Source organism: Mirounga leonina, unplaced genomic scaffold (genome assembly GCF_011800145.1).
Source record: "Mirounga leonina isolate KUSES-001 unplaced genomic scaffold, KU_Mleo_1.0 Mir_173, whole genome shotgun sequence".
Taxonomy (NCBI): Eukaryota; Metazoa; Chordata; class Mammalia; order Carnivora; family Phocidae; genus Mirounga; species Mirounga leonina.
The window spans coordinates 338677-410765 of NW_023270447.1; the positions used below are offsets into that span (position 1 = coordinate 338677).

The window sequence follows — 72089 nt, forward strand, 5'->3', positions numbered from 1 at the left end:
CCTATGTTGTACGTAGAGGTTGCTTAAAAATAAAATCTTTTTGGGTGCCTGGGTGGCTCAGTTGGTTAAGCGACTGCCTTCGGCTCAGGTCATGATCCCAGGGTCCTGGGATCGAGCCCCACATCGGGCTCCCTGCTCGGCGGGGAGCCCGCTTCTCCCTCTCCCCCTCCCCCTGCTGGTGTTCCCTCTCTCGCTGTGTCTCTCTCTGTCAAATAAATAAATAAAATCTTAAAAATAAATAAATAAATAAATAAAATAAAATAAAATAAAATCTTTTTAAAAAAATTATAAGTATTCTGAAATTAATTAACCTTGTCTTTTTTACTTTTAATTCAGAGGAAAAACTTGTAAAATTCATGCCCTGGAGCATTGCTATTTAATGTAGTCTTAGAACCCAGATTGTTTCCTTTGAACTAAGAGATGTTACAATTTCTATAATTCAAACGGAAATTTTAGAAAACTTTGACTTGGAAATTTTTTAAATTTATTATTTATTTATATATTTGACAGGGATAGAGATAGCAAGAACAGGAACACAAGCAGGGGGAGGGGGAGAGGGAGAAACAGGCTTCCTGCTGAGCAGGGAGCCTGATGTGGGGCTTGATCCCAGGACCCTAGGATCATGACCTGAGCCAAGGGCAGACATTTAATGACTAAGCCACCCAGGCACCCCAGAAATTTTTTTTTAAAGATTATTTATTAGAGAAAGAGAGCAAGAGGAGGAGCAGAGGAAGGGAGAGGGAGAGAGGGACTCTCAAGTAGACTCCTGCTAAGTGCAGAGCCCGATGCAGGACTTGATCTCACGACCCTGACATCATAACCTGAGCTGAAACCAAGAGTCAGACGCTCAACTGGTGCCCCTGACTTGGGAATATTTTTGTAATCCTACCTCTGGCATAGGTAGGTGAAATGCTCTAGGATAGGTGATCTTTAGTTTCAAACGGTAGTGTAGTTTTATGGAATTATTTTGCAAATTTTGTTTCATCTGTACCCTGAATTTAGAATGATCTCCACCCAGATGAGAATGGATGCCTCAGGACTTCTTTACCAATTCATCTTACACAGATTCCGTCTCTTACAAAAGTAAAGCTACCTCACTCATCCCAGTTCTTACTCTGGTGCACTGCCCCAGGGTATAAAAATCTTTGGGGAGCAATCCAAACAAAGAGAAAGGCTGCATAGCACCAGAGAGAGAAATACTGAAAGAAGCAGGACCCTATTTCACCCAGACACAAACTTCTACCTTCTCTGTCTTCTATCAATCCTAGAACTTGAAAGAGAGTAGGTTGTAATAGGAATGTTTATAAATTAACTGTTTTGAATTCAAATGAGGTCAGATCTTTTTTTTTTTTTTAAAGATTTTATTTATTTATTTGACAGAGAGAGACACAGCGAGAGAGGGAACACAAGCAGGGGGAGTGGGAGAGGGAGAAGCAGGCTTCCCGCGGAGCAGGGAGCCCGATGCGGGGCTTGATCCCAGGACTCTGGGATCATGAGGTCAGATCTTTTCTGATGATAAGGACTGGCCAGTTAGGTTATAGAGTGGCCATTTTCTTTCTTTCTTTCTTAAGATTTTATTTATTTCACAGAGAGCAAGAGAGGGAGCACAGGGGGAGTGGGAGAGGGAGAAGCAGGCCTCCCGCCGAGCAGGGAGCCCAATGCGGGGCTCGATCCCAAGACCCTGGGACCATGACCTGAGCCGAAGGCAGACGCTTAACGACTGAGCCACCTAGGCGCCCCAGAGTGGCCATTTTCCATAAACAGAATGAATTAAGTGCCAAGGTTTTGACAATGATATATTTAAAGCATATATAACACAATGTACAATATGCCAGGAACTACAAACTTGCAACTATTAAACTTACACATTTTAGTAGTCAAGGTATAAAGGGTACATAGTTTCCAAAGTTCTCTTTGGGACAAAACAATTGAAGACCGCAGACTTGGGAGTCACTTGAACATACACTAGTTCCCTTCAAAGTAGATTTAGGATGTTAGGTTAAGAGACCACAGAATGATGTAAATTAGGACTTTAGATCATTGAGTATTTTGCTTGATTTTTTTTTTCACCTCACATCAAATGTGAATCTTATAAAAGACTGTAGTTCTGAAAGAAAATTGATTTGGTAGCTGTCTAAAAAGACCCCCAGCAGGGCGCCTGGGTGGCTCAGTCGTTAAGCCTCTGCCTTCGGCTCAGGTCATGATCCCAGGGTCCTGGGATCGAGCCCCGCATCGGGCTCCCTGCTCGGCGGGAAGCCTGCTTCTCCCTCTCCCACTCCCCCTGCTTGTGTTCCTGCTCTCGCTGTCTCTCTGTCAAATAAATAAATAAAATCTTTTAAAAAAAATAAAAATAAAAAATAAAAATAAAAAGACCCCCAGCAAAGGGTATTATGGGATGCAATACTAAGCAAAAACTTAACTGAAATGATATCTGTGTTAACAAAATTATAGGCAGAGATAAGAATAAATCCAGAAACCCTAAAGAGCAAGCAGGCTTGACATCCTTAAAGATAGTAAGAAAGCCAGTGTAGCTGGAGTGATATGAGCCACGGGGGACGAAGGTAGGAAATAAAGTAAGGAAAATGATATAGGGCCTTTGTAGCATTTAAAAACTGGCTTTCCATTCTTTCCATTCTGTGACTGGATCCCAGGCTTCAGAAGCAGGTGTGTGAATTAGATCCAGGCAGTGAAGTCTTCCACAGTGACTAGCCCTGATTGAAACAAGCACTTACTAATTATGTTGCTAGAGTGAACATTCTGGGAATTTTGTTGCCTGGAAAGAAGCTAGGATTGTAAAAAAAAAAAAAAAAAAAAAAAAGCAGCAGCAGCTAGGATTGTTGTGGAGTGTGTAGGCTTGGAGTTGCTGGCACTCATCTTGCTTCAGTGAGTTGCGGGCCTAAGAGTGGAAACAATGCAGAAGAAAGTAGAACTACGAAGAGGAAAATATTGCTGACCACATCGTTTGGTCCTTGGAGCAGGCTGTGCCAAAGTCTGAACCCCCACATTAGATTTCTTGGTTACATGAACCTTAAGCATTTTATTTTTGTTCAAGTCAGAGTGGATTATGTATTTGGTCACTTGCCAACCTAATTAATATAAAGTAAGCAGAAGAAATGGAGTCATTCAATCAAACTGAAAAGGAGTAAATGGCCTGTGAGAAAGGAAGAAAATCGAGAGAGAAGTCAAAAAGAGCATTTAAGACTGCATTTTCAACGATTTGAACAATGGATGATGAATTAATGTTAAAGCAAGGACAGATGAAGTTTGTCAAACAAGGCTGGTGAAAGTATCCGGCACAATAATTATCTGTCATCTGCCATCAAATGACAAATTCCTTGGGAGCAGGAACCATATTTTAATTAAATTGCCTTTAGTAAATTAAATGGAGTCACTCAAATGTTTGAATTGCATTTACTCTATGCTGTGCCTTGGATATGTGGGCTAGTAGTTGGGAGATAAGCCTGGGACCAGGAGCAAAGGAAAGATAACCATAGCCCCCACATTAAGCCAGGGATCCTGGCAGAGGCTAAAGTCATCCAGGTCCTTAATGTTCCCTAGCTTCTGGGAGATGCATATTTCTTTCTGGAAGAAAGTGCCCTCAATTTGGGCCCTCAGGTTTCTCAGAGATTAAGGTCTACCACCTAAGCTCATAAACATTACCAAAAGAACAACATGGGAAAAATAATTTTTAAATATGGGAATGCTTCATGAATTTGTGTGCTATCCTTGTGCAGGGACAATGCTAATCTTCTCTATATCTTCCAAATTTAGTATATGTGCTGCTGAAGCGAGCACCAAATGGAAAAATTGAGAAACACATCATCATTGGGAGATTTCAACATACTTCTCTTCACTTATTGATACATGAAGCAGGAAATAGAAAACTGGTAAAGATTTAGAAGACTTGAATAAAAAGTTTGATCCAACAAATAAGCAATTCAAACCCAACAGCTAAAAAATGTACATTCAAACATACATGGAATATTTTCAGATATTAATGTACCAGCCCATAAATGCCAGTCTCATAAAATACCAAAGAATCAAATTGCACCAACCAGGTCATCTTACCACAATGTTGTTAATCGTAAGTCAATAAAACAAAACAAAATATTTCCTTTGAAGATTTAAAGAACTCTAAATAACTGGTCTGTGTCAAAGAAGAAATCACAATGGGAATTTTTAAAACAATAGTGGAAAAATCAATAGCGAAATGGAACAAACAATAGTGAAAATACTTAAAAATAGATAGTTGGGGCACCTGGGTGGCATATTTGGTTAAGTGTCCAACTCTTGGTTTTGGCTCATGATCTTAGGGTTGTGATATCGAGCCCCACATTGGGCTCTCTGCACCCCCCCCAACCCCATGCTCTCTCTCTCTCTAAAATAAATAAATCTTTAAAAAATAGATAGTAGGGGTGCCTGGGTGGCTCAGTCAGTTAAGTGGCTGCCTTTGGCTGCCATGATCTCAGGGTCCTGGGATCGAACCCTGCATCGGGCTCCCTGCTCAGGGGGAGTCTGCTTCTCCCTCTCCCTCTGCCTCTCCCCCCAGCTTGTGCACTCTCTCTCTCAAATAAATAAAATCTTAAAAAAAATAGATAGTATACAGTAAAGTGATACACAGAGGGAAATATGTAGTCTTAAATGCTTATATGGGAAAGGAGGGCTAATTGGCCAACTATACACCTTATGTTTGAAATAGAACAGATTATTTTTTTTTAAAGATTTTATTTTATTTATTTGAGAGAGAGAATGAGAGAGAGAGAGCATGAGAGGGGGAGGGTCAGAGGGAGAAGCAGACTCCCCGCCGAGCAGGGAGCCTGATGCAGGACTCGATCCCGGGACTCCAGGATCATGACCTGAGCCGAAGGCAGTCGCTTAACCAACTGAGCCACCCAGGCACCCTGAAATAGAACAGATTAAATTACAAAACTGTAAGCAGAAATCAATGAAAAAGGGAGTGGGAGAACAATAAAAAGTCAATAAAACTGAGAATGATCTTTCTTTTTTTTTTTAAGTAAACTCTATGCCCAACTTGGGGTTTGAACTCACAACCCCAAAATAAAGACTCACATACTAAACTGAGAATGTTCTTTGAAGAAAACTGGTAAAATAGATAAACTCCTAAGATTAATGGGGGGAAAGAAGATCCATATATTAATGATAAAGGGAATATAACTACAAACCCATAAAAAGATTAAAATAAAAAAATTCTGTACCTGTAAATTTGAAAACCTTGAGAAAATGGAAGAAGTTATAGAAAAATATGAAGACAAATTCAAAATGCCATAGTAGGGGGGCGCCTGGGTGGCTCAGTCATTGGGTGTCTGCCTTCGGCTCAGGTCATGATCCCGAGGTCCTGGGATTGAGCCCTGCGTTGGGCTCCCCACTCAGCTGTGAGTCTGCTTCTCCCTTGCCCTCTGCCCCTCCCCCCATTTGTGCTTTCTCTCTCACTCACTCTCTCTCAAATAAATAAATAAAATCTTTAAAAAAACAAAAAAATACAAATGCCATAGTAGGAATGAAGAGAGACCAAAATTGTTAAGGAAATTGAAGTAGATGATTTGAAATCTCCCCCCCCAAAAAAAACACCAATGTCTAGGTGTTTTTAGAAGTAAATTCTACCAGTCTTTCAAGAACAGATCATTCCAATCTTGTATAATCTCTTCCTGAGATGAGGGAAAAGAACATCTCTAAACTCACTTTGTGACTGTAACATAATATTGATACTGAAATCAGAAAAGGTCAGTATGATAAGGGAAAATTATGTTTTCAAATCACTTATAGACACAGTTCAAAAAAATCCAAACTAAACATTAGCAAATTTAATTTAGAAATGTATTAAAAAGGGGGGTGGGAGGGATGGGGTGGCTGGGTGATAGACATTGGGGAGGGTATGTGCTATGGTGAGCACTGTGAATTGTGCGAGACTGTTGAATCACAGATCTGTACCTCTGAAACAAATAATACATTATATGTTAAAAGAAGAAGAAGAAGATAGCAGGAGGGGAAGAATGAAGGGGGGGAATCAGAGGGGGAGATGAGCCATGAGAGACTATGGACTCTGAAAAACAAACTGAGGGTTCTAGAGGGGAGGGGGGGTGGGAGGATGGGTTAGCCTGGTGATGGGTATTAAAGAGGGCATGTTCTGCATGGAGCACTGGGTGTTATACGCAAACAATGAATCATGGAACACTACATCAAAAACTAATGATGTATGGTGATTAACATAATAAAAAAAAGAAATGTATTAAAAAGATAATATATTGTGATCAAGTTGGGAATATCCTAGGAATGCAAGGTGGTTTAACATATAAAAATATATTAATGTTATTAACTACTTTTACAGATGAAAGAAGAAATATCATGTGAAGGCATTTTTTTTTTAAACAATTCAGTGGTTACTGAATTTAAAATAAATTCTTAATCAGCTAGGAATAAAACTTCCTATATCTGATAGTGTATCTACCAAACTCTGGAGTAAATACTTTTGTTGATGATGAAACATTATATACATTACCTTTAAAATCACAAAATAAGGGCTGAATTGTGTCACCTCAAAATTCATATGTTGAAATCCTAACCCCCAGTACCTCAGAATATGACTATATTTGGAGATAGAGCCTTTAAAGACTTAATTATGGTAAAATGATGTTATATGGGTAGGCCCTAATCCAATGTGACTAGTATCCTTATGAAAAGAGGAGAGAGGGGTGTCTGGGTGGCTCAGTCCTTTAAGCGTCTGATTTGGGCTCAGTTCATGATCTCAGGATCCTGGGATTGAGCCCCACTGAACATGGAGCCTGCTTCTCCCTCTCCTTCTGCCCCTCCCTGCACTCGTGCATGTGCACGCATGCTCTCTCTCAAATAAAATCTTAAAAAAAAAAAAAAAAAGAGGAGAGACACCAGACCTTGCACACACAGAGAGAGAACAATGTGAATAGATAGTAATAGGGTAGCCATCTACAAACCAAGGACAGAGGCCTCAAAAGAAACCAAACCTCCTGACATTTGATCTTGGACTGCTAGCCTCCAGAACTGTAAGAAAAGAAATTTCTGTTGTTTAAGCCACTTAGTCTATGGTATTTTATTATGGCAGCCTTAGTAAACTAATACACCAACATTACCATTTTTTTTTTAAAGCTTTTTTAAAATTTTATTTTATTTTTTATTTTTTATTTATTTGAGAGAGAGAGAAACAGCATGAGAGGGGATGGGGTCAGAGGGAGAAGCAGGCTCCCTGCTGAGCTGGGAGCCCAATGTGGGACTCGATCCCAGGACTCCGGGATCATGACCTGAGCCGAAGGCAGTCGCTTAACAAACTGAGCCACCCAGGCGCCCCCAACATTACCATTTTTATCTAATATTGTAATGGATAGTGAACCCAGCACAATAAGAGAGGGAAAAAAGGTGTGAGAATTAGAAAGGAGGAAACCAAACTAAATAATCCCAGGTAAGGGGCATGAGATTGAGCCCCAAGTCGGGCTCTGCACTCAGCAGGGAGTCTGCTTGAGATTCTCTCTCTCTCCCTCTGCCCCTCCCCCCCCCTCTCATTTATTTTATTATTTTATTTTATTTTTTTAAATATTTTATTTATTTGACAGAGAGAGACACAGAGAGAGAGGGAACACAAACAGGGGGAATGGGAGAGGGAGAAGCAGACTCCTGGCTGAGCAGGGGGCCCGATGCGGGGCTTGATCCCAGGACCCTGGGATCATGACCTGAGCCGAAGGCAGAAGCTTAACAACTGAGCCACCCAGGTGCCCCAAGATTTGTGGTGTTTAAACATGACCTATTTCCATCCTTCTCTTCCCAATTCTGTAAAATTATTAAAAACAAATAACTTCACAATCACAGTAACCATGAAAACCAGCAGCCTAGTAGCCCCTACTGGGGCAGAATGGGTTTGGAACCCTCTAAAAAGCCCCATTCTCAGGGAATTGTCATTATTTAACATGTCTGGCATTCCCTGTTAATCCCTAATCAGAAGACTTATCTTTATTTGACCCGATTCAGAGTGTGCTCAGTGTGAACAGCCTTTTCCCCAGGACATTTGTTGAAAACAATCAGAGGCAATTATTTAGCATCTCAACTGCCTAAGTTGGAAAACAACAGGGGCAAACAAAAAGCTGACCAAACACTTAAAAGGAAAATCTTGGGAATAAGATGTCCATAGGGGATTTTGAAAAGCTCTGACATAATCCTGGGACTCTAGAAGATCATGCACATGTGCAAGACTGTACCCATGCTCAGGAAGGCCTGAATTTCCCACCACTGCCTGACGTTGAAGCTCTGTATAAGCAGGAACCGAAGACTAAGGCAGAGGTGTAAGCTGCCTGCTAGAGAGTTGAAAACATGCCCCACCACACACATAATGCCCTTTGGCAATGCCTAGGTGATATCCTGATTCAAGGCATTTCAGGAAGTCTTTGTCCAGTCGTTGACTTAACCACTAAGCTAAACTAAGCAGAGATTTCAGTGGCCACATGTAACAAAACAAATCAAATAAAAAACAAAAACCCAACAACTACAAACTTCACAGACTTTGTTCAGGAAGTCCTTAAACAAAAGGCAATAGCAGCATTAACACACACCACAAACAACAATTACAACTAACCCTGGGGAGGGAAGGAATCTAATTCCCAGAGCTGCCACATATGTTATATAAAATGTCCAGTTATCAAGAACAACAATAAAAATATGAGAAACAAAAGAAACAGGAAGTATGGTCTAAACACAGGAAGAAAAGTCATTCAATAGAAACTATCCCTAAGGAAGGCCAGATGTTGGACTTACTAGACAAAATCTTTTAAATTATCTATTATGAATATGTTCCAATAATTACAGAAAACCATGTCAAAGAACTGAAACAAAGTATGAGAGCAATGTCTTACCAAATAGAGACTATCAATCAATAAAGAGTAATTATAAAAAAGAACCAGATACAAGTTTGGAGCTGAAAACTACAATAACTGAATGAAATACTTATGAGAGGGCCCCATAAGCTGACTTGAGCTGGAAGAAGAAAGATTCAGTGAATCTAAACATAGGTCAATTGAGATTATCGAGTCAAAGAAAAAAAAAGAAAAAAGAATGAAGAACAATGAATAGAACCCTAGAGACCTATGGAACATCAGCTGTACAAACATGTACATAATAGGAAACTCAGAAGAAAAGGAGAGAAAGGGGAAGGAAAAAAAAATTGAAGACATAATGGCCAAAAATTCTGCAAATTTGATGAAAAACAACCTACACATCCAAGAAGCTCCACAAACTCTAAGTAGAATAAACTCAGAGATCCACAAAGAGACACGTTACAATCTTCCCAAAAGTCAAAGACAAAGAATTTTGAAAGTAGCAAGACAGAAGCAACTCATCACAAATGATTCTCAATAAGATTAACAGCTAGTTTTTTTTTTTTTTTTAAGATTTTTATTTTTATTTGAGAGAGAGAGCGAGTGCACACAAGCTGGGGGTGGGGGGCAAAAGGAGAGGGAGCTGAGCAGGGAGCCTGACACAGGGCTCGATCCCAGGACCCTGGGATCATGACCTGATCTGAAATCAGACGCTTAACACTCTGAGCTGCCCATATGCCCCTAACAACTAGTTTTTTATTAGAAACCATGGAAACCAGGGACGTCTGGGTGGCTCAGTCAATTGAGCATTTGATTCTTGATTTCAGTTCGGGTGGTGATCTCAGGGTCATGGGATCCAGCCCTGAGTCGGGCTCCATACTCAGCACAGAGGTTTGCTTGGGATTCTTTCTCTCTCTCTCCACCTCTGCCCCTCTCCCCCACTCATGCTCACATTCTCTCTCTCTCTAAAAAAAGAAAAGAAAAAAAAGAAAGAAAGAAAGAAAGAAACTATGGAAACCAGAGGACAGTGTGATGGAATATTCCAAGTGCTGAAAGAAAAAGACTGTCAACCAAGAATTCTATACCCAGTACAACTGTCCTTCAAAATGAAGAAGAGGGTAAAACATTCCCAGATAAACAAAAACTGAGAGAACTCACTGCTTGCCATCCTGCACTACAAAAAATACCAAAAGTTATCCTTCAGGTTGCATTGAAAGGACACTAGACAGTAACTCAAATCCACACGAAGAAATACAGACCACCAGGAACGGTAACTACATAGGTAAATATAAAAGACAGTATAAATGTATTTTTATTTATTTATTTATTTTATTTATTTTTTTATTCTTATGTTAATCCCCATACATTACATCATTAGTTTTAGATGAAGTGTTCCATGATTCATTGTTTGTGCATAACACCCAGTGCTCCATGCAGAATGTGCCCTCCTCAATACCCACCACCAGGCTAACCCATCCTCCCACCCTCTGCCCCTCTAGAACCCTGTTTGTTTTTCAGAGTCCATCATCTCTCATGGTTCATCTACCCCTCCGATTTCCCCCGCTTCATTCTTCCCCTCCCGCTACCTTCTTCTTCTTCTCTTTTTTTCCTTAACATATATTGCATTATTTGTTTCAGAGGTACAGATCTGAGATTCAACAGTCTTGCACAATTCACAGAGCTTACCAGAGCACATACCCTCCCCAGTGTCTATCACCCAGTCACCCCAGCCCTCCCACCCCACCCCCCACTCCAACAACACTCAGTTTGTTTCCTGCGATTAAGAATTCCTCATATCAGTGAGATCATATGATACATGTCTTTCTCTGTTTGACTTATTTCACTCAACATAATACTCTCCAGTTCCATCCATGTCGTTGCAAATGGCAAGATCTCATTCCTTTTGATGGCTGCATAATATTCCATTGCATATATATACCACATCTTCTTTATCCATTCATCTGTCGATGAACATCTTGGCTCTTTCCACAGTTTGGCTATTGTGGACATTGCTGCTATAAACATCGGGGTGCACGTACCCCTTCGAATCCCTACTTTTGTATCTTTGGGGTAAATACCCAGTAGTGCAATTGCTGGATCATATGGTAGCTCTATTTTCAACTTTTTGAGGAACCTCCATACAGTTTTCCAGAGTGGCTGCACCAGCTTGCATTCCCACCAACAGTGTAGGAGGGTTCCCCTTTCTCCGCATCCCCGCCAACATCTGTCGTTTCCTGACTTGTTAATAAATGTATTTTTTATTTGTAACTTTTTTTCTTCTACCTGATTTGAAAGACAATATATAAAGCAATAATCATAAAACTGTTTATGGGCTTATAATGTATAAAGATGTAATTTGTGTAGTAAAAATACTGTAAAAGCAGGGGGGATGTATAGGAGCACAGTTTTTGTACACTATTGCAATTAAGTTGGTATTAATCCACACTAGATTGTTTTAGGTTAAGATAGTAATTGCAGGGTGCCTCGATGGCACAGTTGGTTAAGCGTCCGACTCTTGATTTTGCTCAGGTCATGATCTCATTGGTCATGAGATTGAGCCCTGTGCGGGGCTCTGTGCTCAGCAAGGAATCTGCTTGGGATTCTCTCTCTCCCTCTTCCTCTGCCCCTCCTCTCTGCATGTGCTCTCTCTCTCTCTCTCTCCCCTCTCTCTCTCACACATGCACACACAAATAAATAAATCTTAAAAAAAAAAAAGATACTAATTGCAATCCACAGGACAACCACTAAGAGAATAGCAAAAATATGGTGAAGTAAACAAGGTAATTAAAGGGGCACACTAAAAATATCTATCTGACACAAAAGAAGATTGTGATGGAGGAATAGAGAAACAAAAAAGACATTAGATATAGAGAAAACACATGGAAAATAGCAGACTTAAATCCTATCTTATCAGTAATTACAGCAAATGTCTTTGGAGAAATGTCTGTTCATGTCTTCTGTCCATTTTTCAACTGGATTATTTGGTTTTTTTGGTATTGAGTTGTGTGAGTTTTTTATACATTTTAGATACTAACCCTTTATTAGACATGTCACTTGCAAATATCGTCTCCCATTCAGTAGATTATCTTTTTGTTGTGTTGATTGTTTCCTTTGCTGTGCAGAAGATTTTTATTCTGATGTAGTCCTTATAGTTTATTTTTGCTTTTGTTTCTCTTGCCTTAGGAGACATTTAGAAAAATGTTGCTATGACTGATGTCATAGAAATTACTGCCTGTGCTCTCTTCTAGGATTTTTATGGCTTCAGGTCTCATATTAGGTCCTTACTCCATTTTGAGTTTCTTTTTTGTGTATGGTGTAAGAAAATGCTCCAGTTTCATTCTTTCATATGTAGCTGTCCAGATTTCCAGCACCATTTGTTGAAGAGACTGTCTTTTCCCCATTGTATATTTTTGCCTCCTTTGTTGTAGATTACTTGGCCATATAATCATGGTTTTTTTCTGGGCTTTCTATTCTGTTCCATTGATCTGTGTCTGTTTCATACTGTTTTGATTACTATAGCATAGTAATATAACTTGAAATCTGGAATTGTGATACCTCCAGTTTTGTTCTTCTTTTTCAAGATTGCTGTGGCTATTTTGAGGTCTTTTGTGGTTCCATGCAAATTTTAGGATTATTTGTTCTAGTTCTGTGAAAAATGTTGATATTTTGATAGGGATTGCATTAGATCTGTAGATTGCTTTGGGTAGTATAGACATTTTAACAATATTCTCCCAATCCATGAGTATCTGGATTATGGAATATCTTTCCATTTGTTTCTGTCATCTTTAATTTCTTTCATCATTGTCTTATAGTTTTCAGAGTACAGGTCTTTCACCTCCTTGGTTAAGTTTATTCCTAGATATTTTATTATTTTTGGTGCAAATTGTAAATGGGAAGAATTTTTTATTTTTTTAAATGATTTGATTATATGTTACAAGATATGCACTTTAGATCCAAAGACATAGACTGGTTTAAAGTAAACAGATGAGGGGTGCCTGGGTGGCTCAGTCAGTTAAGTGTCTGCCTTTGGCTCAGGTCATGATCTCAGGGTCCTGGGATTGAGCCCTGTGTCAAGCTTCCTCTCCTTGAAATCTGGGATTGTGACACCTCCAGCTTTGTTCTTCTTTTTCAAGATTGCTGTGGCTATTTTGGGGTCTTTTTTTTTTTATGTTATGTTAATCACCATACATTACATCATTAGTTTTTGATGTAGTGTTCCATGATTCATTGTTTGCGTATAACACCCAGTGCTCCATGCAGAACATACCCTCTTTAATACCCATCACCAGGCTAACCCATCTCCCCATCCCCCTCCCCTCTAGAACCCTCAGTTTGTCTCTCAGAGTCCATAGTCTCTCATGGTTCAACCCCCCCTCTGATTTCCCCCCTTCATTCTTCCCCTCCTGCTATCTTCTTCTTCTTCTTCCTCTTCTTTTTTTTTTTTTTTAACATATAATGTATTATTTGTTTCAGAGGTACAGATCTGTGATTCAACAGTCTTGCATAATTCACAGTGCTCACCATAGCACATACCCTCCCCAATGTCTATCACCCAGCCACCTATTTTGGGGTCTTTTGTGGTTCCATACAAATCCTCTCCTTCTGCCCCTTTCCCCTGCTCATACTCTCTCTCTCTCAAATAAATAAATAAAAACTTAAAAAAACAATAAGAAAAAAAGATATGCCATGTAAACAGTAACCAAAGGAAACCAAGAATGACTGTGAGAATAACAGGCAAAATAGACTTTAAGACAAAAATTGTGACTAGACACTAAGAAGGACATTTTAAACATGATGAAAGTGTCAATCCATCAGGAAGACATAACAATTATAAATACATATAAATATAACAAGAAAACCCCAAAGTACATGAAGCAAAAACTGATGGAATTAAAGGGAAAAATAGACAATTCAATAATAATAGTTGGAGATTCAACAGAGTGTTAATGGAACAACTACATAGAAAATCAAGAAGGATATAGAAGACTTGAACAACACTATGAGTAAACCAAAAACATTCATAGAACACTTCACCCAACAACAGCAGAATATACACTGAAGTATTCATGGAACCTTTTCCAGGATAGAGCAATGTATTAGGCCACAAATATGTCTCAATAAATTTAAAAGGACTCCAATGTGTTCTCTGACCATAATGAAATTAGAACTCAACAATAGAAAAAAATTGGGGAAATGAACAAATATGTGGAAATTAACACATTCCTAAATATCCAGTAGTTCAAAGAAGAAATCATAAGGGAAATTATGGAACACATTGAGATGAAGGAAAACAGAAGCACAAAATGCCAAAACTTCTGGGATACAGCTAAAATAGTACTTAGAGGGAAATTTATAGATGAATATGTCCATGATTAAAAAGAAAAACTATCTCAGGGCACCTGGGTGGCTTAGTCGGTTAAACGTCCAACTCTTGATTTTGGCTCAGGTCAAGATCTCAGGGTTGTGGGATCAAGCCCCGAGTCAGGCTCTGCACTGGGCGTGGAGCCTGCTTAAGATTCTCTCTCTTGGGATGCCTGGGTGGCTCAGTCGGTTAAGCGGCTGCCTTCAGCTCGGGTCATGATCCCTGGGTCCTGGGATGGAGTCGCACATCAGGCTTCCTGCTCAGCGGGGAGTCTGCTTCTTCCTCTGCCTCTGCCCCTCCCCCTGCTTGCACTCTCACTCTCTCTCTCTCTAGCAAATAAATAAATAAAATCTTAAAAAGAAATTGTTTAAAAAAAAAAAAGAGTTTCTCTTTGGGTGCCTGGGTGGCTCAGGCAGTTAAGCGTCTGCCTTGGGCTCAGCTCATGATCTCAGGATCCTGGGATCAAGCCCCATGTCAGGCTCCCTGCTCAGTGGGGAGTCTGCTTCTCTCTCTCCCTCTGCCCCTTCCCCCCTGCTTGTGCTCTCTCTCTCTCAAATAAATAAAATCTTAAAAGACAAAAAAGATTCTCTCTCTCCCTTTCCTTCTGCCCCTCCCCCACCCCTCCTCTCTAAAAAAAAAAAAAAGAGGGGCGCCTGGGTGGCTCAGTTGTTAAGCGTCTGCCTTCGGCTCAGGTCATGCTCTCAGGGTCCTGGGATCAAGCCCTGCATCGGGCTCCCTTCTCGGTGGGAAGCCTGCTTCTCCCTCTCCCACTCCCCCTGCTTGTGTTCCCTCTCTCGCTGTCTCTCTCTCTGTCAAATAAATAAATAAAAAATCTTAAAAAAAAAAAGGGGGCGCCTGGGTGGCTCAGTCGTTAAGCGTCTGCCTTCGGCTCAGGTCATGATCCCAGGGTCCTGGGATGGAGTCCCACATCCGGCTCCCTGCTCAGCAGGAAGCCTCCTTCTCCTTCTCCCACTCCCCCTGCTTGTGTTCCTGCTCTTGTTCTCTCTCTCTGTCAAATAAATAAATAAAATCTTAAAAAATAATAAAATAAATTAAAAAAAGAAAAAATCCTCAAATTAACAACTTAAACTTTTACCTTAAGAACTTGAAAAAAATAAACTAAATGCAAAGCAAACAGAATAAAGAAAATAATAAAGATTAGAAAATAAATAAATGAACTAGAAAGTACAAAACAACAGAGAAAATCAATGAAACCAAAAGATGGTTCTTTAAAAGATGAAAAAAATTGACAAACTTTTAGCTAAACTACCAAGGAAAAAAAGAAAGAAAAGACTCAAATTACTAAAACCAGAAATGAAAGAGGGTACATTATGTGTAATGAAGAATTAACCTCACCTGTAGAGATCTGGCCTTTGCCCTTGACAACTGCGATTTGATCTCTAGGCCTCTGAAAAGTCCTGCCTAATAGGGGTTTCATTATTTGCCTGGGGCCTTTGGCCATATTGCATCATTTCCAACCTTCAAAGGAACTACAGATTAAAGGAATTAGCCCACCCTATGGGAAGAGTTGGAGACTAAAGTTCAGCCCTAGGAGTAATATATGACCAAGCCCCATTGAAAAGTCTGGACACTAAAGATTTGGGTGAGCTTCCTTGGTTGATAATACTCTATTGTCACACATTGTGTCTAGGAAGAGTTAATGCTATCCATGACCATGGGAAGAGATGATCAGAAGCTCTGCATTTGGATCTCTCCCAGACTCTGCCCTGTACATCTCTTCTTATGGCTAATTTTATCCTGTGTCCTTTCCCTATAATAAGTCATGAATATAATAACTTTTAGTGGTTCCTGTTGAGCCCTTCCATTAAATTATCAAACCTGAGAGTGTTTTTAGAAACACTTCCACCTTTTCCCCACTAAGTTAAAAGTGAGGGCAGTCTTGTGGGGACTGTTCCCAGTTGACTAAACTCTTTGTATATCTTTACTGATCTTACAGAAATAAAAAGAATTGGAAGGAAATACTATGAACATGCTAACAAATTAGAAAACCTAAATGAAATTAACAAATTTCTAGAAATCTGAACATATCTTCTATAATTAAAGAGATTGAAGTAGTCATAGAAAAAAACCCCACAAAGAAAACTCAAAGCCCAGATGGCCTCACTAGTAAATTTTATGAAACATTTAAAGAAGAACTAATACTAATCCTTTATAAGCCCTTTCAGAAAATAGTAGAGGGAACACTTCCCAACTTGTTCTTTGAAGCTCGTATTACCCTGATACCAAAACCAAGGATACCACAAGAAAAGAAAACCACAAACCACTATCCTTTACTAATATAGGTGTAAAAATTCTCTACAAAATGAGCAAACTGAATCCAGCAACACGTAAAATGGGTTATGTACCATGACAAGCTGAGATTTTATCTCAGGAATGTAGGAACTCATATATTGTTCAACATACGAAAATCAGTCAATATGCCAAACCCCATTAATGGAATAAAGACCAAAAACCACATGGTGATCTTAATAGACTTATAACAGTGCATTTGATATAATCCAACACCCTTTCATGATAAAAAACACTCAACAATTAGAAATAGAATGAAACTCCCCAAGCTTAATAAAGGGCATCAACAAAAAACTGTAGCTAACATCATACTTAATGGTGAACGACAAAAATCTTTCCCTCTAAGGTCAGAAATAAGACAAGGATGTCCATTCTTGCCACTTCTATTTAACGTTGAACTGGAGGTTTTTTCCGAGCCAATTAGGCAATGAAAAAAAAGCATTCAGATTGTAAAGGAAGATGTAAAGCTATCACAGATGCTATGATCTTTTTTTAAAAAAAAGAAAAGATTTTATTTATTTGAGAGAGAGAGTGAGTGAGTAAGAGAGAGTATACAAGCTGGGGGTGGGTGGCAGTGGGGAGAGGCAGAGGGAGAAGCAGACTCCCCACTGAGCAGGGAGCCCAACTCGGGGCTGGATCCCAGGACCCTGGGATCATAACCTGAGCTGAAGGCAGACACTTAACCAACTGAGCCACACAGGGGCCCCACAGATGGCATGATCTTATAAACATAAGTATTAGAAGTAATAAATGAGTTAAACAAGTTTGCAAGATGCAAGCTCAATATACAAAAACCAATTATATTACAATACACTGCCTATGAAAAATCCAAAAGTAAAATTAAGAAAATTCAATTTATAATACCATCAAAAATAATAAAATATTCAGGAATAAATTTAAACAAGGAGGTTCAAGACATGTACAGTGAAATCTACAAAACATTGCTGAAAGTAGTCCTAAATAAATGGAAAAGTTTCCTGTGTTCTGCACCAGAAGACTTAATATTGTTAAGATGGCATTACTCCCCAAATCTATCTACAGATTCAACATAGTCCTTCTCAAAATCAGCTACTTTTTTTGCAGAAATTGACAACAGATCCTAAAATTTTATAGAAATGCAAGGACTCAGAATCATTAAAACTACTTTGGGAAAGAAGAAAAGTGGAGGAGGACTCATGCTTCTTCATTTCAAAACTTATTCTAGAGCTACAGTAATTAAGACTCTGTGGTACTGCCAGAAGGCTAGATATATAGATCAATGGCATAGAATGGAGAGTCCAGAAATAAACCCATACATCAATGGTCAACCGATTTTCAGCAAGAGTGCCAAGACCATCCAATGGGGAAATAATAGTCTTTTCAACAGATTGTGCTGGGGTAACTGGATATCCTTATGCAAGAGAATGAATTCAGACCCCTACCTCAATAAAACCCCTACCCCTACACGACAGATATTAACTCAAAATGGATCAGACCTAAATGTAAGAACTACAACTATAAACCTCTTAGAAGAAAACTAAGAGATTTAGGAATAAATCTCTGTGACCTTGGATTAGGCAATGGTCTCTTAGATACAACACCAAAAGCACAAGCAACAAAAGAGAAAATATATCAGACGTCATCAAAATGTTTGTGCTTTAAAAGATACCAACAAGGGGGGGCGCCTGGGTGGCTCAGTCGTTAAGCATCTGCCTTCAGCTCGGGTCATGATCCCAGAGTCCTGGGATCGAGCCCCGCATCAGGCTCCCTGCTCAGCGGGAGGCCTGCTTCTCCCTCTCCACTCCCCCTGCTTGTGTTCCCTCTCTCGCTGTCTCTCTCTCTATCAAATAAATAAATAAAATCTTTAAAAAAAAAAAAAAGATACCAACAAGGGGCGCCTGGGTGGCTCAGTTGGTTAAGCGACTGCCTTCGGCTCAGGTCATGATCCCAGAGTCCCTGGATCGAGCCCCGCATCGGGCTCCCTGCTCCGTGGGAAGCCTGCTTCTCCCTCTCCCACTCCCCCTGCTTGTGTTCCCTCTCTCGCTGTCTCTCTCTCTGTCAATTAAATAAATAAATAAAATCTTAAAAAAAAAAAGACATACATTTCATAAGGCGATAGCTGCCATAAATAGTGATTCCTCTGATGGATCTAGGTAAAGTAAATTTAAAAACTTCTGGAAAGGATTCACTAATCTATTTTTTTTAAGATTTATTTATTTGGTGGGGGAGAGAGAGCATGCACACATGAGGAGGGGGAGGGGCACAGAGAGAGGGAGAGAATCTCAAGCAGACTCCCAGCTGAGCACAGAGCCCAATGCAAGGCTGGATCCTAGGACCCCGGATCATGACCTGAGCCGAAGGCAGACGTTTAACTGACTGAGCCACGCAGGTGCCCCAGGATTCACTATTCTAGATGCCATTAAGAACATTTGTGATTAACATTAATAGGAGTTTGGAGAAAGTTAAATCCAGCCCTCATGGATGACTTTGAGGGGTTTAAGACTTCAGTGGAGGGGCGCTCAGTCAGTTAAGCAGCTGCCTTCTGCTCAGGTCATGATCCCAGGGTCCTGGGATCGAGCCCCACATCGGGCTCCTTGCTCAGTGGAGAGCCTGCTTCTCCCTCTTCCTCTGCCTGCCTGCCACTCCCCCTTCTTGTGCTCTCTCTCTCACTCTCTTTCTCTGTGTCAAATAAATGAATAAAATCTTAAAAAAAAAAAAAAGACTTCAATGGAGGAAGTAGCTACAGATGTGGTGGAAACAGCAAGTTGAACTAGAATTAGAAGTGGAGCCTGAAGATGGGACTGAATTGCTTCAATCTCACAGTAAAACTTTAATGGGTGAGGAGCTGCTTCTGATGCATGAGCAAAGAAAGTGGTTTCTTGAGATGGAATCTACTCCTGGTGAAGATGCCGTGAAGATTGTTGAAATGACAACAGAGGACTTAGAATATTCCATAAACTTCATTGATACAGCTGCAGCAGGGTTTGAGAGGATTGCTCTAGTTCTGAAAGAATTCCCATTGCAGGTAAAATGCTATTGAACAGTATCACGGGCTGCAAATTGTTCATGAAAGGAAGAGTCAACCAATGTGGCAAACTTCACTGTTGTCTTATATGAAGAAGTTTCCACAGCCACCCCAGCCTTCAACAACCACCACCCTGCTCGGTCAGCAGCCATCAACATCCGGGCAAGACCCTCCACCAGCGAAAAGATTACAACTCCCTGAAAACTCAGGTGATGGTTAGCAATTTTCTAACACTGAAGTATTTTTAAGTTAAGGCATACACATTGTCTTTTTAGACATAATGGTATTGCACACTAAATAGACTACACTATAGTGTAAACATAACTGTTACCTGCACCATGAAACCAAGATTCATTTAACTTGCTTTACTGCAGTATTTGTTTTATTTCAGTGGTCTGGAACTGAACCTGTAATATCTCTGAGGTATGCCTGTATAGAAAGAACTCTTACCACCCAATGGTTAAAAAAAAAAAATCTAATTAAAAAATAGATGAGGAATTTGAATAGGCATTTCTCCAAAGAAGACACTTCTCCAATGAGTTACCACTTCATACATATTAGGATGGTTAGAAATCATAAAGAGACATAACAAATGTTGGTGATGATATGGAGAAATTGGAGCCTTCATACATTGCTGGTGGAATTGTAAAACGGTGCAGCCACTTTGCAAGAGTTTGGCAGTTTCTCAAAATGTTAGACGGAATTACCATATGACCTAGCATTTCTACTAAGTATATACCCAAAAGAATCGAAAACTTGTCCACACAAAAACCTGCACACAAAATTTCATAGCATTATTCATACTAGCCCCAAAGTGGGAAGAACTTTTCTTTTGAAAATTGCTATATCTCTAGTGAGTTACGGGATATTACTATGTCCTTCCCGACATTTTCCAAGTTAGCCTATAAATTCTAGAGAACAGAAAAATCAGGTGAGTATTGGAGAATATATTTTGGGAAAGGAGAGAAATTATAAAGGAAGTACTAGATTGTGAAGCTTTTATAAAAGTGTGTGCAGTGTGAGTTTTGCATACAGATAAGTCAAATGAATTACTTAGTTATCCTTGATAATGTGGGAAATTACTGATCTCTATTATTAGAACAGGTATGTTTATAAATTTGAAGAAGCAGTATATTTATTGGAAAGGATTGAAAAGGATTTTGGTGTATGGTTCAAGTAGTGGTGAGTTTTCAACTTTAAGCCTATACAAATTTGGGGCAATATTATGACTCTTGGACTTTTTCTACTGTGTTCACAGAGTATAAGTAACATTGAAAAGCATTTCAGTTATTTATAACATAAATGCAAGGTATTTTATGGAAGTGCTTTATATTGACCTACTTGTTATGTACTATTTTAATTTCACATCCTTTAGATATTTGGATTTGAACTGCATTTTGGAATTCATCGTTACGAACAATGTCACCATCAAATGAAGTTCCAGTTAGACCCACCCCCCCAGATGGCGGCTGGGGGTGGGCAGTGGTTGTTGGAGCTTTTATATCCATTGGCTTCTCTTGTGCGTTTGGCAAATCTATTTCTGTATTTTACAAAGAAATTGAAGAAATGTTTAATGCCAGCACCAGTGAAGTGTCCTGGATCTCTTCTATTATGTTTGCTGTCATGTATGGGGGAGGTAAGTACCCAGAAGGCCTACCCTTTTAATTTTCAATAGGCAGACAAAGGCTCCATTTTAAATAGTTTTTGTTCTTGATGCCTTTATGTGTAAGATATTTAAAATGTTAGTTTTTGAAGCTAGGTAGTTGGAGTCATATTTTTCATTCCCTTTAACAATAAAGGCTACATACAACCATGTGCTGTTAGGTCAGTTGTATTGCAAAAACAAATATCATTATAAAGGATAACTTTCTTTAAAAATGGTTTTGTGTTGGTTGCTGGTGTATGGAAAGTCAATTGATGTTTGTGGGGTTTTTTTCTTTTTTTAAAAATATTTTCTTTATTTGACAGACAGAGAGACAGAGAGAGAGGGAACACAAGCAGGGGGAGTGGAAGAGGGAGAAGCAGGCTTCCTGTGGAGTGGGGAGCCCAGTGCGTGGCTCGATCCCAGGACCCCGGGATCATGACCTGAGCCGAAGGCAGACGCTTAACGGCTGAGCCACCCAGGCACCCCTGATGTTTGTGTTTTAATTATATATCCCTGCTAACCTCTATTACTTCCAATAGTTTATTGGTAGATTTTTTTTTTCAAAATTTTAAGATAGACAAACTTATCTTTTGCAAATACTGATAGTTTGGTTTCTTCCTTTCCTTACACCTTTCTTGCCCCCCTGTCTTACTGCACTGCCTCGGACCTCCTGTATAATGTTGAAGAAAAGTGGTGATGGTAGGCATTCTTGTTTTGTAGTTCTGTTTTGGTTTTGTCATTGTTTTCTATGAGAAACAAAGTACATTTCAGCTAATTTGAAAATATGCTCTAACGTCAGAAGTTTGATCAAACTTGCTCATACATTGCATCATGTTCATGTGCATTTGCTCCAGATGATCATCTAAAAAATTAAAAACAGAGCAAACTTGCTACATACATATTGATAATATCCTAGATACATAGGATACATGTACATGAAAAATCCTATAAACACTTACAATCAGGGTATTTGCAGCCTAATCTTCCTTGAAGGAGATAGGCTAAAGTCTTCCATACTTCAGTTAAAATCCATCCAGTATGTTCTAGGTATATAGAAGATGTACATGGTACATTATACAATCGATGCTATATTTTTCCCATTACACAAACCTGTGACTCTGAAATAAAATAGAAAGCAATATTTCTTACCACTGTCTTCTGATTTATCTGTTTATTTGTGGGGTGGGGTATTTATGTCTCGGCATCCTTTTGTGTCAGTAATGCTTTGTGCAGGTGTGGATGTGAGGGGTGGGCTTCTCTCCGTTACTAAATTTCTGGTTCTCTCCTAGGTCCTGTCAGCAGTATCCTGGTGAATAAATATGGCAGTCGTCCAATCATGATTGTTGGTGGCTGCTTGTCAGGCTGTGGCTTGATTGCGGCTTCTTTCTCCAACACTGTACAGGAACTTTACTTGTATATTGGATTCATTGGAGGTGAGTTGCTACTGATGTATTTTCAAGCATTAATTTTTATGTGGACTCTATAGCATTCATCTGCCAACTCTTTTGAAAAATGAAAATTCTTTGTTAGAAAAATTATTGGATCACCATTTTTAAGAGCTATACGTATGTTAATTTCATAGTACCAGAGAAACATGTCTTTTTTTTTTTAAGATTTCTTTTTCTTTTTTTAAGATTTTTATTTATTTGCGAGAGAGAGAATGAGAGACAGTGTGAGAGAGAGGAGGGTCAGAGGGAGAAGCAGACTCCCTGCTGAGCAGGGAGCCTGATGTGGGACTCGATCCCAGGACTCCAGGATCATGACCCGAGCCGAAGGCAGTCGCTTAACCAACTGAGCCACCCAGGTGCCCCTGTCTCTCTCTTTTTTTTTAAGATTTTATTTATTTGAGAGAGAGAGAGAGCATGGTGGGGGTTGGGGGCAGAGGGAGAAGCAGACTCCCTGCTGAGCAGGGAGCCCTGACACAGGGCTCAATACCAGGACCCCAGGATCATGACCTGAGCCGAAGGCAGACGCTTAGCCAACTGAGCCATCCAGACACCCCCAGAGAAACAGGTCTTTAAAGAAAGTTCTGGCACTTTGGGGTGGTTATTTTTTTATTGAAAGAGAGGGTTTTTTTCTTTCTTCTTTTTTAAAAAAAATTATTTTTTTGTCTTAAGAAACATAGTGGCCATAAGTAAAGAGTGTGTGGCAAGTTGTTGAAATGGTGGTCATCAGCTATTCCCACTCATTATCCTTCTACCCAAGAAGAAATTGTTTCAAATTAGAGTAAGAGAGAATGTCAGAAACAAGCAAGAATTTTTTGGTAGAGAAGCCATATACATTTTCAAGGGATTAAGGACACACATGAGAAAACCTCTTTCCCCCTTTCTCATAGCTAAATTTGGGAAATGAAACTGCTGAGGATAAAGAATATAGATCATCCATTGCCCTACAATTCAGAGGAAACCATTAATATTTTGATGCTCATACATTTTTTATGCATACACATATGCTTTTTTAGTATAATTTTTGCAACCAGTTTTTTTTTTTTTACTTACTAATACATTATGTATATAGTTCCCCATCTCAATAAACATACTCTAGCAGCTACTATTTTTCCATTGGATGGATGTGCCATAGTTTATTTCACCATTTTCTAATTGAAAGACCTTTCGGTTGTTTATATTTTTCACTATTAATAAACACTATTTGTATGATAGTGCTTCTCTGTATTTCTTTGTGAACATGGTAATTTCCTTAGGACAAATTTTAGAAGTGAAATTACCGGGGGAAGTTTTTGATATGATTGGCCAAATATCCTTTTAGAAAGGTTCTAATAGGGACGCCTGGGTGGCTCAGTTGGTTAAGAGACTGCCTTCGGCTCAGGTCATGATCCTGGAGTCCCGGGATCGAGTCCCGCATCGGGCTCCCTGCTCAGCAGGGAGTCTGCTTCTCCCTCTCCCGCTCCCCCCTCTTGTGCTCTTTCTCTCTCTCACTCTCTCTCTCAAATAAATAAATAAAATCTTTTTTTTTTTAAGATTTTATTTATTTATTTGACAGAGACAGAGATAGCGAGAGCAGGAACACAAGCAGTGGGAGTGAGAGAGGGAGAAGCAGGCCTCCCGTCGAGGAGGGAGCCCGATGTGGGACTCGATCCCAGGACCCTGGGATCATGACCTGAGCCGAAGGCAGACGCTTAATGACTGAGCCACCCAGGCGCCCCAATAAAATCTTTAAAAAAGAAAAAAAGGAAGGTTCTAATAATGTACAGTCCTACCTGCAGGATCTGAGATAATGCTAATAACAGGTATTTTCTTTTTGGATCTGTACTTTTACTACATTAATTAAAATTTTAAACATTTAAATATTGTAATTCATCTAGAGTATTTGAATAACAGGAAGGAACAGAACTTTATTTGTTCCCACTTAGTTATTCAGCCTGTTTGTTAGTAACTCATTCAATAAATATTTGTCCCTACTGTATGTCAGGGACTGTTCCAAGCTCTGTGGGGATTGAGTCAACATGATAGATAAGATTCCTGCTCTGTAGTGGAGGGAAGCAGACAATAAACAGACCAACAAATAAATGAGTAAATAAGAAAAATATCAGCTTGTGGTAAGTGCTTTGCAAAAACTTGAAACAGAATTTTGATGGAGAAAGATTGAATAGTCCCTAAAGGGAAGTCCTCTTAGAGTTGGTGACCTTGAGTTGAGATCTGAATGATAAGTAGGAGCCAGGCTTGTGAAAATCTAGAGGAATAACTGTGCTGAGCACGTATGAGAATACACTGAGATGCGGATAGGAAGGTAAGTAAGGGCTTACCTACCAAGGGAGCAAGAATGGGAGACCATTTAGGAGGTTATTGGGATACTTGTTTCAGCTCCATCGATTGAAAAATCTACTCTTTCCCTATTAATATAAATGTATCTTTTGGTCCTATTTCTGGACTTTTCCCCAATTATCAGTTTTTCCATTTTTGACTAAGTGCACACTGTTCTCATTACTGTAGCTGTAGAAAATATTTCTATATCTGTTAGTGTTGGTCCCACCAATTATTTATACTTTTTGAATATTTCTAATGTATTTGTTCTCTGAGGGGTATTTTTTTTTTTTAAGATTCATTTATTTATTTTAACGAGAGTGTGAGAGAGCGGGGGGAGGGGAAAAGGAAGAGGGAGAGAATCCCAAGCAGACTCCTGACTGAGTGCGGAGCTAGACATGGGGCTCAATCTAACGACCCTGAGATCATGACTTGAGCCAAAATCAAGAGTCGGATGCTTAACTGACTGAGCCACCCAGGCATCGCGTCTCTGGGTATATTTTACAGTCATTGTACTTCGTCTGAAAAATTGAATGCATTGACATTTTCATTGAAATTACATTAAATTAGGGGCACCTGGGTGGCTCAGTTGGTTAAGCAGCTGCCTTCGGCTCAGGTCATGATCCTGGAGTCCCTGGATCGAGTCCCGTATCGGGCTCCCTGCTCGGCGAAGAGCCTGCTTCTCCCTCTGACCCTCCCCCCTCTCATGAGCTCTCTCTCTCTCTCATTCTGTCTCAAATAAATAAATAAAATCTTTAAAAAAAAAGAAATTACATTAAATTAATGGATTTACTAAGGTAATGTTAGCATCTTCACAATATTGTGTTTACTGTCCTAAAATATTTTCTCTCTCCCCATCCCTTTCTTCTTTTCCTGCCCGTCTGCCCCTCCTCTTCTGTCTTGCTCTCTGATTTTACAAGATTTATCCTCTCTCCTTTTTGTTTTCAATTCCCTATTCTTCAGGAAACCTAAAATTATGAAATTAAACAAAGGAGCCTACATTTATTATTCTTATTTTTGCTAAAGCAAAAAGAATTATTTTAATGTTATATTTTAAGTCTATTATTTGTTGCATAAAGAGACTTTATGTCTGTATTTGATAATAGCCCACTTAATGATCTACTAGTTATAATGATGATTTTGACCTCTTGCCATTCAGTTTGTCTAGCTGATTAATAACAAATATGTTTCTGACATTTATTACGTATGTAATTCTTCCCCCCTCCTCCCCAGGTCTTGGGCTTGCCTTCAACTTGAATCCCGCTCTGACCATGATTGGCAAGTATTTCTACAAGAGGCGACCGTTGGCGAATGGACTGGCCATGGCAGGCAGCCCTGTGTTCCTCTCCACTCTGGCCCCCCTCAGTCAGGCTCTCTTTGGTATCTTTGGCTGGAGAGGGAGCTTCCTAATTCTTGGGGGCCTCCTACTAAACTGCTGTGTAGCTGGAGCCCTGATGCGACCAATAGGGCCCCCACCAACAAGTGCAGGGAAAGATAGGTCTAAAGAATCCCTTCAGGAAGCTGGAAAATCTAATGTAGAAAAGGAGGCAGGTGATGCAAATACAGACTTTAATGGCGGAAACGCCAAAGAAGAGAAACGATCAGTTTTTCAAACAATTAACACAGTTATGGATTTATCCCTGTTTACCCACAGAGGCTTTTTACTGTACCTCTCTGGGAATGTGATAATGGCTTTTGGGATGGCTACTCCTTTAGTCTTTCTTAATAGTTATGCCAAGTGTCAACATTACTCTAGTGAGAAGTCTGCCTTCCTTCTTTCCATTCTGGCTTTTGTTGACATGGTAGCCAGACCTTCTATGGGACTTGTAGCCAACACCAAGTGGATAAGACCTCGAGTTCAGTATTTTTTTGCGGCTTCTATTGTTGCAAACGGAGTGTGTCATCTGCTAGCACCTTTATCCTCCAGCTATACTGGGTTCTGTGTCTATGTGGGCTTCCTTGGATTTGCATTTGGGTGGTTTAGCTCAGTGTTGTTTGAAACACTGATGGACCTTATTGGACCCCAGAGGTTCTCCAGCGCCGTGGGATTGGTGACCATTGTGGAATGCTGTCCTGTCCTCCTGGGGCCACCACTTTTAGGTATAGTATGCCTTACTACCTCTTTGGTTCTGTTAACATGAAACAGGCATAGAAGATGGAAAAGGTGATAGAAAGCCAAGATTAGTAAGCTGCTTGGTGGCAGAAAGTATTTCTCATTTCTGTAGCCTCAGTGTTGGCACAGTGCTGGGCACAGCATAATTGCTCAGATTCTTACAGAATTGAATTACATTCAAACATCAAGCTGAAAGGGGAGTCAAAAACAATTGCAAATTTAAATATTTGTTAAAATAACCTTTTCTGATCATAAAATTAACATGTTTATTATAGAAAAATATATAATCTATACTCCACCTTTAAAGTACTTTGGTAATTTCATTTTAATTGTGGAATTTATCTTAGTAGTAACATTTAAAATAATAACAATATTGACCAGGTGAGGGTTCACAGTGTACCAGGGACTGTCTTAATCATTTCATATACCCCATCCTATCTCTCAAGTCTATGAGGTAAGACTAATAATGTCCCTACTTTATCAGTGAAGAAACAGAGGCTTCTAAAAGTGAAATAACTTGCCCAAGATCACACAACTAGTAAATGACCATAAAACTTGATGGATGATTCTCTAAAAATACCAAATTGTTTACAATTTAAAATTATTATTAATGCAAAATGCAATAATCATTTAGACTTCCTCTGGATATGACTCATTCTTTTGAGATTATGCATTATAAATAAGGAAGGATTCATAAAAGAAGAGCCACTACTGACTTTTCTGAACTCCCCACCCTCATTCCTCCCTACATCCAATGAGAGTCCAAGTCCTATAACTAAGCTCCTAAATCTCTTTCTAATGGACCCACTTTTCCATCACACCACCACCCTGTCCACAGCTCCTGTCTCCCATCTGGGCTGCTCCATCCACGAGCCTCCTGGCTGGTCTACCATATCCATTCTATCCGGCCTTCAATCTTTTCTACTCTGCCGGCAAAATTTATCTGTGCAAATGCAAACCTGATAGCCCAGCTGATTAGATCTTTCCAGTTGCTTCCCATTGTTGTCAGGGTGGAGATCAGATTCCCTAATGTGGCCATGAGGCGCCCCCCAGCTTGGCCACCAATGTCTCCAGCCTCATTTCCTGTCACTCACCTTTTGTTCTCTCTGCTCCAGCAGCCCCGCCCTTCCTCCTTCCCTCTCACACCCCGCTTCCTCCCACCTACCTTTGCACTTGCTGTTCCCTGGCCACAGCCTTCTGCCATCCCTTCCTCCTGGATAACTCCCATCCCCCTCTAGGTCTCTGCTTCATTTACACTTTGAGAGAAGCCTTCCTGACCCTGCTTGCTGCTGCCAACCCCCGATTTTCTGCTTGCAAACCCTCCTTGTCACGGTTTGTGTAATTATTTGATTAACATTTCTCTTGTCCACTGAACTGTGGAGGTTTTCTCCTCTGCTCTCCCTTATCCTCACGGCCAGCAGCCCAGTGCCTGGTGCAAGCGTAGGCTCAGTGAGTTTGGCTGGATGGCCAGTGCCCTGAGTTAGAAAAGCACATGGAATCCTGTTTGAATTGGTTATATTCAGTCCTTCTCTGAGGTATAGAGTAGGGTTTTCCAGAGTTTATTCCTTAACATGCCAATTTGTGAAGTGCTAATAAATTCTACTATCGTGAGGATTTCATGGCCAAAAACATTTGGGGAACACCAAGTTTGACAGATTGCTCTACTAGAGGACCTTGCAGAACCTTTAATATGCTAATGCACGTGGTGACTCTTCACTGGAGGAGCCTAGGATGTGCCTTTTCTTAAGTCTGACTTTGTAGACAGTGAGCGTGATGACAGATGCTGCCTGTCGTGAGGGCTAAGCACTTAAGATGGTGGAAAGGTGTTGCTGTTAGTTAATTCTGTAGCTTCGACAAGGGGGCCGCTTTTTGGGAATGCTGATGTCAGCAAAAGAGCACTGGCAGGGGACTGCAATTAGCTCTGGGGCCTGGGGCAAGACTCCTACACCTCTTTTGAGCAACAAATTTTTCCATTGTGAAGGGAGAGACTTGATTCTAGGTGATCTCTGGGTCTTTCCCCATTCCAATTGGCCAAGACTTCATTACTTTCAAGGTGCAAAAGTAATGGGATATGCAAGGCCATCTAAAATCAAATGTGACATCATAAAAGATGAGATCATTGTTAACAGTTCCTTTTTAGATGAATCTGTCATTTATGGGCTCTTTGAGGATTGGTTGACATCTTCTTTCTGAGTGGATCCTTCAGCTCTCTTTGGGGAAGGTATACTTGGTTACTTTTGTCCACATAACTTTGTTTTGGATATCTTTAGGTCATCTGAATGACATCTATGGAGACTACAAATACACCTACTGGGCATGTGGTGTGATCCTCATTATAGCAGGCATCTATCTCTTTATTGGCATGGGCATCAATTATCAACTCGTGGCAAAAGAGCAGAAAGCAGAGAAGCAGCAGAAAAAGGAAAGTAAAGAGGAGAAGCCAAAAGAAGTTATTAAAGCAACAGAATCTACGGAACAGAGAGGCCCATGAGGCCCCAAAGAGGAGAAACTTCCCATCTGAATCATGAATAACCAGAGGAGCTTTGGACCAAAAATACCTGAAAAATTCTACTGAATCATGTTCTGTTAGGGCTGCTCATCATTGTCATGGGACATTTGTGTGGAAGTCCTACGGATGAGGGAGCAGAAGGCTAGCTGAGGACAAAGCACAAGCTGACACCCTGCAACCGCCCTGCTCCCCCACTCCTGAATGGAATACATGTGACGTTCCTCCAGGAAGCTCCCAACTGTCTCAATGTTAATACCTGACTAGAGGGAAAAACAACCTTAACTATGGCAAGGCCTCCAGTATCTTGTAGGTCCTCTTTAGCATATGAAAGTTCTTTAGAAAACCTCTCTTTTCCTTACCTCCCCCAACCCCATAGTATATAATCAGCCACCCCTCACAACCCCGGTGCAGCAGTTCTTTCTGTCCACGGGTCCTGTCCCTGGGCTTTAATAAAACCACCATTTTGCACCAAAGATGTCTCAAGAATTCTTTCCTGGTCATCGGCTCCAGACCTCATCCCACTAAACCCACCTGTATTCAAGAACTACATCAATACCAAGTGTCCATTGATGGGATTTTTATTTCATGCCTTTACAGCAGTCATAATGCATTTGTCACATCCTTTGGGGTCAGGGGATTTACAAAAGATAACAGATGGTAATCGCTTCTATTTGAAGTCATATTTATTAAGGTATACTTTACATACAGGATAAATCTCTTTCATAAGACTAAAGTTTGATGAATGGTATTTGTATAAATAACTCCCACCCCCATAGAGAACATTTCAAACAAGCAAGATAATTCCCTCCAGCCTCTCGGCGGTCACTTCCTTTCTCTTACCTACAGCTCCTGGCAACCACTGATCTGAATTCTGTCCCCTATAGTTTTGCCTTTTCCAGAACAGAATAAATGAAATCACAAGGCATGTAGCTGGCATAATAAGAAATATATATCTGGTCTTTGTCCCTAGTTCCTGGTACACTGTTCCTAAAACCCTTGGATTTCCGAAGTGATGAGTGTCTTCTGCATGCTAATTAGATGACTGGTGGCTGGAACCCCCTAGATAGCTTCAAGAATGAGGCTGGTCTCCAGAAAGACCAAGGCATGATTAGAGGGTAGGAACTTCCAGCCCCTGCCCATGACCCCTTGTGGAAGTTGAGTTCAATTACTAAGAGCTAATGATTTAATCAGTTGTGTCCATGTAATGAAACCTCCATAAAAACTCCTAAACTACAAGGCTTAGAGAGCTTCCTGGTTGGTGGATACATTGACGGGCTGGTGTTGGGAGGGTAGCGTGCTCAGGCAGGGCATGGAAGCTCCACGCCATGCCTCCCCACATACCTTGCCCATTGCGGCCCTTCTGTTTGGCGGTTCCTGCATCGTATCCTTTAGAAATAAATCAATAAATGTAAGCAAAGTGTTTCCCTGAGTTTTATGAAATTCCTGGCAAATTAGCAGACCTGAGAAAAGAGTGATGGGAACTCCGAGCTTAGAGCTAGTTGGTCAGAGATACTGGTGGCACCCCAGGGCTTGTGACTGGAATCTGAAGTAAGGGCAACCTTTAAACCTGTGGAGTCTGACACTAACTCTACAGACTAAGTGTCAGCATTGAACGGAAGTGTAGGACACCTAGTTTAGAGTCTGGAGTTGGAGAAGGGGTTGTTGTTGTGGAAAAAATGGAATGTCAGAAGTGTTGTGAGTAATAGAGTAACTTCCGGTGTCTGGCTTCTCTGTTTTAAGATTTTATTTATTTAAGAGAGAGAGAAAGATAGCAAGAGAGAGCACGAACAGGGAGAGAGAGGAAGAAGCAGGGTCCCTGCTGAGCAGGGAGCCCAACAAGGGGCTTGATCCCAGGACCCTGAGATCATGACCTGATCCCAAGGCAAACACTTAACCAACTGAGCCACCCAGGCGACCCTGTGTCTGGCTTCTTTACACGGCATAATGTTTTATGATTAATCCATGTCATTGTATTTATACATAGTTTGTTGTTTTTTATTGCTGAGTAATATTTCTTTGTGTGGATGTGCCATAATTTGTAAATCTATCCACCAGTTGATGGACTCTGTTTTTTTCCACTTTTTGGCTATTATGAATAAAGCTGCTATAAACATTCACACAGAGGTCTGTGTAGACATATGCTTTCATTTCTCTTGGGAAAATGCCTAGCATTGGAGTTGCTGGGTCATGCGGCAAATACATGTTTAATTTTGTAAGAAGCTATAAAACTATTGTTGAAGTGGCCAGACCAATTTGTAATCCAACTAGCAATGTATGAGAGTTCTAGTTATTCTGCATCCTGACAGCACCTGGCATAGTCAGGCTCTTTAACTTTAATTTCTCTGACAACTAATGATGTTGACCATATTTTCATGTGCTTGGTCATCTGTATGTTTTTAGATAAGCCTTTTATTTATTTATTTTTTTCTCTCAACACAGAGAGAGCACAAGTAGACAGAGGGGCAGGCAGAGGGAGAGGGAGAAACAGACTCCCCGCGGAGCGGGGAGCCCGACGCGGGGCTTGATCCCAGGACCCTGAGATCATGACCCGAGCCAAAGGCAGACGCTTAACCGACTGAGCCACCCAGGTGCCCCTAGATAAGCCTTTTTAATCCTGACATTTAACAGAGTCTTAAAAATATTTAAGTGCCTTACTTGTTGTGATGAACACTGGGTCTTATATATTCGTGATGAATCACTAAATTCTACTCCTGAAACTAATATTACACTATATGTTAACTAACTGGAATTTAAATTAAACACTGAAACAAACAAACAAAAATATTTAAGTGCCTCGAGTTTTTTGTCTTTCAGACTCTGGGTGACTTTTCCTGACATACCTGACAGTGAAATGAGCCCTATATTTGAAAATCCTTAAATGTGTAGCAATGTATTTAAATAGATGGTTATGAAGTCTAATAGCATGGAAAGATCCTTATGTTATAAACATGATACAACATTAAATGAAGAAAGCACAACACAAACTGGTTAGATCCATATATATAATGTACTTTTAGGGAAAAAAAAAAGAGGAGGGGAGGAATACACACAAAATTCCCACCATACTTGTGGTAGGATGGTGACTTTTTTTTCTATATTTGTTTTCCTGACTGGGAATGTGATTGTTACCTTTTCAGTAATAATCAGAAAAAATGAGTAGATTTGAAATAGAAGCATTCTGATAAGAGAAGCTTGTCTTCCAAGAAAATAAAGTTAATGATTATTCTAAGATATTGACACTGAACTCAAGAGAACAAATGGCCTCAAGTCATGATTTTGCTGGGACAGGACAGACGCTGTGGCATGCAGAGAGTCCACGGGGTGCCAGCCACCACTGCTGCCTTCTTTGAGACAGTGCTCCTGTAGTTCTCCTTCTGATCACCGTTCAGCTTCAAGTGAATGTTTAACTCAGGAAGCCTGACCATTCAGCACTTACCACATCCTAGGGTTACAGATGTTCTAGAATGTCATTTTACTGAGATCAGCATCAGAAAAAATACAGTGTTAGGAAAAGGGAAATGTTGGTCAAAGGAGGAAATTGACCATTGACCTTTCCATACATGCATTCAACATGACATTTACCCTGTGCCAGTTCTAAGCACTGTTGTAGGCATTGAAGATTCTTTAAGGAACAAAATGTAACTATCTTCCATGGTTCTTCCTTTCTGGTAGGGGGAGACGGACAGTGAAGAGTTAAGTTATAAGGAAAACAGCAACTTAATGAATAGAACAATAGAACTAATGAAGACCAGCCTTCATTAATCCATTCATCTAAACAGCATTTTTTGGAGGGGCGCCTGGCTGGCTCAGCAGAGCATGCAACTCTTGATCTCAGGGTTGTGAGTTCAAGCCCCACACTGGGCGTGGAGCCTACTTAAAAAAATAATAAAACTTAAAAAAAAAAACAGCATCTTTTGGGAATATATTCTATGTGCCTATTTGCTGAATAGAAGAGATATAATAGTGGGGCGCCTGGGTGGCTCAGTCGTTAAGCATCTGCCTTCGGCTCAGGTCATGATCCCAGGGTCCTGGGATCGAGTCCCACATCGGGCTCCCTGCTTGGCAGGAAGCCTGCTTCTCCCTCTCCCACTCCCCCTGCTTGTGTTCCTGCTCTCGCTATCTCTCTCTCTGTCAAATAAATAAATAAAAATCTTTAAAAAAAAAAAAAAAGAAGAGATATAATAGTGAACAAAATTTGGTTCCTGGCATCCACAGCTTCTCGTCCAGTGGGGAGAACTATGTAGTAAGTGCTATGATGGGGCAGCACATAGAAAGGCAGCTATCTCAATCTTGGGAGGGCCTAAAAAGCCTAAAAGTATATATATATATATATATATGTATATATATATATATATACACACACACACATATTGAAGCTAATTTTTTTAATAATATCTATACCCAACATGAAGCTTGAATTCACAACCCTGAGATCAAGAGTCACATGCTCTTCCAACTGAGCCAGCCAGGTGTCCTTAAAAATATGTTCTTGAGCAAATTAAATAACTTCTCTTAGTCTCATAAAATAAGGATAATATAATTGTGAGTATTAAAGGTGTAAGTGCACAGCATATTGTTTTAAAGTCAGTTTAATAATGAAATTGGAATCTGCGCCTACCCCGCAGTATAGTAAGGGAAGCATCAGTATGTTCCATCATTAACCAGAATAACAATGAAAAGGAACTGCTGGTAACATCTACATAGTTCTTCACAGTTTACAAAGCCCTTTCATTTTAATTCCAGGATAATTAACATACAGTGTTAGTTTCAGGCATATAACATATTGACTCAACAATTCTATACATGGGAGTTAAGATGGCAGAGGAGTAGGGGGACCCTAAGCTTGCCTTGTCTCTTGAACACAGCTAGATAAGTATCAAATCATTCTGAACACCCAAGAAACCAATCTGAGGACAGAGAGAACAAACTGCACATCCAGAGGTAGAAAAACGGCCACCTCATGGAAGATAGGAGCTGTGGATAGTTGACTGGGGGAGAAAAGAATTGCAGGCGCTGTGAGGGGAGGGAGTCCTGATCATGGAGAGGTGAGTGAGAAAGAGAGAGAGAGAGACAGAATGAAAACAGCACACAGGGGATTGCACAAGAAAAACTCTTCCCCCAAACCACTGACTGGGAAAAGGAGAGGGGTGGCCTACCACAAGTTTTTATAAGCAGTGGAGCCCCCCTGCACCCTGCAGGTGCATCTCCACTAGGGCAAGTCGGCCTGACAATCAGTGCAGCAGCCCCCCTCCCAAAGACCAGCACAAGCCCCTTCCATGCACCAAGTCTACTGATCATAGAGTGCTGCAAATCTTCAGCTCTAGAGGAAATAGGATCTAGCTTCTTTTTTTTTTTTTTTCAAATTTTTATTTAAATTCTAGTTAGTTAACATATAATGAAATAGTGGTTTCAGGAACAGAATTTAGTGATTCATCACTTACATATAACACCCAGTGCTCATCATAACAAGTGCCCTCCTTAATGCCTATCACCCATTTAGCCCATCCGGCCACCTCCCCTCCAGCAACCCTGTTTGTTCTCTATTATTAAGATTCTCTTATGGTTCATTTTCCTCTCTCTCTCTCTCTTCCCCCTCCTTCCCATATGTTCATCTGTTTTGTTTCTTAAATTCCACATATTAGTGAAATCATATGGTATTTGTCTTTCTCTGAGGATCTAGCTTCTTTTAACAAACAGACCAGAATACATCTAATTAAAACTTCACACACAGTGGACAAGGTCCAAGCACCCCCACTGCAGGCAAGGAGAAACTCTGCAGAGGACTGACCTGAAGGAAGGAGAAGCCAAAACACAGCAGCAGAGTGCACACTCTGAAACACTTCCTGAAGCACCAGGCCCAAGACAGTACAGGAGCTCTTCTTAATATAGCTATTACTCTCAGGAGCAGGACTATAACAGGCTTTCTAACACACACACACACACACACACACACACACACACACACACACACACAGTGACCTAGACAAAATGACAAGACAGAGGAATTTACCCCAAAAGAAAGAACAGGGAAAAAAAGTAATGGCTGGGGATTTAATCAAAACAGATATAAGTAAGATGCCTGAACCAGGATTTAAAACAACAATCATAAGGATATTAGCTAAGAAAAGTATAGAAGACATTAGAGAATCCCTCATGGCAGAGATAAAAGAACTAAAAACTAGTTTGGCCAAAATAAAAAATGTTATAACTGAGATGCAAAACCGACTGAATCTGATGACAATGAGGATGGATGAAGTGGAAGAACAAATCAGTGATATAAAAATAAAATTATGGAAAATAATGAAGCTGAAAAGAAGAGGGAAAGAAAAGTATTGGATCATGAATGCAGACTTAGAGAACTCAGTGACTCCTTTTTTTTTTTTTAAGATTTTATTTATTCATTGGTGACACAGAGATACAGAGAGAGAGAGAGAGAGCATGAGCAGGGAGAGAGGCAGAGGGAGAAGGAGAAGCAGGCTCCCCGCTGAGCCAGGAGCCCAATGTGGGGCTCGATCCCAGGACCCCTGGGATCATGACCTGAGTTGAAGGCAGATGCTTAACCATCTGAGCCACCCAGGCGCCCCTCAGTGACTCCTTAAAGTGTAATAAATTCGTATCATAAGTCCCAGATGAAGAAGAGAGGGAAAAGGGGGCAGAAGGTTTATTTGAGCAAATTATAGCTGAAAACTGTCCTAATCTGAGGAAGAAAACAGACATCAAAATCCAAGAGGCACAGAGAACTCCCATCAAATTCAACAAAAGCCGGCCCACACTAAGACCTGTTGTAGTCAATTTTACTGAATACACAGACAAGGAAAGAATCCTAAAAGCAGCTAGGGGAAAAAAAGTCCTTAACCTATAAGGGAAGACAGATAATGTTTGCAGCACATCTGTCCACAGAAATTGGCAGGCCAGAAGAAAGTGGCATGATATAGTCAATGTGTTGAATGGGAAAAATATGCAGCCAAGAATACTTTATCCAGCAAGGCTGTCATTCAGAATAGAAGGAAACATAAAGAGTTTCCCAGACAAAATAAAACTAAAGGAGTTCATGAACACTAAACCAACCCTGCAAGAAATATTAAAGGGGACTCTGAGTGGGAAAGAAAGACCAAAAACAACAAAGACTGAAAAGGAACAGAAAACATCACCAGAAACACCAAATTTATAGGTAATACAATAGCACTAAATTCATATCTATCAATCATCACTTTGAATGTAAACGGACTAAATGCTCCAATCAAAAGACATAGGGTATCAGAATGGATAAAAAAAAAAAAACCAAGACCCATCTATATGCTACCTATAAGAAACTCATTTTAGACCTAAAGACACTTGCAGATTGAAGGTGAGGGGGTGGAGAACCATTTATCATGCTAATGTATATCAAAAGAAAGCAGGAGCAACCATACTTATATCAGATACACTAGATTTTAAACCACAGACTGTAACAAGAGATGAAGAAGGTCACTATATCATAATTAAGGGGTCTATCCATCAAGAAGATCTAACAATTGTAAATATTTATTACCCCAACATGGGAGCACCCAAATATATAAGTCAGTTAATAACAAACATAAAAGGGGGCCTGGGTGGCTCAGTTGGTTAAGCATCGGCCTTCAGCTCAGGTCATGATCCCAGGGTCCTGGGATTGAGCTCCGCTTTGGGCTCTTTGCTCAGCAGGGAGCTGGCTTCTCCCTCTCCGTCTGCCTGCTGCTCCATCTGCTCGTGCTCTGTCAAATAAATAAATAAAATCTTTAAAATAAATTTAAACACAAAACATAAAATATTATTAACAGCAAACATAAAGAAACTCATTGACAATAATACAATAATAGTAGGGAACTTTAGTGCCCCACTTACAGCAATGGACAGATCATCTAAGCAGAAAATCAACAAGGAAACCAGGGCTTTGAATGACACACTGGACCAGATGGACTTAACAGATATATTCAGAACATTTCATCCTAAAGCAGCAGAATACACATTCTTCTGGAGTGCACGTGGAACATTCTCCAGAATAGATCACATACTGGCTCACAAATCAGCCCTCAACAAGTACAAAAAGATAAGCATACCATGTATATTTTCAGACCACAACTCTATGACACTTGAAGTCAATCACAAGAAAAAATTTGGAAAGACCACATATACATGGAGGTTAAAGAACATCCTATTAAGAATGAATGGGTTAATCAGGAAATTAAAGAAAAAAAAATTTTTTTTAAGATTTTATTTATTTATTTGACAGAGAAAGACACAGCGAGAGAGGGAACACAAGCAGGGGGAGTGGGAGAGGGAGAAGCAGACTCCCTGCCGAGCAGGGAGCCCGATGCGGGACTCGATCCAGGGACTCCAGGATCATGACCTGAGCCAAAGGCAGTCGCTTAACCAACTGAGCCACCCAGGCGCCCTAAAGAAAAATTTTTTAAAAATACATGAAAGCAAATGAAAATGAAAACATGACAGGGGCACCTGGGTGGCTCAGATGGTTAAGCGTCTGCCTTTGGCTCAGGTAATGATCCCAGGGTCCTGGGATCGAGCCCCACATCGGGCTCCTGCCTCAGCGGGGAGTCTGCTTCTCCCTCTTCCTCTGCTTCTCCCACTGCTCATGCTCTCTCTATATATATATCTCTGTGTCTCAAATGAATAAATAAAATCTTAAAAAAAAAAAAAAAGAAAAAGAAAACATGACAGTCCAAAACCTTTGGGATGCAGCAAAGGTGGTCCTAAGAGGGAAACATATTGCAATACAGACTTACTTCAAGAAGCAAGGAAAGTGTCAAATACACAACGCAACCTTACACCTAAAGGAGCTAGAAAAGAGGCAGCAAATGAAGCCTAAAGCCACCAGAAGATGGGAAATTATAAAAATTAGAGCAGAAATAAATGATATAAAAACAAACAAAAACAGTAGAACAGATCAATGAAACTAAGAACTGGTTCTTTGAAAGAATTAATAAAAGTGATAAACCCCTAGCCAGACTTACCAAAAAGAAAAGAGAAAGGACCCAAATAAATAAAACCAGGAAGGAACTATAAAAGATCACAACCAACACCACAGAAATACAAACAATCATAAGAGAATACTATGAAAAATTAAATGCCAACAAACTGGGCAATCTGGAAGAAATGGATAAATTCCTAAAACATACAAAGTACCAAAACTGAAACAGGAAGAAATAGAGAATTTGAACAGACCCATAACCAGCAAAGAATGTGAATCAGTAATCAAAAATCTCCCAATAAACAAAAGTCCAGAGCCAGATGGCTTCCCAGGGGAATTCTACAAGACATTTAAAGAAGAGTTAATACCTGGGGCACCTGGGTGGCTCAGTCATTAAGCCTCTGCCTTCGGCTCAGGTCATGGTCCCAGGGTCCTGGGATCGAGCCCTGCATCAGGTGCCCTGCTCCGTGGGAAGCCTGCTTCTCCCTCTCCCACCCCCTCTGCTTGTGTTCTCTCTGTCACTGTGTCTCTCTCTGTCAAATAAATAAACAAAATCTTAAAAAAAAAAAAAAGAGTTAATACCTATTCTTCTCAAACTTTTCCAAAAAATAGAAATGGAAGGAAAACTTCCAAACTCATTCTATGATGCCAGTATTAACTTGATTCCAAAACCAGACAAAGATCCCACTGAAAAGGAGAATTACAGGTCAATATGCCTGATGAACATGGATGCAAAAATTCTCAACAAGATACCAGCAAATATAAGCCAACAGTATTTTAAAAGAATTTTGACCACAATCAAATGGAATTTATTCTTGGGCTGGAGGGGTGGCTCAATACCTCAAATCAATCAACATGATACACTACATTAATAAAAGAAAGAATAAAAGGGGTGCCTGGGTGGCTCAGTCGTCAAGCGTCTGCCTTAGGCTCAGGTCATGATCCCAGGGTCCTGGGATCGAGCCCCACATCAGGCTCCCTACTCAGTGGGAAGCCTGCTTCAACCTCTCTCATTCCCCCTGCTTGTGTTCCCTCTCTCGCTGTGTCTCTCTCTGTCAAATAAATAAATAAAATCTTTTAAAAAAAAATACAGCATCCATTCTTGATAAAAACCCTCAACATAGTAGGTATAGATGGAGCATACCTCAACATCATAAAGGCCATATAGGAAAGACCCACAGTTAATATCATCCTCAATGGGGGAAAACGGAGAGCTTTTCCTCTATGGTCCAGTCCACTCTCACCATTACTATTTAACATAGTATTAGAAGTCTTAGCCTCAGTAATCAGACAACAAAAAGAAATAAAGGCATCCAAATTATCAAGGAAGGAGTCAAACTTTCACCATTTGTAGACAATATGATACTCCATGTAGAAAACCCAAAAGACTCCACCAAAAAGTTGCTAGAACTAATACATGAATTCAGCAAAGTCACAGGGTATAAAATCAACGTACAGAAATCTGTTGCATTTCTATACACCAATAATAAAGCAGCAGAAAAAGAAATCAAGGAATCGATCCCATTTACAATTGCACCAAAAACAATAAGATACCTAGGAATAAGCCTAAGCAAAGAAGTAAAAGATCTGTACTCTGAGAACTATAGAACACGGGCGCCTGGGTGGCTCAGTTGGTTAAGCGACTGTCTTCGGCTCAGGTCATGATCCTGGAGTCCTAGGATCGAGTCCCGCATTGGGCTCCCTGCTCAGCAGGGAGTCTGCTTCTCCCTCTGACCCTCCCCCCCCATGTGCTCTCTATCTCATTCTCTCTCTCAAATAAATAAATAAATAAATAAATAAATAAATAAATAAATAAATAAATCTTAAAAAAAAAAAACTATAGAACACTTATGAAAGAAACTGAAGAGGACACAAAGAAATGGAAAAACATTCCATGCTCATGGATTAGAAGAACAAATATTTTTAAAATGTCTATACTACCCAAAGCAACCTATACAGTCAATGCAATCCCTATCAAAATACCATCAACAGGCACCTGGGTGGTTCAGTCAGTAGAATGTGAGACTCTTGGGCGCCTGGGTGGCTCAGTTGGTTAAGCGACTGCCTTCGGCTCAGGTCATGATCCTGGAGTCCCTGGATCGAGTCCCGCATCGGGCTCCCTGCTCGGCAGGGAGTCTGCTTCTCCCTCTGACCCTCCCCCCTCTCATGTGCTCTCTCTCATTCTCTCTCAAATAAATAAATAAAATCTTTAAAAAAAAAAAAAAGAATGTGAGACTCTTGATCTCAGAGTTGTGATTTCAAGCCCCACACTGGGTGTAGAGATTACTTAAAAATAAAACTTTAAAAATAAAAATAACACCAGCATTTTTCACAGAATAATCCTAAAATTTGTATGGAACCACAGAAGACCCCTGAATAGCCAAAGCAATCCTGAAAAGGAAGTGCAAAGCTGGAGGCATCACAATTCCAGACTTCAAGCTATATTACAAAGCTGTAGTCATCAAGACAGTATGGTACTGGCACAAAAACAGATATATAGATCAATGGAACAAAATAGAAAACCCAGAAATTCACACACAACTCTATGGTCAACTAATCTTCAACAACACAGGAAAGAATATCCAATGGAAAAAAGACAGTCTTTTCAACAAATGGGGTTGGGAAAACTGGATAGCAACAAGCATAAGAAAGAAACTGGACCACTTTCTTATACCATACACAAAAATAAATTCAAAATGGATGAAAGACCTAAATGTGACACAGGAAACCATCAAAATCCTAGAGGAGAACATAGGCAGCAACCTCTTTGACCTTGGAAGCAGCAACTTCTTGGTAGACACATCTCCAGAGGCAAGGGAAACAAAACCAAAATGAACTATTGTGACTTCATCAAGATAAAAAGCTTCTGCGCAGCAAAGGAAACAGTCAACAAAACCAAAAGGCAGCCTATGAAATGGGAGAAGACATTTGCAAATGACATAACTGATAAAAGGTTAGTATCCAAAATATAAACTTTTCAAACTCAGCACCCCAAAAAACAAATAATCCCATTAAGAAATGGGCAGAAGACATGAATAGACATTTTCCCAAAGACATCCAGATGGCTAACAGACACATGAAAAGATACTCAACATCAGCCATCATCAGGGAAATACAAATCAAAACCGCAAAGAGATACCACCTCACACCTGTCAGAATGGCTAAAATTAACAACACAGGAAACCACGGAGGTTGGCGAGGATGCAGAGAAAAGAATCCTCTTATTCTGTTGGTGGGAATGCAATCTGAGGCAACCACTCCAGAAAATAGTATTGAGGTTCCTCAAACAATTAAAAATAGAACTACCCTATGACCCAGCAATTGCACTACTATGAATTTACCCAAAAGATACAAAAATACAGATTCGAAAGGGCACATGTACCCTAATGTTTATAGCAGCATTACCAACAATAGCCAAACTATGGAAAGACCCAAATGTCCATAGACTGATGAATGGATAAAGAAGATGTGGTATATATATACAATGTAATATTATTCAGCCATCAAAAAGAATGAAATCTTGCCATTTGCAATGACGTGGATGGAGCTAGAGCGTATTATGGTCAGCGAAATAAGTCAGTCAGAGAAAGACAAATACCATATGATTTCACTCATATGTGGAATTTAAGAAACAAAACAGATGAACATATGGGAAGGAAAAAAAAAAAGAGAGAGAGAGGGAAGCAAACCATAAGAGACACTTAATGATAGAGTATAAACCGAAGTTTGATGGAGGGAGATTGGTGGGGAGATGGGCTAAATGGGTGATGGGTTTTAAAGAGGGCACTTGTTGGGGCGCCTGGGTGGCTCAGTCGTTAAGCGTCTGCCTTAGGCTCAGCTCATGATCCCAGGGTCCTGGGATCGAGGCCCACATCAGGCTCCCTGCTCTGCAGGAAGCCTGCTTCTCCCTCTCTCACTCCCCCTGCTTGTGTTCCCTCTCTCGCTGTCTCTCTCTCTGTCAAGTAAATAAATAAAAATCTTAAAAAAATAAAATAAAAAAATAATAAAGAGGGCACTTGTTATGATGAGCACTGAGTGTTATATGTAAGTGACGAATCACTAAATTCTACTCCTGAAACCAATATACCACTATATGTTAACTAACTATAATTTAAATAAAAATTTGGAAAAAATTAAAAAATAAAAATCTTTTGAGATGTGAAAAAAACCCCAACATTTCTATACATTACTCAGTGCTCATCACAAGTACATTCTATAATCCCCTTAACCTATTTTACCCATTCCCCCCACCCACTTCCACTCTGATAACCCCCAGTTTGTTCTCTATAGTTAAGAGTCTGGGGTTTCTTGGTCTCATTTTTCTTTGTCCGTTTACTTTGTTTCTTAAATCCCACATAGGAGTGAAATCATACGGTATTTGTCTTTCTCTGACTGATCTATTTCACTTAGCATTACACCCTCCAGATCCATTCATGTTGCTGCAAATGACAAGATTTCATTCTTTTTTATGGCTTAGTAATATTCCTGTGCGTGCGTGCGTGTGTGTGTGTGTGTGTGTGTGTGTGTGAGAGAGAGAGAGAGAGAGAGAGAGAGACACTCACACACATACTGATAAGGAAAATCTGTGTCCTAAGACGGCCAACTGAGCCAACTGAGCCGGCGAGAGTCCCAGTCCTTGCCCTGGGGCTCTTCCGGGTCCTTCTCCCTGCCCTGCTTCGCGCAGGCGCCAAAAGTGCCCAGTATGCGGAAGTAGAAGTGTATAAATTGCCCCCTTTGTGCTCGGGGCTCAGACCTTTGGAGACCACTCTCCTCTAAGCCTGCCGGCATTAAATAAACCTCCTATCCTCTAAGATCTCCGGGTGCCGCTTGGTTCTTCCATCAGCTGATCCAGTCCAGGTTCCGGAACATTTAGTTCCCTGACCGGGAAACCCAACCGCTCTGGCCCATTGTTGCCACCGGTTTGGGGCAACGGCGAGGTGGTAACGCAATGAAGGATCATAATGGAGAAGGCGTGCCCTGCCTAATTTTTGGCAGTCTCCCACCCCGGTCGCCTCGGCCCGGCCCCGCTCGAAGCGGTGGCCTTCAGAAGGGGCATTGGATGTCCCAATGATTTGTCCAGAATGGCAAGTCATTAACAGGAGAACCAGGACACTCTGACCAGTTTCTGTACATTGACTCCTGGGTAGGAATTGCTCAGACCCTTCCCCGCTGGGTGCTATTGGCTTGCAATAGGCAGGGACAGGCCAGGGTCTTAATCGCCTCATCCAAGCAACCTAAAGAAAATCAGCAAAAGCCCCAGTCTCCACAAATCCTAGCCAGAAATCCCAAGGATGAACCGACCCTGACCCCACCGTACATATCCCCAAGACCGCCTAAACCTGACCCTTCAGCTCCAGATACTCCACCGCCGTCGGTTTCACCGGCACCCCCAGACCCAGAGGATCCACCAGCGCCCCCAGGCCCAAAAGATCTGCTTTCTCCAGGACCAGCAGCCAGGCTGAGCCCCAGGTCGGGCACAAGCACCCTCCAAATGCCCATATGAGAGACTCGGGAATCCGAGAGGCACGATGAAGACAGGACAGTCCAACCCGGCCATTCCATGAGGTATTATCAGCCCTTCTCCCCCACCACTGACCTCCTCAACTGGAAACATAACATCCCATTGTACTCAGAAACCACAGGCCATGGTAGACCTCATAGAATCCCTCTTCCAGACTCATCGGCCAACCTGGGAAGACTGCCAAAAGTTATTCTGCACCCTGTTTAACACAGAAGAAAGGAGAATAATGAAAGGTGCCCGGCAGTACCTGGAAGAGCACGCACCAGTGGGAGTCATCGACCCTGCTGCCTGGGCTAATACGGCCGCACCTGAAGAGCGCCCAGCATGGGACTTTACCACAACCGAGGGACAGGCCCACATTCGCCAATACCAGGAGGCCCTCCTCCGGGGAATTCGGGCAGGAGCTAAGAAACCCATGAACATGACTAAGGTGTCCTCAGTCACTCAACAACCAGGGGAGTCTCCCAGGACCTACTATGAAAGCCTACAGGATACACAAGCCAACAGATGGTAAACACCTCCATCATGGCTCAGGCTGCCCCAGACATCAGAAAAAACCTTCAGAAACTAGAGGGTTTTGCCGGGATGAACATCACCCACCTAATAGAGATTGCCAATAAGGTCTAAATGAACAGGAAAGTCGCAGCCGAATGGGAAGCCGACAGAAAGATGAAAAAGAAAGTCAGCGTCCTTGCCGCCGCCCTGAAAGAAAAGGACAACACAAAGATGGGGCGACCCCAACCACCGAAAGGGAGGAAGCCTAGAACCCCCTTGGCAAGGGATCAATGTACCTACTGTAAAGAGAAAGGGCATTGGAAAAACGAATGTCCCAACCGGGGAAAGGCTCAAAACCCCAGCCACTACAAGGAAGAACCCAGAGAGGATGACCTCATAGGCCTTGCGGGAATGGACTCAGACTGAGGGGGACCGTGCTCTTTCCTCCTTGGCCCCCATGAGCCCATGGTCAAAATGAAGGTAGGGGTCCAACCAGTGACTTCTATGGTTGATACTGGGGCTGAGCACTCTGTTGTCACCTCCGCAGTGGCACCTTTCAGCAAAAGGACTGCAACCATCCTTGGGGCCACTGGGATGTGGGCAATACAACAGCCCTTTTGCCAAGCTCGCCAGTGTGACTCGGGGGCCACAAGGTCTGACACGAATTCTTTTACCTGCCCGATTGCCCCATCCCTCTCCTGGGCCGAGACATACTCTCCAAGCTTAGGGCTCAGACAACCTTTGAGCCCACAGGACACACTAGCCTCCGATTGAACCCAAGACAAGAGGAGATGGGATCTCTAATACTAGGAATTACCACACCAAGGGAATAAGAATGGAGGCTATTCTGTGCCCAGGCCCAACTGAGCAGCCCGCCAGAGTTCAGACTCACCTTCCCTTCAGTATGGGCTGAAAACAACCCACCTGGACTAGCCCAGAATCGGGCCCCTATCATGGTTGAACTGATCCCAGGAGCCCAACCTCAGAGGCAAAGGCAATACCCCCTTCCACAAGAAGCTAAGATCGGCATCCAAGAACATCTGACCAAACTCAAAGAAGCAGCTATTCTAGTCAAGTGCCAGTCAGCCTGGAATACCCTACTCCTGCCAGTCAAGAAGCCAGGAGGGGGATACCAACCAGTTCAAGACCTGCGGGCCATCAACAAGGTGACCATCTCTCTGCACCCAGTGGTCCCGAATCCATACACCCTCCTCGGCCAAATCCCAGGGTCAGCCAGATGGTTCACTTGCCTAGATATAAAGGATGCCTTCTTCTGCCTCTGCTTAGCTCCCCAGAGCCAGCCACTGTTTGCCTTTGAATGGTCTGAACCTGATACAGGGCGCCAGATGCAACTGGCTTGGACGCGCCTCCCACAGGGGTTTAAAAACTCACCAACCCTCTTCGGGGAAGTGCAGGCCGCGGACCTCGCCAGCTTCCCAAGAGAGGCCACACCATGCACCCTCCTCCGGTATGTGGATGACCTCCTCCTCGCCAGTGACACACAGAAGACTGCACAAAAGTCACAAAGGCCCTCCTACAGCTCCTGTCAGACTCAGGCTACTGAGCCTCATGGAAGAAGGCACAAATCTGCCAACAACAGGTCTGATACCTTGGTTTCCTCCTCACCCAAAGGAAAAGAGAACTAGGGCCAGAGAGGAAAAGGGTCATCATCTCCCTGCCACAGTTCCAGACAAAAAGGGGCCTACGAGAATTCCTGGGGGCTGCAGGATTCTGCCGCATCTGGATCCCTGGTTTCTCGGCAATAGCAAGAACCCTTTATGGGGGACCAGATCAAGAACACCCTGCCTGGACTGAGGAAGCAGAAGCCGCTTTCACAGAGATAAAGACCGCCCTGGGACGGGCTCCAGCCCTGGGCCTACCAGATTTAGAAAAACCCTTCAATCTCTTTGTGCATGAAAAGGAAAAAATAGCGCTCAGGGTACTCACCCAGAATGTAAGACCCTGGCAACCACCAGTTGCTAACCTGTCAAAGAAGCTGGACCCCGTGGCAGCAGGATGGCCACTGTGCCTCAGGGCGCTGGCAGCCACAGTCCTACTCATCAAGGAGGTGGACAAACTTACCCTTGGGCAAGAATTTAACGTCAAGGTCCCTCATGCCGTTGTGTCCCCCATGAACGCACAGGGACACTGCTTCCTTTCCAACTCTCGGCTAGCACAATACCAAGGGCTCCTCTGTGAAAACCCGCAGGTCACCCTCAAAACAGTAAGGACATTAAATCCAGCAACCTTTCTCCCCACGGAAGAGGGGGAACCAGACTGTGACTGCTCCGAGGTGACTGATGAAGTCTACACGAGCCGTCCAGATCTGCGGGATCAAGCCATAAAGAATCCAGAGCTCAAGCTGTTCAGCGATGGCAGCAGTTACCTACAGGAGAGTGCCTGGAAAGTGGGTTATGCAGTAACCACAACCACTGAAGTCCTAGAAGCTAAGGTGTTACTAGCTGGATAATCAGCTCAATGCACTGAGTTATATGCCTTAGTCCGAGCCCTCACCCTTGGTGAAGGCAAGTGAGTCAACATCTATACTGACTCTCGGTATTGCTACTGTACATATACATGGAGCCATCTACAAGGAAAGGGGCCTCCTAACCACCGCAGGAAAAACTATCAAGAACAAGGAGGAGATACTGACACTCCTTGAAGCCGTCTGGCTTCCAAAGGAAGTAGAAATCCTGCACTGTAAGGGACACCAGAAAGGAGACAACCCATAGCATGGGGAAACCATCTGGATGATGAGGCAGCCAAGACCGCAGCCAGTGAGGACATGGACAGAGCCCCTTCCCTCCCCATGGCCCTAACACCCCCAGAACAAGTCCCTCCACCCAGTTACACTAAAAAGGAAAAGGAATGGGTCATGGCTGAGGGAGCCACCCTGACTGAAAAGGGATGGTGGATGATGCCAGACGGGTGCATCTTTGTTCCAACAGCAACTGGAGGGCATCTAGTCAAGGAATACCACCGACTCACTTATCTGGGAAAAACTGCATTAGAGGCCCTTCTCAAGAAGCACTACTACATCAGTCAGCTGCCAGCACTGTGCCGAGCAACAAGTGAATGATGCATAACATGTGCTAAAAATAATGCTCGGTCTGCACCACGGCCCCCACCAGGTGTCCAGAGGCTGGGAGCAACCCCCTTTGAAGATCGAGAGGTAGACTTCACAGATGTGCAGCCGAGCAGGGGGTTCAGATATCTCCTAGTAATAGTATGCACATACTCTGGGTGGATTCAAGCCTTCCCGACTAGGACAGAACAAAGCCGGGAAGTAGCTAAAGTCCTCTTACGGGAGATCGTGCCTTGGCTTGGCCTGCCATTAACAATGATAGTGAAAATGGACCCGCATTTGTGGCAGACATCGTACAGGTCTTTTTTTTTTTATTATTTTTAAGATTTTATTTTTATTTATTCATTTGAGAGAGAATGAGATAGAGAGAGCATGAGAGGGGGGAGGGTGAGAGGGAGAAGCAGACTCCCTGCCGAGCAGGGAGCCCAATGCGGGACTCAATCCTGGGACTCCAGGATCATGACCTGACCCGAAGGCAGTTGCTTAACCAACTGAGCCACCCAGGCGCCCCATCGTACAGGTCTTGACCAAATCTCTCAACATTACATGGAGACTCCACACTGCTTACTGGCCCCAAAGTTCAGGAAAAGTAGGGTGAATGAATCCCACCTTCAAGGGAACCTTAGCAAAGTTTTGTCAGGAGACTAACTTCCATGGCTGGATCTGCTACCCCTAGCTCTCCTACGTGCTCACTGCACGCCCGGGACATCAGGTTTCTCCCCATTTGAATTAATATATGGCCGGCCTCCCCCGTGCTTGGGAAGCCTTCCAGGAAACTTGCCTCAGGTTGGAGATAAAGGGATAAAGGAGCAGCTTCAGGCCCCGGGGGCCACCGTAAATAAATTACAAAAGTACACCATCGAGAGGGCCCCAGTCTCCTTAGGGTCTCAGGTACACTCCTTTCCAGACAGGGGACTCAGTTTGAGTCAAAGATTGGAAGAAAGACCCCCTCAAACTGCAGTGGACAGGGCCCCACACTGTTATTGTAACCGCCCCTACTGCCCTCAAGGTCTCAGGTGTCACCCCATGGGTCCACCACTCCAGAGTGAAGAAAGCTCATCATTCAGATGAGGAGCCACACCAGTGGAGAGTCCAGCCAGACTTCACGAACCCTCTCCGGCTTCACCTTCAACGAGACTCCACCAACTGATGGACACCTGCTCACCGTGGTCCCTCGCTCTCATCAGCATGATTTCCCTCATCTTGGGAGTTGGACTCTACACTCTTGCCCCTCCTGACTGGACTTTCCTCCAGAGGCTTACTATTGTCATTGCTTATTGGGTGTCCCTAGGGTGTATTACTGCACTTACTTGTCCAAGGGTTTCATCTGCTGATGGGTTAGCCATGATGGCTCCCTCTACCTAGGGTCGTAGATCCTACCTTTACTGGCCCTCTGCTGTCTACTCCTGAGCACATTTCACCATGGTTTTCCTGGCCCCAGTCAGTCCCGGTCTTCTGCTACCTGGTGTGCTGTTCCTCCTCACTGCCCCTAGCTTGCCCGGCCAGGCAAGGGGGGCAAACTCTCGTATCACCATTACTGGCAAATGGACTTTCCAGCTTATAACCCTTAATCCTGCACCAGTGCCCCCACTGACTTCTTCCACCTGGGATGGACACACATCAAAGGTTAACCTCCATTTTGATGGATGCCAGCTTCTTGATACCTCCTGGCAACCTCATAGACGGTGTTCCTACCATGGCCCTCACTCAGGTTACTGGCTGGTAGATATCTACATCTGTGGGGGCCCTACGCCTAAACAGCCAAACACCTGCCCTCAGTTCTGCTTGCAAGCCTGGGGTTGTGAGTCATGGGTGGCGACTTGGCCGGGAATGGAACAATGGTCCACCAAGTGGTGGCACTTCAAACAACACAGTGACATCCAGATTTCCTTGTCATGCAACGCCACCCATCCTCTTGCTCTAACAATCACTGTATACCACTCACCCTCTCAGTTTAGAACCCAATGCCACGTCATGGGCTACAGGAATCATTCTCCTGTTGGGCCAATATCACCCTATAGGAACCAACCCCATGGCCAAATTTATGATTAAGTCCATGTTCACTCTAAGCCTTTCAGTCAATCCCCAGAGTCAGACAGAAAATAACTCACCCTGGCGCATCCCTGGGTCCCCCATCCACACACAGCAAGCATCTATAGTGCAACTGTTAGGTATGATTAACGCCTCCCACCAAGTGCTTAACCACTCAAATCCACCCCTAGCATCTGACTGCTGGATCTGTATAAAGCCTGGTCCCATCCAATACCTAGGTGTCATCCTCAACCAATCTACTGTGTCACCTCCCACCTCGGCACCAGTACCGCTGTATGGCAACTCTTCCTCTTCCATCATGGGCCACAGTTGGGTCTGTGTGCCTAACAACACTTTTCTGGCTTGTGATCCAAATGTATACATCCGCATCACCCCACGCAATCAATCATGCACACTTGTCAGTGTCTTACCCAATCTTTCAGTCCTCCCCGGGAGGGATGCCCCACTCATATGGAGACCTCCTAGCTGCCCTCGACGCTCCCCCTGTGGCCATCCCTCTTATCGTGAGCCTGCTGGCCGCATCAGGTGTTGTCCTCGGTGCCACTGGCATCGGGATGTCTCAGGTTCAGTACCAGGGGTTAACTCAACAACTCACAGAGGACTTTTCCACCCTCACTCTGTCGGCCCTGGCCCTGCAGCGCCAACTCGATTCACTGGCCTCAGTGGTCTTCCAAAACAGGCATGGGCTCAACTTACTCACGGCCGTGCAGGGGGAGTTCTGCCTCTTCTTACAGGAGGAATGTTGTTTCTATGCTAATTAGTTGGGGGTGGTCCAAGAAACTCTGACCCAATTACAGGAATGAGTACATCGCTGGTGGGAATCACTCCAGCAGACAACTTGATGGGATACCCTCTCATAAGGGTATTCCCTTGGTTTGCCCCCCTCGTCTGCCCCCTCCTATTGCTTCTCCTCATAGTAGCATTTGGTCCTTGTATTCTTAATGCCCTTACTAGGTTTATCTACTCAAATTGCTAAAATCAGATTCCAGTTACTCCTTACTCACTATTGCCCTGTAGAAGATGAAATGATGCCCTCTAAACTAGGTGTTTAAAGGGGCATCAAAGGGGGGAATGATAAGGAAAATCTGTGTCCTAAGATGGCCAATAAAGCCAGTGAGAGAGTCCCAGTCCTTGCCCCAGGGCTCTTCCGGGTCCTTCTCCTTGCCCTGCTTCGTGCACGTGCCCAAAGTGCCAAGTATGCAGAAGTAGAGGTGTATAAATTGCCCCCTTTGTTTGTGCTCAGGGCTCAGACCTTTGGAGACAACTCTCCTCTGAGCCCGCCAGCGTTAAATAAACCTCCTGTCCTCCAAGATCTCCGGGTGCCGCTTGGTTCTTCTGTCGGGCGATCCAGTCCAGGTTCTGTAACAATACCACCATCTTTTTTTTTTTTTTTAAGATTTTATTTATTTATATGACAGAGAGAGACAGCGAGAACAGGAACACAAGCAGGGGGAGTGGGAGAGGGAGAAGCAGGCTTCCCACTGAGCAGGGAGCCCGATGCAGGGCTCAATCCCAGGACCCTGAGATCATGACCTGAGCCGAAGGCAGACGCTTAACGGCTGAGCCACCCAGGTGCCCCAATACCACCATCTTCTTTGTATATTCATCTATCAATGGACACTTGGGTTGCTTCCATAATTTGGCTATTGTAAATAATGCTGCAATAAATATAGGGTTGTTTATGTCTTTCTGAATTAGTGTTTTCATATTCTTTGGGTAAATACCCAGTAGTAGAATTACTGGATCATATGGTAATTCCATTTGTAATTTTTGAAGGACCTTCATACTATTTTCCATAGTGGTTGCACAAGTTTGCATTCCCAACAATGCAGGAGGGTTCCTATTTCTCCAAATCCTTGCCAATACTTCTTTCTTGTTTTTGATTATAGTCATTCTGATAGGTGTGAGGTGATATCTCATTGTGGTTTTGATTTGCATTTGCCTGATGATTAGTACTGTTGAATATCTTTTAATGTGCCTATTGGCCATCTGTATGTCTTCTTTGGAGAAATGTCTGTTCATGTCTTCTGCCCATTTTTTAATTGGATTCTTTGTTTTTTTGGTGTTGAGTTGTATAAGTTCTTTTTTTTTATATAAGTTCTTTATATATTTTGGATACTAACCCTTTATCAGAAATATCATTTGCAAATATCTTCTCCCATTCAATAGGTTGGTTTTTTTGTTTTGTTGATTGTTTCTTTTGCTATGCAGAAGCTTCTTATTTTGAAAAGTCCCAATAATTTGCTTTTGCTTTTGTTTCTCTTGCCTCAGGAGACATACCTAGAAAAATGTTGCTATGGCCAATGTCAAAGAAATTACAGCCAGTTCTCTTCTAGGATTTTTATGGTTTCAGGTCTCGCATTTAGGCCTTTAATCCCTTTTGAGTTTAGTTTTGTGCATGGTGTAAGAAAGTGATACAGTTTCATTCTTTTGCATGTGGTTGTCCAGTTTTCCCAACACCATTTGTTGAAGAGACTGTCTTCTCCCCATTGAATATTTTTGCCTTCTTTGTTGAAGATTAATTGACCATATAATCATGGGTTTATTTCTGGGCTCTCTATTCTATTCCTACAAAGCCCTTTTACATACAGCTTATCATCCAGTCCCTGCCAAAACCCAGGGGGGTAGGTATAATTAGAAACAATGACCCCTCTAAGTGCACTGTGGTATCCTGGATTGGGTCCTGGAACTAAAACAGGACATTAATGGAAAAACTCATCTGTAGTTTAGTTACTAGGATTGTCCAATGTTTACTTCTTAGTTCTGACAAATAAACCAAGATAATAAAAGAGGTTAACATCAGAGGAAACTGGGTGAAGAGCGTATAGGAACTCTGTACTAATTTTTCTGTAAATCTAAAATTCTAAAATGAAAAGTAAAAAAAAAAGACCACAACACTGATCCCCTATCTGGGCCTTCATCCTAGCAGGGCATCTACTATCAGAAGAGGGCAAAGCAAGAACATTACAGCTCAGAGGTGAGCACTGAAGATGGTGCTGATGGAAGCTCTGGAAACAAATAAGGATGGAAGAGTCTGAGTCTTGGGTAGTCCTGAAGGCTGAATAATGGCCAAACCGGTCATTTGGGTCCTGCACCAAAGAGTAAGAAAATTCCTAGTCCCCAGAGAATTCACAATCTGATATATAATCCTTTTCCTTGCCATTGGAATTCATAATGTGACTTCCTCACTTGTGGATTTCTTTTCCTAATATTCTTTGCTGTTTCAAGAATTAAAACAGCTCGCATTTGCTGAGCTTACTCCACCTGTGTCCCAGGAGGAAGTGGCCAGCAGCCATTAAGAAGCCAGGAGGGGAGGGGCGCCTGGGTGGCTCAGTCGTTAGGCGTCTGCCTTCGGCTCAGGTCATGATCCCAGGGTCCTGGGATCGAGCCCCGCATTGGGCTCCCTGCCCGCATTGGGCTCCCTGCCCGCATTGGGCTCCCTGCCCGCATTGGACTCCCTGCTCGGCGGGAAGCCTGCTTCTCCCTCTCCCTCTCCCCCTGCTTGTGTTCCCTCTCTCATTGTGTCTCTCTCTGTCAAATAAATAAAATCTTAAAAAAAAAAAAAAAAAAAAGAAGCCAGGAGGGGAAGTGGGCTGGGATTAAGTCACCTCATTTGGGGTGCTAATAATCAGTATGTGTATAATTCAGAGAAGTTCACCCTAGGTATTTCTCTTGTTGTCTTTTGTTGCTGTGTTTTATTCTCTGGGCCCTACCACCCCTACTTTTTCTTTTGTTTTTTGTTTGTTTGTTTTTGTTTTTGTTTTTTTTAGAAAGAAAAGAAAGGGGCCTGACTGCTTTTCTGACTATAATTCTAAATGCTTTTCACATTGGAGGCTATAGAAACATTTGGTAATACCTGTTGCCCCAGTCCTAGAACTGGGTAAATTCCAAGCATTATCTACTTTCTCAGATGCTAAGGATAAGCACAAGCAAGGAAGATGTGGGCCTGCAGGGGGTTAGTTTTCTGAGCCAGAAGCTCTGGAATGCTCCTAAACTCCTTCTGGGGGTAGACGTTCCTCATATTTCTCATCACCAATATTCATAGGTCATTCTGCCTCGTGTCCCCCCGTCAGCCCCTCCTCACCTGTTTCCCGGCCACAGCCCTGGGTCAGGTGCTCATGCTGTCTCATCAGGATTCTTGAAATGGCTTTCTAAGGACTCCCAGCCTTGGATCTCACTTTGTCACTTCCAATGCATCCTCGACACCGCCACCATCAAAGTATGACTATTAAAGGATTAAAACAGGAATCATACAAATATAGAATGAGCATGTGATAAAGATTAACTCACCCATGAAGAAACTAGCAGAATGGCAAATCTAGTTCAAAGGGAAGTTCAAGAAGCTACATTCAATGAAAACCAAAATACTGAAATAAGGTCGCAAGCTTCCAGGTACAATAAAACTAATTGTTGCTTTTCCACACATTTAGATTCCTCACCCAGGGCCTTCATTCCTGGGTCTTTATCCGAGGCCTTGGGCAGAGGTCCTACCGGACACTTCCGCCCAGGCATCCCTACAGGGGAGGAGGGGAAATCATGAAGACACTTTCCCCCACTCCTCAGTCCCCAAACTGCTGGAGCCTTTTGTTCGGGACTCCCTCAATAGTAGGAGGACCCCCCCCCCCAAGTCTGCACTGATCCACTTGACCCTCTGGAGAATCAAACAGGGGGAGTGGGCACTTCCTCGGGTTTAGCCTCTTGATTTTACCACTGCAGTAAGTGGTTAAAGGATTAACATTTAAGGCTGGTTGCTTTAATCAATTACTCCGACACCTGACAGCTCGGCTCTTTCTCCTCTAGTTCAACTGAGCTCCCAATAGTTATATTTTTTACTGGACAAGAGATCATTTGCAACTCTGCAAGGCAAAAATACACATGTGGGCACATAACATCTCAGAGCCTGGGCCCTAAACAATAGTAAATAGACAGCAAAGGTTTGTTCTCCTAGATGCTAGAACCTAGAGAATGAAATAATCTGTGGGTGGGTCCATTAGACAAGGCTCCATCCAGTAGGACTTTGAAAGGACACATAATCATCCTTTGCCCTATTTCTAAGTTTTATTTATTTTTAATTTTTAAAAATTTTTAAAGATTTTTATTTATTTATTTGACAGAGAGAGAGACAGCGAGAGAGGGAACACAAGCAGGGGGAGTGGGAGAGAGAGAAGCAGACTTCCTGCTGAGCAGGGAGCCTGAGGCGGGGCTTGATCCCAGAACCCTGGGATCATGACCTGAGCCGAAGGCAGACGTTTAACGACTGAGCCATCCAGGCGCCCCTATTTCTAAGCTGTAGATAATTTTGTGTAACACTGTCAAAATGAGGTCCCATTGCAACACTGTCACATAATTGCGGCCGATCCCGTAGGCGTGGCAGGTGTGGTGTCGGAACTCAGTCGCCAGCTTCCACCGTATCTCCCACAAGCCCCTGGCCAGCTACATCTGCATCTCCACGCCAAAGGCACCAGCTTCCCCAGGTGGTCATCCGGCCCAGCAAGAATGGAGGTCTTTAAAGGATAGACATGGGTTCTCCTTTGTCCTATGGGATCGATGGTGGTTCTATATCCCAACTCCTGCCCCTGCGGGTCTGCAGTAATCCCAGGCCCATACCACAGAGACAACCACCTTCCACAAAATTCGTCATTATCCCCACAGTTACATAAGGTCCAACTCCTAGAATAAATCGTTTATGTCATAGCATTCTTAGAGATTCTGTTCTCTGCATAACCCTGGCTGATAAACCCCCAACATTTTTCAGCAGCCCTTTTGGGTTCTTTTTGTCTCCTTGTGGCTAGAGGGCGACAGTTATTAAGAGAATGAACCTCGAAATTAAATTCCAGCTCAGGTTCTTCCCAGGTTTGAGTCTCTAGGCAAGTTATTTAGTTTCTCGAAGTTTCTACCTCTGTGAAATGGGAATGATAATAGAACTCCCTTAGAAGTTTCCTATGGGGCGGCGCCTGGGTGGCTCAATTGGTTAAGCGACTGCCTTCGGTTCAGGTCATGATCCTGGAGTCCCGGGATCGAGTCCCGCATCGGGCTCCCTGCTCAGCGGGGAGTCTGCTTCTCCCTCTGATCCTCCCCCTCTCATGCTCTCTGTCTCCCATTCTCTCTCTCAGATAAATAAATAAAATCTTAAAAAAAAAAAAATAGAAGTTTTGTATGGGGATTAAGTATGGGGAAGTGGGCTGGGATTAAGTCACCTCATTTGGGGTGCTAATAATCTGCATGTGTATAATTCAGAGAAGTTCACCCTGGGTATTTCTCTTGTTGTCTTTTGTTGCTGTGTTTTTTGTTTTTTTTTTTAAGATTTTATTTATTTGAGAGAGAGAGAATGAGAGAGAGCAAGCACATGAGAGGGGGGAGGGTCAGAGGGAGAAGCAGACTCCCCGCCGAGCAGGGAGCCCAATGCGGGACTCGATCCAGGGACTCCAGGATCATGACCTGAGCCGAAGGCAGTCGCTTAACCAACTGAGCCACCCAGGCGCCCTGTTGCTGTGTTTTATTCTCTGGGCCCTCCCACCCCTACTTTTTCTTTTGTTTTTTGTTTGTTTGTTAGTAAAATCCTTAGCACCGTCTCTGACCTAGTGTAAACACTTAGTAAATATTCACTCTTAACATTACCTCCATCAGAAATGGCGTTTGTCACATTGCCTCGCTTTTCTGAAGCACCATCATCACACACAGCAGATTGTGAACTTTTTGAGACAATGAGCAAAGAGATATCCCTTCTGTTTAGAGGAGCTGGAGAGGCTTCCTGGAAGAGGTGACATTTTAGCTGGGTCCTGACTTGCTGGATTGGGATTTGGTAGACCAAGAGAAGAATGGCATTGCTTCTGGAAAATAAAAAAAAGAGATGGGGGGCGCCTGGGTGGCTCAGTTGGTTAAGCGACTGCCTTCGGCTCAGGTCATGATCCTGGAGTCCCGGGATCGAGTCCCGCGTCGGGCTCCCTGCTCGGCAGGGGGTCTGCTCCCTCTGACCCTCCCCCCTCTCATGTGCTCTCTCTCTCTCTCTCAAATAAATAAATAAAATCTTTAAAAAAAAAAGAGAGATGGGTGTGTAGAGACCATCAGCAAAACCAGCTAGCCTTTGAAATTGTAGTCTTAATGCAGCAAGCATGTGTAAGCAGACTATGAGGCCCTGGGCTAGGCAAGGAGGATAGAATGCTAAATAGGTTTTCTGTATATTAGGGGCAATAAAAGGAAAGTGCTTACAACACAGTGTATGAGGAGCGTAAAAGTGCAGGGGCTTATGGAGGTTCCTCAAAAAGTTGAAAATAGAGCTACCATATGGTCCAGCAATTGCACTACTGGGTATTTACCCCAAAGATACAAAAGTAGGGATCCGAAGGGGTACGTGCACCCCGATGTTTATAGGAGCAATATCCACAATAGCCAAACTGTGGAAAGAGCCAAGATGTCCATCGACAGATGAATGGATAAAGAAGATGTGGTATATATATACAATGGAATATTATGCAGCCATCAAAAGGAATGAGATCTTGCCATTTGCAACGACGTGGATGGAACTGGAGGGTATTATGCTGAGCGAAATAAGTCAAACAGAGAAAGACATGTATCATATGATCTCACTGATATGAGGAATTCTTAATTGTAGGAAACAAACTGAGGGTTGCTGGAGTGGGGGGTGGGGTGGGAGGGATGGGGTGGCTGGGTGATAGACACTGGGGAGGGTATGTGCTCTGGTAAGCGCTGTGAATTGTGCAAGACTGTTGAATCTCAGATCTGTACCTCTGAAACAAATAATACAATATATGTTAAGAAAAAAAAAAAGAAGAAGAAGGTAGCAGGAGGGAAAGAATGAAGCGGGGGAAATCGGAGCGGTAGACGAACCATGAGAGACGATGGACTCTGAAAAACAAACAGGGTTCTAGAGGGGAGGGGGGTGGGAGGATGGGTTAGCCTGGTGGTGGGTATTGAGGAGGGCACATTCTGCATGGAGCACTGGGTGTTATGCACAAACAATGAATCATGGAACACTACATCTAAAACTAATGATGTAATGTATGGGGATTAACATAAGAATAAAAAAAAAAAAAAAGTACAGGGGCTGAACTTCAGGGACCAAGAATGAATCAAAGGCAGAGTGTTTCTAAGCCCAGGTCTGATGAGGGCAGAAATAGAGGACATCTCTGTGGGCTTACGGACTGCCTTGGAGAAATGAATGAAGAAGCATCTGTGTTCCACTCTGCTGGCAGACTTCCCCCCTCCATTTCCTCCCTCACACCCTTTTGGGTGAACATGGATTAATAATGAGCAGAAAGTGAATGTTCTAAGCCCAACTCCCCTGGAATTAAGACCCTGGATTATAGAAGAAGCAACCAGAGGCTGGAGTGGCGCATCTACAGTTATTGAGAAGAAAATGGGAGGTGCCTGGGTGGCTCAGTCAGTTAAGTGTCTGCCTTTGGCTCAGGTCATGATCTCAGGATCCCGGGATCGAGCCCCATGTCAGGCTCCCTGCTCAGCAGGAGTCTGCTTCTGCCTCTCTCTCTGCCCATAACTCCACTCGTGCTCGTTCTCTCTCTCTCAAATGGATAAATAAAATCTTAAAAAAAAAAAGAAAGAAAGAAAATGGTATTACATACCTAAAAGAAATGTGTCCAAAGGGGGACTAGTCAACAAAGAAAACAGGAAAATGTGTTCTTTGTTGGAATATAAGTTCTGTGAGGCAGAGACTTTGAATATCTGAAGATTTTATCTCTCATATGCATTCAAGGGCAAGGGATCTGGTAGTATTCAAATATATGTTGAATATATAAAATAATGAATGAATGAAGACTCAAGAGATGGATCTAATGGGGGGAGGGTTGCTCAGATATAGTCAGCCAAAGAACTGTCATTTAAACATTGGAAGCCTCAGGGGCGCCTGGGTGGCTTAGTTGGTTAAATGTCTGCCTTTGGCTCAGGTCATGATCCCGGGGGTCCTGGGGGTCCTGGGATTGAGCCCCACGTGGGGTTCCCTGCTCAGCAGGGAGCATGCTTCTCCCTCTCCTCCTCACTCGTGCTCTCCTCCCCACTTGTGCTCTCCCTATCTCTGTTGCTATCTCTGTCATTCTCTCAAATAAAATCTTAAAAACAAAACAAAACATTGGAAGCATCAATCAACTCCTTTGATTTCGTTTTCTCCCCATCCCACAGCACCTTGTCTTACCTCCCCCCATCCACAGTTCTCTCAGACAAAAAAAGAGAGAGAATGCTCAGCATGCAAGGACATTCCAGTCCACATGGCTGATACTTTCCTGTAAGAACTCACCTCTAGGTGAGCTGGTATATAAATGATCAGTGTCTCTCAGGCTCCCAGGCTCCATTCAACCCTAGGACACCAACAAGACCAAACCATTCTAAGCTCACCAAGGCGGTGCCGCCCAAGTGAGCCTCCTGCCCCACGGGCCTGGCGACACCTCCACCATACCACCCACCTCTTGTGATTTTGACCCGATCACTGAAGTGTTTCTCCCAACACTGCGGAGCTGCTCCAACCACGGGCGGTGACCAACGGGGTCTCTCTTAGCAGCCTGGCTCTCTTAGCAGCCTCCCTGCCCCCCACATCCCATCTGGGTCAGCCCCGGCCTCTGGGACAGTCCCTAGGACCCTGCCTCCCTTGTGCTGCCTTCTCAGGAGGGGCAGACACACGGAGCACCTGCTCGGGACCCGCCACGGCAGTTAGGCCTGCGAGCCCACCCAGCCACCTCCCGCACCTGCTACACCTCACCCCATTTCCACCGAGGCCAGGTGGTGTGGTGACTCTGGCCTCAGAGCCCGGCTCCGGCACTCCCTGGCCATGTGGCCCTGGGAAGGTCACTTCACTCCTCTGTGCCCCGGTCCCCTCATCTGCAAAAGAAGGATAACAAGGGTTGTATCAGCCAGAGTTCCATGCAGAATTCCGAACACGGGGTATTTGGGGCGGAAAGTGATTCACAGGGGCTTAGGTGCTTGGGGGATGGTCGGGGTGGCTGGATGGGGGAGGGGAGGAGGGAAGGCTGAGGCTTGAGAGGCTCTGCCCCCTGGAGCCTCCGGAGCTGGGCGGCATCTGGAGCCACGGGGCTGTGAGCAGGGGTGGGACTGCGCCCAGGACACCAGTGCAGGAAAAGACGCAGGTCTGCATGACCCTGCGTGTCAGGAGGGAGCAGCCAAAGCCCAGGAAGGCGGCCTCTGGCTCCCTTCCACCTTCCGAGTCCCAGGTGAGGCCCGAAAGCCGACTCACAGCAGGCACCCACACTCTGGAAGGAGGCAGCCTGGGAAATGCAGCTGTAGCTTTCTGCCTGCAAAGGACAGGAAATAGGGGGGAAGGGGCCCTGGGTGCTCCTCAGCCACAGAAGGTTAACCACAACTCCGTTTGTGCCTGGAGAGCGCTCACCCCCCCACCCCCCACCCCCACCACAGGCACGCAGAAGGTGCTGAAGGAAGGCGGTTCTGGGGAGGGTTCTGGGGAGGCTCCGGTGGTGGTGACCGCCAGCTCCAGGCCAGGCCCCAGGAGATACAACAGCGAACAAGACAGAGCCCGACCCTGAAGAAGGGCTGACCCTCCAGGGCCAGCAGAGACTGGAATCACCAAGGAATGTGGTTGGTGTAACAGTGTGTCTGTCCTAAAAGCCTGGGGAGCACAGGGAGCTGAGAGCAGAGGGTGTGGGGCAGGGCACCTGGTGGAGAGGGCACAATTTGTAAGTCTGGCCACCCAGCCTGGGGTGGTGTTCACAGAACAGAAACAGAGTTCATAGAAAGCCCCCTTCCCTCCCATCAACTTCAAGGCCTGCATGTAATTCAAGTTTCCAATATATTTTTTTAAGATTTTATTTATTCATTTGACAGAGAGACACAGCGAGAGCAGGAACACAAGCAGGGGGGAGTGGGGGAGGGAGAAGCAGGCTTCCCACTGAGCAGGGAACCCGATGCTGGGCTCGATGTGGGGCTCGATCCCAGGACCCTGGGATCATGACCTGAGCCGAAGGCACCCGCTTAACGACTGAGCCACCCAGGCGCCCCTCAAGTCTCCAATATTTATAAGCATTTATAATGTAGCAGAAACCAGGGAGACCTCTCTGGTCGCACCTCTGGGAGAAAGGTTTTCCTGATGACCTTACAAGATCTACAGCTGGGGCAGAAGATGAGGGGACAGGAGGAGAAAGGAAAGGCTGTTGCCAATTTCTAGGCACCCTGTCCCTCTCTTCTCCGCAGTGTGCGGCCCTGCGCGGCCACCCTGGCCGCCTCCCTCCCAACACAAACCTCCCCCAGGCAGGCAGCCCCAACATGTGCCTTTTGAAGGCCTGGAAGCCTGCACATCCTGTTGCCCGGGGGACCTCACACGGCCCTTCTTCAAGGGTGACCACCCGAGGAACCTGGAGAGGGGGCCGGTCTGGGGGCAGACAGGACTCCCTCCGTCCCCTACGCAGAAGGCGCCCTCCCCGGCCCCCCTCGGGTCCAGCGCCCCAGGCTGGATGCGGCAGCGCGGGGCGCCCTCGTGTGGCCGGAAGCGGCGCTGCAGCTCCCCGCCGTCGTCGTCCTCCTCCCGCGCCGGCGCGCTGCTGGCTGAGGAGCTCCTGGCCGAGCCCCCAGGGCCCCCCCTGCGCCCCCCAGGGCCCCCCCTGCGCCCCCGCCCGCGCTCACTGCTCCCCCCGCCCAAGCTGCACGCCCTCCTTCTTTCACCCCTGGAGATTTTCTCCCTGTATCTGCCAAGTCAATATTCGTGCATATCAAAGTGTGTGTATTAGTTATCTAACCCCGTGTAACCGATCACCCCTAAAATGTAGCAGTTTAGAATCGCAAACACTATCTCCCAGACTTTGCGTGGGTAAGGAATTCGGGAGGAGCTTAGCTGACTGGCTCGGGCTCGAGTGTCTCATGCAGCTGCCGTGGAGTCCTTGGCCAAGACCGCCGTCCTGTGAAAGCTGGGGTGGGCCCACTACCGAGCTCACTGTCAGCGGTCATGCTCAGGAGCCCTTCCTTCCCTGCTGCTGGGGCCTCCCCATAAGGCTGCTGGGAACGTGTTCCTTGGCTTCCCAAAGAGCAAATGCTCCCGGAGAAAGAGAGCAAGAGAAACCAAAATAGAAGACATAGTGTCCATTAGAATCTAATCTTGGCGATGACATACCATCAAGTCTGCCCTATTCTTTTTTTTAAATTTTTTTGTTATGTTAATCCCCATACATTACATCATTAGTTCTAGATGAAGTGTTCCATGATTCATTGTTTGTGCATAACACCCAGTGCTCCATGAAGAACGTGCCCTCCTCAATACCCATCACCGGGCTAACCCATCCTCCCAACCCCCTCCCTTTAATACTGTGTTTCATCATAACAAATATACATCAGCTCTTTATCCCTGTTTCTGGCACAGAGCGCCTAAAAGCCTTGAAATTTCCAAAGCAAGGAAAGCCGACTAAGGGGTCTTTTGTTATGTTAATGAGGTGACTTGCCCACCACCTAAGGATGGGGGCTAGTTGCCTGAGGGGCCCGCACAGGACTGAGGACTGGAACTTTCCGTCCCACCCTTGGCCTCCGGGGAGGGGAAGAAGGGCTGTTGGTTGAATTAATCCCCGAAGGGTAATGATTTAATCTGTCGTGACTAGGCCATGAAACCTCCATAAAAACCCAAAGGAACAGGTTTCTGAGAGCTTCAGGGTGGAGATTCCAGCAGGGTGCAGCGCCTGGGGAAGGCCCAGAAGCTCCGCGCCCTTTCTGCGTACCTTACCCTTGGCAGCTGCCGCATTTGGCAGTTCCTGAGTTACAGCCTTTTAGAATAAACTGGTGAGCTAGTAAGTAAGATGTCTCTCTGAGTTCTGTGAGCCCCTCTAGCAAATTAATGGAGGCTGAGCAGGGGGTTGGGGGAACCTCGGATTCACAGCCCGTCAGCCAAAAGTACCTAGAGTTTCAACTGTTATCTGAAGGGCGGGGGCAGTCTTGTAGGACTTGTTAAACAAAATCAACTGAATAAATTTGAAGATCAAATTGGCTTTATTCAGCAAGTCATGAATCGGGCAGCATCCCATCAAGTAGAAGGGAGCCCTGAGGAACTCAGGCTTTTCTAGGCAGAAGGAGGGGAGGACAAGGAAGTGAACAGTGGATTATTTCAGGCAAGATTATCTTGCCTTTGGGGAAGGCAGGGGGTCTTATCAACAGATGACTTCCCTAGTACTGACCAAGAAATTCCAGACTGGTTGGTTTAAAAGTCCACTCCTGGGAGAAGCTAAAACTGTAATTAGGTTAGGTATTAAGGCTTGTGGGGCTTAGCAAAAGTGACTCCATTTTGCACCTGTTGTTTCTTTTTAACAGACTGATCCCTTAACCTGTGGAATCTGATGCTATCTCTGGGCAGATAGGGACAGAAGTGAGTCAAACTGTAGACACCCAGCTGGTGTTGAAAAATTGCTTTTTAGTGTGGGGAAACTTGAGATGCTTCTGCACACATGTGCACTCGCTGGAATTGGGTCCAGAAACCAAGCATTTCTCTGCTCACCCAGCTGCTTCTGTTGATTCGGGGAAAACCATTTATACCCTCCTTGTTGTAAGAATTTCATGTTATAAGGACTTTGTGAGAATCCTAACAAAGAATCCATTGCATAGCAAAAACTCACTATAACATCTTTCCTTTCTTCCCCTTGCCCCGCCCCCCAACCCATGCATCACTCCTTTGGAAAGTGGAAGTAAATAAAAGAAACAAATTCCCAAGCAAATCACAGCGCTCTGAACTCCATGATCATTAACAGAGCATTAATTAATTGCTTACCCACAGAAAGGAGAAGTTAATTACCTGCCATGGAAATTTTAAAAAGAAAAAGGAAACATGAGTTTCAATTTTAATTAGGGCCCCTGCATGGTGGGAATAGGAATGAGCTGGTTTCTCTGGGATCTAATTGTTGGCAACTGAAATGCGGGCCTCTGGTCCCTGAACAGCCTCCTGCTCCTATACCTCCCACCCAGAACTCGGGCCAGAACTTCTCTCAGAGGAGGCGGAGAAAGGAGGGGCAGGACTGCTCCCTCCGGGACGCTGGCCCTCACTCCTCAGGAGCCACTCGAGGGCAAGGATGTGGAAACGGCTGGCTCCCTGCTGCCTGCAATGTCAAGGGAGGAATAGTGGGAGATGCTGTGAGGTGCTGTGGCCCAGACCCCCTCTAGGCGGGACCCCACTCCCCCGCCCGTGGGACTGCTGCCAGCACTCAGCCTCAGGTACCAGCCCCTCCCAGACACCTTCACTAGGTCACACTGCCTTCCCAGGCCAGCCGGCACCCAGCGATCAACGTGAGGTAAAGGCCACCGCGCTCACCTCCATTTGGGACAACCTTGAAGGTCACCTGAGCTCCTGTGCTGGTGGGATGTGCAGGGCCGTTACTCACACTGCCCTGCACCTCCCCCCACCCCCAGTCCCGCCTCCAACCCCTCTCTTCCACAGGTGCTAATCCCAAGAGGACTCCCTCACATATGTCCTACGAGCTCACCTCCATCTTGGAGCTTGCTTCTTGGGCATCCCAACTTGGGACAGAGATTGAAATTAAGCAGTGTTAAAATTTTACGTTTTAGCGGCGCCTGGGTGGCTCAGTCCGACTCTTGATTTCGGCTCAGGTCGTGATCTCAGGATCATGGGATCGAGCCCCATGCCAGGCTCTGTGCTTGGCATTGAGTCTGCTTGAGATTCTCTCTCCCTCTGCCCCTCCCCTTTCTCTCTAAAATAAATAGATACACCTTTTTTTTTAATAAATCTTTTTTTTTAAAGAACTTTTTTTTTTTTTAGATTTTTTATTTATTTGCGAGAGAGAGAATGAGAGACAGAAAGCACGAGAGGGAGGAGGGTCAGAGGGAGAAGCAGACTCCCTGCTGAGCAGGGAGCCCGACATGGGACTCTATCCCGGGACTCCGGGATCATGACCTGAGCCGAAGGCAGTCGCTTAACCAACTGAGCCACCCAGGCGCCCCAGATACACCTTTTTTTTAAGTTTACATTTTGTAGAATCATCAGATTAAGGGAACCTCAGAAGGCATCCGATTGTGCCCGGCCGCCCTCCCAATACAGCCATACACTCAGCATCTGACCCAGCTAACGGGGCATCGGCTGTGTGATAGCGTATGACAGTGATGGGCTTGTCACCTCACACAGTGGCCCTTCGGTTTCTGGACAGCTCTGGCGGCTGGAAGGCTCGTATACTGGTCAGCTCCTGCCAGGCACAGCCCCAGAGCGAGCAACGGTCTGTGTGGGTGCCAGTCCCTTTTCAGGCTGTGAGGAATATGGGGTGGTACAGATCCTGTGCAATCCCTCGGACCAGCCCAGGTCTAGATGTGGGCAGGGCCCTGGTTCCCAGCCTCTTCGGCAGTCCTGAGAACATGCGTGTCTGGGGTTCGGCACCACCCCCAGGCAATGGAGTCCAGGCCCATAGGAGGACGGTCACCCAGTGGTTTGGACACTGTCTCTATGAGCAGCCTGGTCCCCAACTGGCTTATGTCAAACATTTCCCTGTATTTTTTTTTTTAAGATTTTATTTATTTATTTGACAGAGAGAGACACAGCGAGAGAGGGAACACAAGCAGGGGGAGTGGGAGAGGGAGAAACACACTTCCTGCTGAGCAGGGAGCCCGATGCGGGGCTCGAGTCCAGGACCCTGGGATCATGACCTGAGCCGAAGGCAGACGCTTAACGACTGAGCCACCCAGGCGGCCCCTGGTATTTTTGATAAGGCTTGTCCCTACCTGCTCCTCTAAGAGCATCCCTAGCCTAACCCCCTGGGATCCCATTTAAAAGCGGCATAAGTCCCCAAGCTGGGGACCAGTTAAGCTAAGATTGGAAGGAAGGGTCAGAGTTCACCAGGCAGAGGCGGTGGTGGGAAGGGCTCATGGCAGGTTGGGAAGCAGGAAGGAGCCCTCCTTGAGGTCCTGGGGCTAAAGGACCCACTTCCCTCCACACCTGGCACGGTTGGTGAGGATTGAGCTCTGAGCCAGAAATCCAGTCGTGCGGGAGCTGGGCTGTAACCCAAGGGTCTGGGCTTCCTTGTGGAGCACGCCGAGCTTCCGCCTCCACCTTCTGCAGCCCCGGGAGACGGACCCCACCTTCTCAGCTTGCTCAGGAGCACACAGAGGCCGGGAGCCCTTCGCAGGGCACCAGAGGGCAGAGCTGAGAACCCAGCTCAGCACGCTTCTCTGGTCTCAGCCGCGTCTGGAGCAGGGATCCGCAGAGGTCTCCCCAGCTTCCCGGGGGCGGCAGAACTGGGAGTTGAGTCACAGATGCGCCGTCGTGGGAAAGCGGGACCTGCGGCACAGCGGTGTGCACCTGGTTTTCTCCTGGGCTGTGCTGGGTGGGAGAGGATCCGAGGATCCCAGACCCCCAGCTGTGACAAAGCCCTGAGACCTGGGGCAAGTCCTTTCATCTCGTTGGAATCTCAGAGCAAAGGAAGGAAGCTGTTTCCATGTGAGAAAGGCCTCCAGTCATCCTGGAGGCAAGGAGAAGTGTGCAGATTTAAACTGCATCAGGAGAGGGGCTCCTGGGTGGCTCAGTCATTAAGCGTCTGCCTTCGGCTCAGGTCATGATCCCAGGGTCCTGGGATGGAGCCCAGCATCTGGCTCCCTGCTCAGCTGTGAGTCTGTTTCTCCCTCTCCTTCTGCCCACCTCCCCCACCACTTGTGCGCTCTCTCTCTCTCTCTCACTCACTCTCTCCCTCACAAATAAATAAATAAATAACAAAATCTTTAAAAATAAATAAACTGCATAGGAGAGAGTCAAGCCAGACCTGTGGAAGAAGATCCAGTCTGAGAGGGTGGTGAGCACGGAGGGGCCTGGATGGAGGCATCCAGCAGCTTCTCAGCTTCTTCTGGCTCTCAGCACAGGAAATGAGGGAGGGAGCCAGCCAGCCAGCGGCAGGCACAGGCTCAGGATGCCGGCTGACACCCCAGGGTTGGCTGTGCCACTCGGGAGAGAGCATGGATCAGGCCACAGGAAGGAAACGGACCCTTGAGGGGCCAGGAGGGTTGGGAGACACCTAGGGGAGCAGGAGGAGGGCAGGTTGTAGGGAAGGGGTGCCAGACCTGAGCTTCCTGCAGGCGGGGCCCAGGGGGGCAGGGAGGGAAGAGGATGCTGGCCTTTTGGGGCTGCAGGGCCCACAAACAAATGAGATGGAAATAAGGAGGCAGGATTCCCCTCATCTCAGCTGGACTCTCCTGAGCCCCACACAGTAGGAGGCTTCATCCTCTGGGGCCTGGCCCCGAAGGACCTTCCCTCTCCCGACAGCCTCCCCCTCACCTGGGCTCTCTCCCTGGGCTGTTCCTCTGGGGCACCTACGACAGCCAGGGCCTTCCAGGCAGTCCACACAAAAACGTCTACGGTCTGATGAAGACAACCTGCGCATTCACCCTCCAGGCCTTCATTCCCTGGGCAGGAGTGAGGGATGCGGATGGGATGAGGCTGAGCTGCATCTGTCTACAGCAGAGGAGCTGTGCACCAGCCTGAGTGCAGGGGAAAGGACAACATGACCTCCTGGGGGGCTGTCCAGCCCCGAGACCACCATCAGTTATTGGATGGTAACTATTCAGCAAATGCTCAGCAGGGAGAGATGGATGAGCCCTCAGCACGAATCAGAGTCCGGGGCTGGGCTGAGTTTGGGGCCTGTTCCCAAATTAGGACCCAGGTGGGGTCAGTTACTAGGAGCCACAGCCCAGGGGAAAATCTACCTGCAGACGAGCCTTCTCCATGGCATTCTGGGCTCTGAACTGTGGAGAGGGTGGCAGGAACGGTAAGGAAATGTTCCCAAGCCAAAGCCAGGCCTATCTAATAGTCACTGTTGTCAAAGGTCTGGGGGTGGGTTGGAGGAGGAGGGCTACATCATTCAGTAAGCCAGTAAGCAGGCCGAGTGACTTGCAGACGCAGACGGAGGCTGGTGCCCGGCTGGACTCAGGGAGCACCCTTGCCTCCTAGGCAGTGATGTTGGGGGACACAGAGGAGGAAGGCGACGGACAGGCACAAAAGTGCAGCTTGACCGGGCTTTATTTCTCAAGGTACTCGGGAAGCCGCACAGGCCTGGTGCATGAGGCTGGAACCCAGGACCTCAGGAGCCTGCCCTTCCTATCCCCAATCCCATTCCCGGACAGGATGCATGGTGGGTCTCACTTTTCACATCATTCTCTCTTCTCTCTTCCACGTTCTGGTACTTGCGACAGTCCTGCAGGGTGAGATCCGGGATCACTGAGCCTGGAGCAACCAAAATGACCTGGATTCTAAGCATGGCTTTGGCACAGCTAAGCTGTGTGACCTCAGGCAAGTTCCATCCCCTCTCTGGGCCTCCATAGCTCTATCTCTGTAGGATAAAGGTGTAGGCATTGATACATCTGAGGTCACTTCTAGCTCTGACATTCTCTGCTCTAAGCCCCATATAACGGATAAGGAAATCGAGGCTGAGTTTGTGGGTGGCATGATTGGGAGAAAGATCTCTTCCTGTTGCCCCACAGGGACCTACCTCCTGCCTCCCTCTTCCCTTAGTTCAACCCAGGAGCCCAAGAGGGTAGCACCCTCTGCTGCCCTGTCTGCATCCCAGAGACTCATTTAAAGGAGAATCCAGTCTTTGGCTCATTTTCTCATCTGGACCCAGAAGCAAGAAGCTGAGCAGCGCTTAATGAAGCCAGGACCAACCCAATTATCAAAGGCACTTGTGTTAATAAGCGCCTTTCAATTCATGCGGGGAGCTAACACACTCAGAATAAAAAGGGAAGAAAAGCCATTATCTTGATATGTCTGGGCTCCTACCTGGGCTGAGAGCCGTGAAGTCATTATGGGTAATTATGGGCTGTGGTCTAGCATAGCACACAGTCCCACTTGCGTACAGGTGATGGGGGGGAGCGTGTGGCCCCTGTGAGGTCATAAAAGGGCAACTTTCCATCTGTAGTTAGTTCCCTTCCATCCTGCTTCTTAGGAGTGTCCCTACCGTGCTCTTTCAGTTCATAGTTCTGGTTTCATCCTCAACAGATTTGTTATCCCAAGTCTCCTTTCGTTCAGGGAGAAAAGTCACTGTGCTCTGAGATTCTATCACTGGGTACTCCAGAAGCCTTACTGAAGGAGCTTTCCTAATCCCCCCCCCCCCCCCCAGCTCCCTCTGGTCTGGTGGTTGTCGAGACGAAGGCAAGGCCACAAAGATGGTGGAAAGTGGTCAGGTTAGGTTTGCTGATGGATCGAAGGGAAGTGGGAAGAGAGAAGAATCTCAGATGCTAGGGGGGTGTTTGGCTGGATGGGGGTAGCATTTACTGAGATGAAGAAGACCCAAGGAGAAGCTTGTTCAGAAGAGGGGACATAGAAAACGATGTTTGACCATGTTATATTGGAGATCCCTATCATACACATCTCAAATTTGGGATCTAGGGAAGGGTCAGTTCTAGAGATAGAGATTTGAGAGTCATAGAATATATATAAATCCATAAATTGGCTGAAATCATTTAGGGCGAATGTGTACATAGAGAAGTAATGGGCTTGCAGGACTGGCCCCTGGCCCCGAGGCACCCAACATTGAGAAGCTGAGCAGAAGGGGAGCAATTGCAAATTGCTGGGATGTGCTGCCCCTGCCTCTGTGAAGAGGAACAGGAAGCCAAGATCCCTTCTTCCTCCTCCAGCTTCCAGTCTCCTCCTAGTGATCTCCAGTCGCGGGATAGAACAGAGCGCTAAAGAGCCAGTCAGAAAGGTGGTTTCCAAAGCTCTTGCCCTCGCATCGCAAAGTAGAGGATAGATAGGACAGATTTGAAGCCGAGAGGCCAGAGCTAACGGGCGCCCACAATCTGCCTAAGGCCAGTCTGGACAGGGCTTTCTCCCAGACTTTCCTCCTGGCCTCTGAGAGCTAGGAGGTGACGGAGTAGAGCAAAGATCAGGGGAAGCAGGCATCAGCTGAGAGCTGCCATATTGGGGGAAGTAGATCAGTCCATTAGCGCTGAGATCGGAATGGAGCAGCTGGGAACTGGCAGTGTAAGAAACCCACAGAGGGGAGCACCGGAGTGGCTTGGTCTATTAAGCAGCTGCCTTCAGCTCAGGTCGTGGTCTCAGGGTCCTGGGATCGAGCCTCCGGTCAGCCTCCCCGCTCGGTGGGCAGCATGCTTCTCCCTCTCCCTCTGCTTGCTGCTTCCCCTGCTCATGCTCACTCTCTCAAGTAAATAAATAAATAAAATATTAAAAAAACAAAACCCCACAGAGAAAGCACTCGAGGGAGCTAAACTGATGGGACGATGGGAGGAGAGGCAGGAGGGAGGGAGGTCAGCCTTCCCTAAGAATAAGGATGAGAAAATATTTGGGCTTTCAGCTGTGATTCAGAGTAAAGCTCAGAGAGCTAATTCCATCTTTGAAGGCTCCTCCCCCCACATCCATCTCTGGTCAAGGCAGAGAAGGTCAGGGAAGCCTTAGTCCTTCCTTTCAGATCCCTTTGTGTTTTGTTTCTTTGAGATTTTATTTATTTATTTATTTGAGAGAGAGAGCGCAGGAGCATGAACAGAGGGAAGAGGCAGAAGGAGAGGGAGAAGCAGGCTCCCTGCCGAGCAGGGAACCCAATACAGGGCTCGATCCCAGGGTCCTGAGATCATGACCTGAACCGAAGGCAGATGCTTAACCGACTGAGCCACCCAGGCGCCCCTCAAATCCCTTTGGATTAGGTGGTTTTCAAAGTCCATTTCAAAATGGACTTCACCTGGAACAGGGCAGGGTGCAGAGACTTCCCAGATCTGAGAAGGGGTGGGGGCCCTTGGGATGGGGGAACCTAGGCAATTCAGTTGTCTGTCTGGAGCGCTCCCCACCACGCCAACAATTCTTTAATTTAATGTCCTAAAAACAAACAAAAGAGGTAGGAAGTACTGCTTCCCCACGAGGTCCAGACTGACTCCCTTCCATCAGCTCACACTTCAGATTCTTCCCATGCTCACCATCCGCCAGCTAGGACAACAGCTCCTGGGATTCAAAGACTATCAACCATCACCCTACAGACGGTCTCTCTGAGCTTAGTCTTCTTTGATCTCTCACCACCCAAGGTTTCCTGTGGAGGTCCTAGTGCTTGATAATTTGAATCCCACTCCCAGTCTCTATGGTCATATGGATCCCTCCAGTCTCCCATGGTTCCCTATATGGCCTCAAGAGACTGAAAGTATTTTTTAAAATTTTATCTTATTGGGCGCCTGGGTGGCTCAGTCGTTAAGCGTCTGCCTTCGGCTCAGGTCATGATCCCAGGGTCCTGGGATCGAGTCCCACATCGGGCTCCCTCCTCGGGGGGAAGCCTGCTTCTCCCTCCCCCCTCTCCTGCTACTTGTGTTCCTGCTCTCGCTATCTCTGTCTCTGTCAAATAAATAAATAAAATCTTTAAAAAAAATTTTTTTTATCTTATTTTTAGTAAGCTCCACACCTAATATGGGGCTTGAACTCAGGACCCAGAGATCATGAGTCACATACTCTACTGACTGAGCCAGCCAGGTTACCCAAGACTGAAGGCATTGTAAATACTTATAATCAAGGACTGGGGAAGACATCCTAACACGCTCCCATCCGGCTTCTCATGACCTCCTGAGTCTCAAGTCCTTCAGCATAGTCAGGGCCAGTCCTGGCCCCCAAGCAAGGACTCTGGCCACTATGCCATCACATCTTGCGCCACAGAGCTCCCCACCTTCTGCATAGGGCCTACCACTTAGTACCTTTCTTGGAACTCTCAGCCCACATTCTACATCCGATCTGTGCAAAAACAGAGGATAGAACCTAAGCTCACCACTGATCTGGACGAAAGCCCTGGTGACTATTTAAACTGAAACACATTAATAGCTCTGAATATTTTATGCCAGGTACATTAGAAGAACGAGCATTTTTTATTGAAGGCTGACCCCCCCCCCCATCATGGGTATTAATACATTTTGCTTCAGTGTGTCAGCCAAAGGGAAATTCACTTTAAGGAACAAGGGAGGAGGCTCTTGGTCTCCTAGGTACTTTTGCCTAAGGAGATAAATCTTGCATGGATAGAAGGTGTGGCCTGGCTTCTGACAAAACTTCTAGAAGGCTCATCAGGAGAGCCTTTAAACCACCATGTGAGTAAGAGTCCTGCCATCATATCCTGGACAAAACCAGGCGGGGCTGAGCTACAGCTCTTTCCAGCAGATATTAATTCCCCAGTGTCTGATGTGGAGCCCCTTCTGGTTTTCTACAGAGGATAATAAAGAAGTAAATGGGCTTAATTGGTTAGAGAGGGATTTAGTTGGTACGAGAAACTCAGCAAAGAGCGGCTCTGTTTTCTCATGCTGGCCCACTATTTCCCTCATGTTGAGTCTCTGACATGGCCACCCTTGGCCTGTGCTCTCAACCTCATTCATCAGTCAGGGTCTGCCCGAGAAGCAAACCATTCTAGCTATTTTAAGCACAAGAAATGTAAATCAGAGATTTAGGCTGTGGGAAGGGTTGGAGGAGGGGGCTCTCAGCTGAGCCTCCAGGGTAGGTCATAGAA

At 44.5% G+C, this 72089-nt stretch overlaps 1 protein-coding gene and 1 non-coding gene across 2 annotated transcripts; one reads left to right on the forward strand and one right to left on the reverse strand.

Annotated features, from left to right (window-relative positions):
- Positions 1-3689: 3689 nt before the first annotated feature.
- LOC118020430 lies at positions 3690-3795 on the reverse strand. The gene has a single exon (XR_004681871.1). It is a non-coding gene; the product is annotated as a U6 spliceosomal RNA (small nuclear RNA).
- A 17152-nt stretch (positions 3796-20947) lies between these two features.
- On the forward strand, positions 20948-29912 carry LOC118020378 (monocarboxylate transporter 1-like). The gene is given in 4 exon segments (XM_035020274.1): positions 20948-21164; positions 22463-22606; positions 26168-27034; positions 29318-29912. Coding segments are annotated over 4 exon segments (1479 nt in total). The 3' UTR covers positions 29569-29912.
- The last annotated feature ends 42177 nt before the right edge of the window (positions 29913-72089 follow it).